This window comes from Zea mays, chromosome 1 (genome assembly GCF_902167145.1).
Source record: "Zea mays cultivar B73 chromosome 1, Zm-B73-REFERENCE-NAM-5.0, whole genome shotgun sequence".
Taxonomy (NCBI): domain Eukaryota; kingdom Viridiplantae; phylum Streptophyta; class Magnoliopsida; order Poales; family Poaceae; genus Zea; species Zea mays.
The window spans coordinates 25,757,081-25,829,169 of NC_050096.1; the positions used below are offsets into that span (position 1 = coordinate 25,757,081).

General features: G+C 43.8%; 2 protein-coding genes and 1 pseudogene across 3 annotated transcripts; 2 read left to right on the plus strand and 1 right to left on the minus strand.

Moving 5' to 3' along the window:
• Positions 1-8,790: 8,790 nt before the first annotated feature.
• Positions 8,791-16,125, minus strand: LOC100192939 (Beta-glucosidase 40). 2 transcript variants are annotated; one of them, NM_001358498.1, is made up of 13 exons: positions 15,796-16,103; positions 12,907-12,973; positions 11,900-11,958; positions 11,698-11,773; positions 11,535-11,606; positions 11,360-11,447; positions 11,009-11,264; positions 10,744-10,859; positions 10,447-10,670; positions 10,214-10,248; positions 10,000-10,102; positions 9,387-9,495; positions 8,821-9,279 (listed from the first exon to the last, which is right to left on the minus strand). In NM_001358498.1, exons 1-13 carry the CDS (start codon positions 15,985-15,987, stop codon positions 9,105-9,107), a joined length of 1,572 nt encoding a protein of 523 aa, NP_001345427.1. In that variant the 5' UTR covers positions 15,988-16,103; the 3' UTR covers positions 8,821-9,104. The 2 variants fall into 2 exon arrangements, with proteins under 2 accessions (XP_035815716.1, NP_001345427.1); XM_035959823.1 differs by lacking the exon at positions 12,907-12,973 and having other exon boundaries at positions 8,791-9,279; positions 15,796-16,125.
• Positions 16,126-18,160: 2,035 nt separating this feature from the next.
• Positions 18,161-19,292, plus strand: LOC103632657 (protein trichome birefringence-like 16; annotated as a pseudogene).
• Positions 19,293-48,586: 29,294 nt separating this feature from the next.
• Positions 48,587-52,775, plus strand: LOC100280289 (uncharacterized). The gene is given in 7 exon segments (NM_001153217.1): positions 48,587-48,674; positions 49,356-49,703; positions 49,857-50,084; positions 50,182-50,536; positions 50,617-50,741; positions 50,866-51,001; positions 52,303-52,775. Coding segments are annotated over 6 exon segments (1,428 nt in total). The 5' UTR covers positions 48,587-48,674; positions 49,356-49,359; the 3' UTR covers positions 52,543-52,775.
• The last annotated feature ends 19,314 nt before the right edge of the window (positions 52,776-72,089 follow it).

The following is a 72,089-nucleotide window of genomic DNA, read 5'->3' on the forward strand; positions in this document are numbered from 1 at the left end:
TTAGATATCCCCGGATGTGCAACTTCAAGGCTAGGGTGGAGATGCTCCATTAGTGAAAGACCGATCTTCCCATACCAATCATCTTCCTCGCCCACTCAATGAATCCATCCTCGATTGAACTAGGGCTTCGCTTCGCTATTGCCTCTCCTGCCTTGTGTAGTGCCCTCTGGGGACTGCTCTAGTTCCCCAGATCTTAGCCAAATCAGTAAAGTTCAATGCTAAGGATTGAGGGTGACCAGTGGTCTTATGTGCATTCGGAAGAACCAACCTATACTAACATATAAGACCGAAGGGACAGACTCCTTTCCGAATGGTCTATGGGGCAGAAGCTATAATCCTCACTTTTTCCTAGCGTCTAGACACCACCTATTAGTAGTAAATCAAGAAAGCATTTAACCATCGTCTGCGTGCATCAATTATTGCTGCTTTCCGAAGATAGACTGAATGCTGAATGAAGAGAAGACTTATCTCCCGCCGTTGCTCGAGCCCGAGCTGCCGCTGTAGTGCAATGGGTCTTTCAAGGATCGAATTGGGCGTGATCTGGCCTTCATCCTCGAGGATATCCTGGACCTTCACATGAACACATTCAACGGGTCGATACCAGCTGCTTTTGGTAACCAGTCTCGGCTCTAGCACCTTGATGCAAGCCAGAATAACCTCACGGGATAAATATTCCCGGGAATAACTGCGTTGGTGAACCAGTTGACACTTGATCTCTCATCAAACAGTTTGGTGGGGCCAATACCTAGGGAGATTGGTCAACTGGAAAATAAGGAATTGCTAATTTAGAGACAGAATGGTCTTAGTGGAAGCATTCCAGAAGAGATTGGTAACCTGAAGCTGCTAAAAGTTCTTCAACTCCCCGGATGCAAGTTCACAGGCACCATCCCTTGGTCAATTGGTGGTCTCAAAAGAAGGAACTTTATATATCAGAGAACTACTTCAATGCTGAACTGCCAACATCTGTCGGTGAGCTGGGCAATCTAACTCGGCTGTTTGCAAAGGTGCTGGGCTCAGTGGGAGCATACCAAAAGAGCTTAGTAACTGCAAGAAGCTTACGCTCAAAAATCTGTCCGTCCCTTCAATGCCTTCACAGGCTCTATCCCTGAAGAACTTGCAGATTTAGAAGCTATTGCCACAATTTTCGTTGAAGGGAACAAACTTACGGGTCATATTCCAGATTGGATACGGAACAGGGCGAGTGTTCGATCCATATCTCTTGCAGAAAACATGTTCCGTGGGCCTCTGCCAGCGCTGCCATTGCAGCATCTTGTTAGTTTCTCTGCAGAAACCAACCAGCTCTCAGGTTCTATTCTATCCCAGCCGAGATATGTCAAGCCAACTCTCTGCAGTCACTCATATTGCACAATAACAATCTGACTGGGAGTATTCTAGAGACATTCATTTAAAGGATGCAAGAACCTCACAGAGCTGAACTTGCTAGGTAACCGTCTGGGTGGACTAGTTGAAGTTTCTTGTGACATTGTGTTTGATGAGACTAATGGCTCTCAAGTAGAGCAAGTTGATCTTGTTGAGCTAGATGATGAAGAGGCTCCATGCATCGCGCTAAGGAACATGTCCATTGGGGATGTGTGTCCTAAGGAATCCGAAGAGCCTCCACAAACACAAGATCAACCATCATCTTCAAATAAAGCATCTCCACCAACTCAAGATGAGGATCAAGCTCAAGATGATGAAAATGAAGATCAAGAAGAGCCACCTCAAGAGGAGGACAATGATCAAGGGGGAGATGTTAATGATCAAGACAAGGAAGATGAACAAGATCCGAGACCGCCTCACCCAAGAGTCCACCAAGCGATACAACGATATCACCCCATGAACTCCATCCTCGGCGATATTCATAAGGGGATAACCACTCGATCTCGTGTCGCACATTTTTGTGAGCATTACTCTTTTGTGTCTTCTATTGAGCCATACAGGGTGGAAGACACATTAAGGGATTTAGATTGGGTGTTGGCAATGCAAGAGGAACTCAACAACTTCACGAGGAATGAGGTATGTCATTTAGTTCCACGTCCTAACCAAAATGTTGTAGGAACCAAGTGGGTATTCTGCAACAAGCAAGATGAGCATGGTGTGGTGACAAGGAACAAAGCCCGACATGTAGCCAAGGGATATTCACAAGTCGAAGGTTTGGATTTCGGTGAAACCTATGCACATGTAGCTAGGCTTGAGTCAATTCGCATATTACTTGCGTATGCTACTTACCATGGCTTCAAGCTTTATCAAATGGACGTGAAAAGTGCCTTCCTCAATGGACCAATCAAGGAAGAGGTCTATGTTGAGCAACCTCCCGGCTTTGAAGATAGTGAGTACCCTAATCATGTTTATAAACTCTCTAAGGCGCTTTATGGGCTCAAGCAATCCCCAAGAGCATGGTATGAATGCCTAAGAGATTTTCTTATCACTAATGGCTTCAAAGTTGGAAAAGCCGATCCTACTCTCTTTACTAAAACCATTGCAAATGATTTGTTTGTATGCCAAATTTATGTTGATGATATCATATTTGGGTCTACTAACAAATCTACTTGTGAAGAGTTTAGTAGGATAATGATTCAAAAATTCGAGATGTCTATGATGGGGGAGCTGAAGTATTTTCTAGGATTTCAAGTCAAGCAACTCCAAGAGGGCACCTTCATCAGCCAAACGAAGTACATTCAAGACATACTCACTAAGTTTGGAATGAAGGATGCCAAGCCCATCAAGACACCCATGGGAACCAATGGGCATCTCGACCTCGACACGGGAGGTAAATCTATAGATCAAAAGGTATATCGGTCGATGATAGGATCTCTACTCTACTTATGTGCATCTCGACCGGATATTATGCTTTCCGTATGCATGTGTGCAAGATTCCAAGCCGATCCTAAGGAAGTTCACCTTAGGGCCATGAAAAGAATCTTGAGATATTTAGTTTATACACCTAAGTTTGGTCTTTGGTACCCCAAGGGATCCACGTTTGATTTAATAGGATATTCAGATGCTGATTGGGCAGGGTGTAAAATTGATAGAAAGAGCACATCAGGGACTTGTCAGTTCTTGGGAAGATCCCTGGTGTCTTGGGCTTCAAAGAAGCAAAATTCAGTAGCTCTTTCTACCGCCGAAGCCGAGTACATTGCCGCAGGCCATTGTTGAGCGCAATTGCTTTGGATGAGGCAAACCCTTAGGGACTATGGCTACAAATTAACCAAATTTCCCTCCTATGTGATAATGAGAGTGCAATCCGCATGGCGGATAATCCCGTTGAGCACAGCCGCACTAAGCACATAGCCATTCGGTATCACTTTTTGAGGGATCACCAACAAAGGGGGATATCAAGATTGCTTATGTTAGCACCAAAGAACAATTAGCTGATATCTTTACCAAACCATTAGATGAGAAAACCTTTACCAGACTTAGGAATGAGCTAAACATTCTTGATTCTCAGAATTTTGATTGATATTTTACACACATAGCTCATTTATATACCTTTGATCATATCTCTTTTATGTCTACGACTAATGTGCTTTCAAGTGTATTCCTATGCTAAGTCGTAGATTGAAAGGGAAATGGAGTCTTCGGCGAAGACAAGGCTTCCACTCCACTCTACCGGTATCATTTACCCTTCGCCGTCACTCCGCATCGCTCTCCACTTTGGTATAATCTTCACTCATATTTATTTGTACCATTGGGGAGAAAGTAAAAGGGCTCTAAAGACTCCGTTTTTGGCGATTAATGTCAAAGGGGGAGAGAGGATTAGCCCAAAGCAAAAGGACCGCACCACACCAATTTCAAAAAAATTCGAAGCAAAGTTTTTTAATGTTTTCAATTGGTATCTTTCAAATTAGTATTCCTCTAAGAAATTCTATCTCAATTGGTATCTATATTTTAAGGATGAGTTTTTCAAAAATTGGTAAAACCCTTTTGAACACTAAGAGGAGAATTTCATTCAGGGGGAGTTTTATTTAAGTCAAAGGAAAGCATTTGAAAGAGGAGGGAGAAAATTTCAAAATCTCGAAAATGATTCTCGCAATCTTATTCCTATACCTTTGACTAGTTGCAAAAAGATTATAAAAAGATTTTTCAAAAGAATTTGCAAAAACAAAACAAGTGGTGCAAATGTGGTCCAAAATGCTAAAATTATCATATCAAACTTCTCTGCTTAGAAATGCTTTCATTTCAAAATAACTTATGCACATCTATCAAAATGCAAACTAGTTACATTTCTACACTTCGTATTTGCTTTGGTTTGTGTTGGCATCAATCACCAAAAAGGGGGAGACTGAAAGGGAAATAGTCTCAATGTTTCCTATAATAGATTTTGGTGTTTGACGACCATCACAAACCTTGTGGGCTAACCAGTTTGCCTAGTTGATCATTTCATAGGTGCATAAGTTCATCTACAACTATTCTAAGTCGACTGTCCGGAATACCGTAGATTATTCCGGACAGGAGAAGCTTTTGGAAAAACAGACTAAGTGCGGACCGTCCGGGCCTTTGCGGCGGACCGTCCGCGACACTAGGATGACCCTCGGACAGAACCACTGCAAAAACACAACTCTACACTGCGGACCATCCGAAGGAAAAGCAAGCACCGTCCGAGACCGTGCGCGGACCGTCCGGCTTCAGGCGCGGACCGTCCGGTCGGTGAAGAACCGAAAAACCCGAAGGTAACGGGTTCAGTAAAATGAATTTTAGCGTCCTCGCGGACCGTCCGGGGTGCACGACCGGACCATCCGCGACTGCCTTTATCTGACATCTGACGACGCATTAAATGCATTATAGCCGTTGATATAGCCGTTGGTGCTGACCGTTGGGATTTCAGCCGTTGATGTGCAGGGGTGGACCGTCCGGACCAGGGGCGCGGACCGTCCGCGGTTGGCAGAATTGAAGCAACGGCTAGGAAGTGGTTGGTGGCTATAAATACAACCCCAACCACCTCCATTCAATTCACCCAAGCATTCCAACCTTTCACATTCAATACAAGAGCTAGCAATCCATTCCAAGACACAATCAAAGCTTCCAATCTCTCCAAGTTCCACAATTGAGACAAGTGATCATTAGTGATTAGCGACTTGAGAGAGAGTGATCCGTGTGTTATTTGTCGCTCTTGTTGCTTGGCTTTTGCAATCGTGTTTTCTTCTTCCCATTCTCGTTCTCAAGACATTTGTAATCAAAGAAAGAGACACCAATTATGTGGTGGTCCTTGTGAGGGGTCTAAGTGACCCGTTGATTAAGGAGAAAAGCTCACTCGATCTAGGTGACCGTTTGAGAGAGGGAAAGGGTTGAAAGAGACTCGATCTTTGTGACCACCTCAATAGGGAGTAGGTTTGCAAGAACCGAACCTCGGTAAAACAAATCACCGTGTCATCCGCTCTCATTTGCTTGTGATTTGTGTTCGCCCTCTCTTTTGGACTCGACTTTATTTCTAATGCTAACCCCGGCTTGTAGTTGTGCCTAAAGTTTATAAATTTCAGATTTGCCTATTCACCCCCCTCTAGGCGACTTTCACTATTCCTTCAAATTGTGGTGCACATCATTGAATCTCAGAACAAGCTCGGTCACGACATCGGGCGGACTTTCGCCTCGTCCGAGCCCGATTCTACCATCGATATCTGTGACGGAGGATGCCCCAAAGTCATCAAATATAGTGGAGCTAACACATTCCTTAAGAGGCTTTTCCCATACTTAGCACTGTGTCAACCACCACAGTATGGGCAGCCCTTCGCCAGGGGGCTCAGGTACGTGACCGAGCCCTCGGCCTCGGCTCTCAGCGGGAAACAAGCGGGCGCAAGTCAACGACACAATACAAGACCATATCATCCATAGGATACGAAAGACACTCCCTCACAGTATGCAACCGACTCCCACTCTCCAGGAAGCACTCCGTGAGCCTATAAATAGGATAGTCTACAGCTTCTCAAAGGCAGGCAAATACTTCGCAAGTCTTCTCCACACGGTATTGGCACTTGCCTCAATCACCCCCTAAGACTTGGTACACTTCCCTCTCCCGCTTTGCTTGTAAACCCTACTGCAAGCACTTAGGTGCGAGCAATATAAGTCACATCCCCACTCTGTTGGAAGTAGTACCTCGATTAGCCCAAACCAGGATAAATGACCTGTGTCAACTCGCATCACCATATGGGTCTGGGGCACGAGACGTTTTTTACTAGTTGGTTAGGTCCACGGATCCAAAACACCGATAGTTGGCATGTCAGATAGTGGCTAGTTGCGTGCTAAACACTCATCTCCCATCAAGACTCCAGATGGCTGGCTTTCATCACCCCTAAGGCTTGGCACCGTGATCAGGTTCGAAAGCCAGGAGTTCATGTCGCTCGGGATCGAGTACGACATGGTGCTCCTCCCACCTTCTCCCATGGTTGACACTCAGGAACGTCTAGGTGTCTGTCCCCGTCCTTCTCGTCGCAGGAGGCAGAGACAGAGCAACCGCAACCATACCACCCGTGGCACCCCATGCCCTGGTGAGGCTCCTGGGCCAGCTGATGACGCAGACTCCCTTGCAAGGAACCTAGCCAACGTCAATGTCACGCCTGAGGCACCACCGGCGACACACGCATCCTCAACATCAACTCTTCTGGCACCTGCTCCTCAGGGTCGTTCCTGACTTTTTAGAGGCCCAATGTGAAATCTGATATGAAGGCCCCATCCCATATATATATAATTGAATATTTGACGTATAAAAATTATTATGTTGTTTTAAAGTTTATAACATAACAAATGTAAAATATAGCCAAAAACACTTACTTGTTATCTGATATCATTAAAAATATCTTCTAACATTTTGTGATACAAAGTCATCGATTATATTATTGAGATAAATCTCATCCAACAATTTTTTTGGCACATAGAATCGCCAAGCCATTTAACCTCTCTTGAGTTATTGTTGACGTAAAATAGTTCACAAAAAGTATTTCAATTTTAAAAAGCTTCTCTCCGCCGATGCAAACATCATGTGTATAGTAAATAATACTCTCTCTATATCAAAACAGAATTTGTTTTGCTTCTTTAGTGGATTCATCATCATCTAGTTGAATATAAACATAAAAATCAATAGATAAAAAAATTATTTTAGAACAGATGGAGTATTCGATAAGTAATTGAGACATTAGTTTAACAATCTAAACGAGATTGGTCGATAGTGTATCGCTCTTTGCGTATTTGTGTCTAGGATAGATAGGTTTAATAGGAAAAAGTGCTAGCGTTCAGTGGCTAGGGGCCCTCTGTTTTTGGGGCCCGGTGAGGCCACACCCTCCGCACTCCCTCAGGTACGGCCCTGCTGCTCCTATGGCGTGGGAAATACCGACTCCCCACACCATAGAGCAGGTTGTGTCAGCCACGCCGGACCTCCCACCTGCGGGTTGGGAGGAGCCGGTCACTCCTTAGCAGGACATGACGAGGGCTGGGGGGAGAACCATCGGTGTTCAACACCATCCCTTTTCAGTCAAGCTTCTACATGAGGTGTTGTTGCTAATGGTGGTACACGAGGACATTTAACTGCTTTCACTACATTGTCGCGTTTTTTTGTTGTGTTGCACTTCTAGTAATAATACTTTTTTATGCTCTACTTATGTGTTATCTTGGTTCAATATGGTAGATATGCTAGTGCATACTATAGAGGTTTTTCAACGAATATATACGCGGGGAATCAGTCCAATGGACAATTCTAGATCTATGAGTCTAACTGGATTTTGGCAGGGGCAGCACATTAATCAGGATGAGTAGGCTTTTTCTTAAGCCCGGTTAATCAGGATGTAAAAGTCTCTTTTCGAAATTGGCAAGATCTAATGTTGTTCGTTTAAAAAGTACAAGATCTGATTGCTAAACCACGTAGCTTTGACTCGCGTTGTTCAAAAACAATTACGCCCCGTTTAGACGCTTGAAATTGAATTTCATTTTAATAAGAGTCCGTTTGTTTTACTTGATTTTGTGAAATTAGAATCTAACTAATGAAGTAGGCTATTTTTAGAATATAATATCCTATAACTTTTTAAAGTTTATATATAAGTCTATCTCAAATTTATGGAGGTGAGAGATGAAAATTGATTATATAGATTTATATTCTACTGTACAACTAAGAGTATCTCAACAATGCCTCGAACCGGTGTCTTAAATTGAAATATAGGGCTCTGTGTAGGAAAAACTAATCCAACAATGTCTTATTTTATAAAATTTCGTCAAAAAATTGTAGGGCACCCTCTCAAGTGCCTCAAATATACTACACCATAGAGGGATGCTCTATAATCTAGATTTAGGGCTTTACTGTTGAAGCATAATATTTTGTTGATGCCCTAAATTCTATAAAATATACTCATTTTTAAATTGTAGGGCATTTATAGGTCACATTGTTGGAGATGCTCTTATAGCACATTTTTCTACTTGCTTCTTTATAACATAAGTTATAACATAAGTGTATTGTATAATTATCTCTCATATGATTTAGGATAAATTCAATTCCAAACAAACAAATGGGGCCTAAGCATAATTTAGGCATAGATCAATTAAGCAAATACAATTTTATAGAATATATTTATATACTATTGCTAGTTATATAAGAGATATATTTATGTGCTACATTTCAAGGGAGTAAGCCGAAGAGCGTGTTATAAGTTGCAAAATAGAAACAGACTAGTGAGACATAAAATCAATTTCCACTCTTTTAACCTATAAATTTGAGATGAGTTTATATCTAAACTTTAGAAAATGATGAATCTTAAATTCCAAACCAAATAATTAAGTAGATTAGCATATGTCTTTTCATGGCATTCGATGTATATCTTGACTGCTGATTTATTCTAGGCTATATTATTTAATTTATTTACAAACATGACTTTTTTTTACAAAGTGTATTTCAATACAAATCCACACGTGTAACTTATGCTTTCAAACGAACTAAGTTTGAAGTTACTGATATGCCCTTTTAATGTGTAACTAAATGTAGCCCTACACGACATGTTTTTCTACCAGAGAGAGAGAGAGAGGGGTAACATTATTTTACATTGATTGGAGCTTGAGTGCTTGACACAACAGGATAAGGGTATGGTGTCGGGTAAATGGTCAGTCCAATCACAGCCCGTGTGACGCCTTCAGCTGGAGCTCAGCAGGGTCTTGAACCACTGGACCGAGTTCTTGGGGTGCCTCTTGAGGTTATCCTTGTAGTCCACGAAGTAGAGCCCGAATCTGGAGGTGTACCCGGCGGCCCATTCCCAGTTGTCCAGCAACGACCACGCGAAGTACCCACGCACGTCACACCCGTCCTCCCTGCGAACAGCGTCACGCTCCCAGATGTCAGGCATGTATGCAGCCAGGGATGGCAGGAAATCAAACTGTGATATGAGAACATGAGGAGGCACAGTGATGTTCAGTACTTTATGGAGGCAGCAACGTTGTTGAGGTAGCCGTTGTGGTACTTGATCCTCTTGCTGTCCTTGAGGGCGTTCTGGAGGGAGGTGAAAGGGCTGTTGCCGTCGTCCATCCCTGCATCAGGATTCAGGCAGCGGCGCAATTTCAGAGCGCCGATGTAATCTGGCAACGGTACCCCCGGTTTCAAAGCAAATGGCCTTAGGCTGTCTCCAGCAACGTTCTCTATATACATCATCTATATTCGTCATTTACAGTCTTCTCTAAAAGATTTTATCCTCTATATCTCCTTCCTTTCCAACTTTCTTTACAACAACGTCCTCTAAATCACGTCCTCTATACACAAATACCTATATTAGAGACATTTTTTATTTTTGTACATACGTATTTATCATACTTTTAAATGTATTGTATAAATTTTAATTTTGCTAAACCGATTATTTAAAGTATTCAAATGATTAGAGAACCGTTTAGAGAAACTCTATATATAGAGAATTCAGCAGTGCCCTCTAAATTTAGAGGACCGTTTAGAGGACGCTGATGGAGAGCGTAGAGAACCGTTTTGTCCTTTATATTTAGAGTACAGGAGGCGTTAGGGGCTCTTGCTGGAGCCAGCCTTACCATTTTCAGTGATGTAAACCGTTGGGCTATTGTACCGCTCCTTGACATAGTTCATCAGCTTCCTGATCCCGCTGGGTACGATGTACAGCCATATCGAATTAGCCTGCGCAGCGACGTCAGAGAGGAGTTTCACACTGACAGCATTTGATACGATATTGCTGTGCACTCTGAATCTCTGATGCAAGAATGTTGTTTATTTTTTCCCCCAACTCACCCGATCTCCAATGGGCTTCCCGTTCTTGTCGAAGGCTGTGAAATTGCGAAGTATCAGCTACCCACGGTTTCAAATTTCAAGTGTCGCTAGAAGTTTTTTTGGACAGACAGATAGGAAGCTTGGCACGTGTTGTCAGTTTGAAGGCTCAGTAGCAGCCTTCAAGGTTTCTCATCTTTCAGGTTTCTTTTTTTTCAGTTGAAATGAACTTGCAAACACACACGATGAGGACTCACGCAGGCTGATGGTTCCGGTGTCCGCCAAGGTGTCGTTCAGCAGCCGTCCGATGATGTTGGTGTCGTTATGCCTCGTGTAGAAAGTGGTGTAGTGGTTTATGCCCATGAAGTCCAGGGCCCCCTTGACAAGGGCAGCCTCGTCTGCGGTGAACTTGGGCAGCCTCTCTCCAACCCGAGCCCGCATCGTCGCCGGGTAGTCTCCGAAGAAGAACGGGTCCGCGAACCTTGCATGATAGACCGAGTAAGCGATCATCGACGCTATAATTTGCCAACAGTAACTCCAGTTCAGTCGCTCACCATCCTAGCTGAAACTCCTGCGCCCTCTTGGTAGCTTCAATGTCGATCGTGCTGTTTGTCATTGGTTCGTACCAGATGACGTCAAATGCGATCCCAAGCTCACCATTCTGAGCTGCCTGCAGTTTCAATAGGAAGAATACCAACTCATTAGCATACTTGCTTGCGTAGACATACTATTAGAACTCTGATATATTGACAAGTATAGAAAAGGTCCCATTCAAGAAAGAAAAAAGAAAGCAAGGCTAGAAAGAGGCGTTCACCTCACCTTGTATTTCCTCCTGTACATGTCTGAAACGGTGGCATGAGCTAGGATGAAGTTGTGAGCAACGATGTAGGGCTCAGTGCCAGAGTTCCCTGTCCTGCAGTATAGATGGAGCAGCACCGAGCAACGCCCTGGCGCATGAAGCCCAGCATCGTAGCCTTGGACTGCAACCGTGTGCGGCTCGTTGAGCGTGATCCAGTGCTTAACACGGTCTCCGAACGCCTTGAAGCATGTCTCAGCATAAGCCGCAAAGTCATTACTGCATTTTTTGATTGCAATGAGAGGTCAATGAAGTGTCGTGAAGAGTGTACTGTGTCACTAGAGTAAGAGTTGAGGTTTGACGAGGAGGCTTACACTATCTGCCTGTCCAGCCATCCGTTGTACCTGTCTTCCAGGGCCTGGGGGAGGTCCCAGTGGTACAGGGTTACATATGGCTGAATTCCTGAAATAAAAAACGAAAATCAAACGTAAGCAGTTCGGACCATTTGCTTCGATTCAGTATTCAGGCTTTTGTCTCCACTCCATTCACCTTTTGATAGTAGTGCATTGATCACTTTGTTGTAGTGGTCGATGCCGGCCTGATTGACTTGGCCCGTACCATCTGAAGCAACAACAAAATGAGTAACCGAAGTCCGAACGTAAATGGAGCTGTCCCAACGAAAGAAGCGGAAGAAAAAGATGGCAGTAAGTACTTGGCAAAATTCTTGACCAGGCAATAGAGAAGCGATACGCATCCATTCCCATGTCCGCCATGAGCTGCACGTCCTCCTGAACACAGAGACGTCAAAACGTTAAACGTCACATAAATAGTCCTAGACAGAGGTCATAGACATCATGCGGTGCAGATGCTGGTGCACACATGCCAGTACCCTGAAAGTGACAGTAAATTGCTACCTCGAAACGGTGGTACTGGTCAACTGCAACATCCGCGTTGCTGAAGTCTGAAATCTTGCCTACAAAATGGAAATGAAAAAAAAACTGCGTTCAGCTTCCTGCAATCACAAGCGGACACTCCTGCATTGGTCTCTAACAGTCACGGCAAGTCTGAACAAATGCCAACAATTGACTGCCCATACTGAATGTCTGAATCCAACCCATTGTTTTAGGTTGGACAAATGACCAGGCTAAAAAGTAGAAAAATATTCATTTCTTCGTTGATTCCCTCAGCCACAGGGGCGCTGATGAATGGATGATGATGGGCCATGTACTCATTGGAAATGATGTAGGTGGAGCACATCCGCTTCGCACGAGCACAATTGCGGTCTTGTTTGCGGCCAACTTTAGCAAAAGGAAGCATGCAGATATGGCACTGTCAGAGACTCAAAGGGGGCTAGTGTCATGGCGGGCGGCAAGGCACAGGATACAGGCTACAAGTGCGGTCGAACTGGCAGATTACTCTTCAGACATGGAACGAGGATTTCATTAGCCCATATAATGGCAGCTAGTGCGTGTAGCCATGGAAAATGTAGATGCTTATCCTTGATAACCAAGGAACCCTTTTCTTGTGGTTTTGAAATTTCACAAGAAAAAAAAAGGCAAGGGTTAAGCGACTGTGAGACGAGGGGAAAGGTGAGCAGGACAGAACAAACGGAAAGGGCAGAAACAAGCGTGAAAGTTTGCATCATTCAAGTTTATGGGACCCTAAAGTTCTCATATCCAGTTACTTGCATATGTATGAATTACTACATCCGTTCTCGAATATTTATCGTTTGATAATTTATTTTTGAACTAAAATGTGACAAATAAAAAATAATGAAGCAAGTATAAAGCTATAGAAGAAGAGAGAGAGTTACAAACATTTACAAGGCACGCCAAACGCTAGTGGGAAAAAAAACAACCCTCAGCCGCTCAGCGCACAAAATGATGGAAGCGTGTGTGTGTTAGTGCGTGTATATACATACCAAAAGTGTGTGCAAACGTGTCCCAGATCGTTTGCCCTCTGCCATCCGTCTTCACGGCTCCCTCGTACTGCAAAGCATTTCTTCAGATCAGAATCGAAGATGGCAATGGGAGTGTATCACGCTGGCGGTAAGCCAGTAACTAACATAAGATAAATACTATATGTAATATACTGCTAAATATATATCTCTCTGTTCTTTTTTATTTATCACATTTTAGATAAAAAATAAACTCGTGAACGACAAATATTCGACAACAGAGTTAGTATATTTATATATATTAAAATTATATCCACACCTATAGCTTGTACGAGATCATAAAATTTTCCACACCTATAAGGTTGCACGTGGCTTGCAAATTCAATAAATATATTAAAACAAATTACAATTCTAATTACGTAGTGACGTAGGTGATCTTTATATATTCTATGTATATTTACTCCCCACTCCCTTGTACTCTTTTTTCACTCTGAGCGCTCTTTCCCACGCCCCTCCATTCTGTTTTTGTATTTTTTTGTCCGGATGTTTTCTCATTTTTTACTTACGATCCAGAATTTCCAGGACCTGTTTGTATCACAGATCGTTATAATTTTACCATATATCTACTACTCCCTCCTTTAGCTAACATATATATGTATGTAGTCAATAGATTGAATTTTTTGTTAAATAAACATTTTGTCACGTCTTAAAATAATCGGAACATGAGATATGAATAAGAAATATAAACAATGCAATGACTATCATAGCTTTTTATACCTTTTCACACATGATTAATAGATTGAAAATTTTGTTTCGAAAACATATTCCAAATAGGCTATGTTGGGACAGCTTGTTTTACAACTTCTTCTCAGATTTTTTTTAAAAAGTTGTAACAAACATTAGGCTTCTAAAACAAATTATCAATTCAGTTGTTTCTTAGAATGAACTAAAAGATGGCAATAAGCAGATACTGCATAAAATATATAATGTAGTAATATATGTATATAAGAGGGGGTACTTTCATGATTATATATATATAATGTTCTTTTGGCCCATCATTGACTTTATCATCTCACCGTAAAGCTCAGCTACGTCAATTAGGGCATGTACAATATAGAACCCCTTTGCAGTCCAAGCACAAGACATACCCAAGACATAGTTTAATGCAATGGATTGTGTCTTAATTAAATGTTTTAATAAATACATCGTGTTTAAGTGTGTTAAAGTATGATCATGACTATTTAGTGGGGAGACACGACAAATGGAGAGGGGAGCGGTCACATGCCACACTGGATCAGAAAGAAATGGCATGTGGCATACAAGTATACAACACAAGCCGGGGTTGTATCTTCATCATTGAGCCAGACGACAGAAACCATGTTTAGCTGAGATACGAGATTATTCAGAAATTTTACAGACAACCCCACCGGCATCTCAAGACACAAGCCATACGATGTCACCTCCCTTTGCCTTCGATCGCATGGGGGCGACGTCCACCGTAACTGTTGTGTTCGGGATGGACAAAACCTAACGCGCACGACAAACTTTTTTTTAGAAATTTATCTGCCATCGTAAATAATCTATTTCATTTTATATCATTGAATACAATTTCTATGGTTCTGACGATGATAGGATAAAAAAATTACGTCAGAGTAATATAGAAAAGATCAAAATTACAGCGAATTATCTCGCACGAGAAACTCCAATACTGGTTACGGTGTGCCTGCGTGGGTCCTGCTCTGCTCTGGCTAGCGTAGTAGCGTCTAGCCATAGCCTCAGAGTCTCTCATAGAGTCTCAGGCCTCTTCCGCCAGTCCGCCGCCCGGCATACGCGGCGGGACGAGTTGATGCCAATGTGGAGGACTGGAACTGGACTCTGGAGGGCGGTGGGACTGGGATGGGGATGGGGCCGTGACCACGGCACCACGCACGGGCACGACAGGCGGTGCGGGTGGCTCACACCGACTACCGAGCGTCCGAGCCTGTTTGTGTGTCGACGCAAACGGACGAGGCACGTGAACCGTGAACGCGGCCCAGGACTCGACTGAACACACGGGTAACACCACGGCACCACCTGCCATTTGCCACCCCCGGCCAGCTCTTAGAACCTTTTTTGCCTAGAATGGTGACACTGGCAGCCTAGATTTAGCCAATTTAGTAGGCGTATTTTGTTTTGTACACCAGTATAGTATTTGAATTTTAGCTGCTTTAGTTACGGTGATGGGATGAATTGTGTTTATAAGATGGAGGGAAAAGGCCGATGTGCTGGATTGGACAGGAGCTACCAGTAGTATTCTACGCTGCATATAATAATAATGAATACTAGTACTATACTACAAAAAAATCAGAAGAGAAGGATCCAAAGGCAAACGGGCAAACCCAATAAGGACACAAGACAAGAATACAAGAATCGCGCGCACTCGTCATTCATCTCGGAAAGAAAAAGCGCGGACTTCCTTTTGTCTTCGTCGCCCTTCCATCGCGCGGCGCGGTCCTCTCCCGCGGTAAGGCAGAATTCAGCTCCCCTAGATTTTTTTGTAGCGGCGATTAGTTGGTTACTAGTGCCAGCCAGCATGCCAGTAAACGTTTGTTTTTGAAATAATTATGGGGAATATGTCACTGGTTTCTCTTGTGTGTCGTAGCAATGCATGCACGTTAATTAAAGAACAAATGGTTATGGCCGGTTCAAGAGAAAAATGCTCATATGGTATAATCGCCTGATCGAAGGATTATTCAGGGTTGCTCCAAGCCAAGTACGTACCGATCGTGCAGATCAGGGTCACCGCACCGGGCGTCTCAGTGCGTTAGTGGAAGTGCGCAACGGAGAACAACCAACCAACAAACCCCACATTCCTTGGGCCGGCCGTGGAACAGAAGAGGGAGAGAGAGAGAGAAGGCGACAGAAACCACCGACCTGGTAAGCGGCGGCGGCGGTGCCGAAGACGAAGCCCTTGGGGAAGCTCCCCCGCGTGAGCCCTCCTCCTCCGCCCCCGCCCTGCGCAATGCATCCACGCAGCGACACGCCGAGGACGAGGACGAGGAGAAGAAGCGCCGGCCGCGGCTGCATCGTCGTGCGTCGCCCACTCTTCATTATCCTCCTCCCCATGGGCCACCAGGGCACGCACGCCGGCACGCGCGAGCGAGACACTGCACCGAGACCGAGGTGGGCTCCAAAGCGCGGCGAGGAAAGGAGGCCAACTGCCTGCCCACTGGAGAGCGGCCGGGTGCGCGTAGGTTTTTGTGTGCGCCAAACAGCCGCTGCGTGGGATTGTGGTATTTATAGAAAAAAAAAGCAACCACTAGCTCTAGCTAGTACTCCACCTCTGCTTTAAATTTCTCTACAACTATTAAGAGTGGAGTGTAGACTGCCCCCGCTCGTACCCGCACGCGCACGCCCCGCTATCCGCCACGAAACCGCCGCCCGCACGCCACGGCCGCATCCGCCGCGCGTCCACGCGCCCCCACCAGCCACCGCGAAACCGCCGCCCGCACGCCACGGCCGCATCCGCCGCGCGTCCACGCGCCCCCACCAGCCACCGCGAAATCGCCGGTCGCCCGCAACGGCCGCCATCCCGCGAAATCACCAGGATGTGGTCGGCGGGGGTCGCAAATCACGCTGGCGAGTGGCGACTGAGACCTCGCGCGCGCGGTGATGCGGCAGCAGGTGGTGTGTGCAAAAGCTAGAAAAGGGTGCAGTGCTCGATCCGGCCGGCTTCGCCTTGTTTGTCTCACTCCTTTTGTGCTGCTTTTCTTACCATTCTGCATATTTTGTTTCTTTTTCACATTGGCTTTCTTGCTACTGAGCTCCTGCAACTTCTGAGAACACCGATTTGCAATGTGTGCAGTTTCATGGATCTGAGTAACTGTAGGATTATGCTGAAAAGACTGACGATGATACATCCAGCTATCCCTGTGCATGGGTTCTATTTTACTTCTGCTGTTAAACTAACGTACAAAAATGATTTTGACCAATTAGCCGATTGCCATATTCTGATGTAGGATGGCAACTGATTAGAATTCCCAGACTTTCAACATATGGAGCCAGATTAGTTAGAATTAGCGTTAGCATGTCATCCGAACTTCAACACATGGGAAATAGAAAAAGATTTTAATGGCATCATACCAAACCGTCCACAATTTATATTGGTGCACGGTTCTGACGAGGGCTCTCCGCAATCAACGCCCGCAGATCCCCCACCCTCCTCCCTCTCTGATCCGGGATTTCGGGGAACCGAGGCCGCAATCCAGAAGGTGTCACGGATGCTGTTGATTTCTTGCCGCAGATGGAAGGTGTCGTGGATCCCCCAACCCTCCTCCCCCTCTGATCCGCGATTACGGGGAACCGAGGTCGCAATCCAGAAAGTGTCGCGCGTGCTGTTGATTTCTTGCCGCGGATCCCCCCACCCTCCTCTCCCTCTGATCTGCGCACCTTGAATGTATCCGAGGCCGCCATCAACACACTTTAATGCGAGGAGCCATTTAGTGTCGCAAGTCGCTACTTCTTTCTCGTCATCCTCTCCTTTCTCCTCGCAATTGCACAGCAGGGTGCTGGAATAAGTTTCTGGTTGGAAGAATCCGTTTGAGGTTGCCATTTCCCAACTTCTTCCAGCGGTTCGGCTCGGAGGCGAACTGAGATGTCCTGTCCGTGATCGGTTTGTTCTTGCAGCTGCAGACAGCTTGTCGATTTGTTGCTTGAGGAGCAGCCATGGACAGAAGAAACCGACCAGCTCCGTTGGTGAGTCTCTCTCTCGTCTCCTCTTTCTCTCCTGGATTATATATTCCTTGATTATTTGCATTCATGCCATATCGTTGGGTTGCTTTAGTTGAGCTTGAGCAAGTCGTTTGGAAATCACTGTCGCCTCCGCTTCCACGTGACCCGCGGCGAAATCCTGGAGCCGCACCTCGACGTCGGCGACGGAGGAGGACGGGCCTGCGAAGGACAGCATGGTCGGGCCGGGGTCCGTCGCCGCCGCACCCCACGACAGAGACCCGGAAGCCGCTGCCCAGTCCATGTTGTCGCTGGCCAAGAAGGAAAGGAGCGCCTCCGCCCTGCTCCCAAACAAGAAAGGTATACTCATCTTTGTGGCTGCTAGAGAAACCATGAATTTATTTCTTATGCGAGCATACAAATGTACTTATTTTCTCCATTGACATATTTCTCATATTGCCTTTGCACAAAATCCAGAAGATTATTTCTGTTCAGTTTACTTGTGCATTAGCTGGCGCACAGGTTATCTTGCTTTAATTTGTATGTTATGTTCGCTTTTATGTCCTACAGAATGCGAGTACAGGAATGGGAAGTGGGTTTCTAACAATCGTAGACCACTATACTCAGGGTTTGGTTGTAAGCAGTGGCTTTCAGAGAGTTGGTCCTGCAAACTAACCCAGCGAAAAGATTTCTCGTATGAAAAATTCAGATGGTTGCCTGAAGCTTGTGAGATGCTAGAGTTTGAGGTCTCCCAGTTCTTGAGAAGGTACATACTACATAGCCAACCTCTGGTGAATTTAGAGATGGTGTATGCCACGCTGTTTGGCTAAAATCTTTGAGTCAGCACAACACGGAAACATTAATCCGAATATGTTTCAGAATGCAGGATAAAATCATCGCTTACATGGGCGATTCTCAAGGGAGGCAGATGTTTCAGTCGATGATGTGTATGGTCACTGGTGGAAAGGAGAGGTTGGATGTAGAAGATGTTGGTGCAGATTATGGCTTTGTGTTAGCACCGGGTGCAAAAAAGTCTAGATGGCTGGGCCTACCGGTTCCCGAGCACCAACACAACAATTATATACCACTGGTCATCAACGCTCTGTGATTTGGAGCCCCTGAACCCATCAGACCGAGCGACCAGTTACGCCATGCACCTGGACCGCCCGCCTGCTTTTCTGAAGAGTGACCTCCACAGGCTCCACGTCCTGGTCCTCAACACCACCCACCACTAGAACCCGGGGAAGCTGAGGGCGAACAGGTGGGAGATGTATCTCGGCGGAGCGCCCAACAACGACAGGAACACTGCCGTCATCTGGAAGGCCAAGAACTTCACCGTCCACAGCGTCGTTAGGTGGGTGGACGCGCAGCTCCCCCGCCGCCCCAAGATGAAGGCGTTCTACAGGTCGATATCGCCCCGACACTTCTTCAATGGGGACTGGGACACCAGAGGCAGCTGCGACAACACCAGCCAGGGAGGGAGCGGCGTCCAGCTCGACCGTTCGGAGGACGCCGACGCCAAGGGTGCCGTGAGGGGCACCAGGGTTAGGCTCCTGGACCTCACTGCCCTCTCGCGGCTGAGGGACGAAGGGCATATTTCGCGGTACAACGTCAAGGCCACTCCCGGCGTTCTGGATTGCCTGCACTGGTGCCTTTCCTGCGTGCCCGACACCTAGAACGAGATCCTTGCAGCCCAACTATAACCTGTAGCTAAATTTGAAGATGCCAAGGGATACATTGAATTGTTTATGGGTGAAGTTTGTATATACAATAACTACCACGGAGTACTATGTCGTTGCCAGAGACCCAATGTTGTTGGTAGTGAAGCACTGAGCAGCAATACATTCCTCTGCAAGAAACAAACAACTAGCCAAGAGAGGAGCATCCACGCAAGAAGGCCCGCATGATGTACAATAAAGCCACCGCAAGAGAAGATATATGCATGGCGCGAAGCAGAAGGTGGCTATTCAAGTGCAAGCAAAACAGAAGGTGAGGCAGACTGCAGGCAGGAGGAGCTCGGCACATACGATCGGAGAAAGACGCCTCGACAGCAGCACTGTGGAGAGCGGCGGGTGTGGAGGTGGGGAGCGAGCGAACCGTCCGGGCGCGTGCTCGTGTGTGTGCAGATCGGGAAACCAATCAGTCGCAACATCCTATGTTGGGTATATATCGACAGAAAGGGCAATCTACAGCAGGGTGGAAAGAGGCAGTGAGAGTGATTGACGTCGTGTGCAGTTTTTTTTGTTCTTTCTTTTGTTTTGACATGTACACTATTCACGGATCCCTAGCTTTTTTAAGCGGATATGGCTTTAGGTTTTGCATGTCGGTCCCTGTAAAACTCTCCATTAAGCCAAAGGTAAAGATCCAAAGGTGAAGTCTTTATTACTCTATAAGAGAGCAAAGTAGGCGTTCATAATATAACATACATTTGTACATAAGTTATTATAACATTATATGTTTCCGTTGCAACGCACGGGCAGTCACCTAGTTATAAATTATTTTAAAAATTTCTGAAAAAATCAAATATTTTAAGTTTAATAAAATATATATATATATATATATAAATAAATAATATTAAATCAAATAAATATGCTATAAAAAGTATAATTAATAAGTGTACTAACGATATTTATTTAATGTTATATATTATTGTTATTTTACTGTATAGATTTGGTAAATACGCTTTGATTTTGAAGAAAGTTAAACTAAACTATAATTGAGGATGGAGGGAGCAGTAATGACCCATCTAATTGAGTTTGGCCAGGCGACCAGGTCGGCCAGTTAGTGTGTAGTGTAGCAGTGCTCTCTTGCTTCAAGGGACGGATGAGCTCAACAACTATGTAGACATGTCAGTCGGATATGTGTGTGTGTGTGTGTGTGGAGGTTTAGAGCAGATAATCGAGAAACAGACATGAAAAAAAGGTGAAATTAATGGCCCGATGTGTACTATGAAGCTATATATATATATATATATGTGTGCATAATCCAGTGTTTGCTTGTCGTCTGTGCAACAACGTTCTAGCCAAGATCTATCGCTTATCATCAGCTGGTACGCGCAATAAATGGAAAGCCGTGCAGGACTTGCGTGCGGGCACAGTATTTACCCCTAGTCACCAAGAGCGCAGCGATAAACCAGAAGAGCAAGCAGAGCATCAGCTGGTTGATGGTGAAAACTACCCATGGCATGACCACAAATTTACCGACAACACGAGCCGCCTGCTGTGTCCGCGTTGCTACCACCCAATGCTACACACATGGGATCTCTCTCTTGTTTCAGCAAACGAAATTTGGATTACTTGGACGTCTCCGTTGCAGTGTGTTTAATTAGTCTGGCATTGTGGTTCCATCGATCGGGGAGCTAGGCAGATTAATTAATAAGATTCAGTTAGCTTGTTCGTGCTGCTAGCTGATTGTTCCCACAGGCTCCATTGGCCATAAACAAATGACCAGCATTCCTTGCACGGATCTCCGGTGGAGGATCAAGGGACACGCTACTGTGGCTTGCTATTAGCTAGCGAGCACTGCTAATGACAGGCAGGCTACTAGTACTAGCTACTTGCTATTTTCTAGTTAGGACTGCTGTTACAGTCAGGCACGCTACTACATGATTAACTTGCAAGCTTTGTCGATAACGAATGAACCGCGCGCTATATAAGCTAGCTAGTGGCAGCATTTTTGCGTCGTCGTGGTCGTCGGCGGCGTCGGCGTCGTCGTATGGAGCAGAACATGCCATGTATGGACAGCGAAGCGGAGATACGATGGATCACACAGTGTGAACCCGAAGTGTGAACTGAACTCACGTTGCTGCTGCGGACTTCAGCATACTGCTCGCAGTCGTACGTACGTTCGTTCGTCGCCGCCTGCCTTCATGAGCTAGCTGGGCCTGCAAGCAGAAAACAATGGACGTCCATGCTTCGGTTCAGACGACGAAGACTCAAGGAAAGAGAGCAAAACAACAAACGCGCTGCCACGGTGTTCCACATGCACGCGCATGCATGGAATGTAATGGGAGGAAGAGGAAGAAGACAGCAAGCCAGCGAGATCCATGGCATTATTCTTCCTGCACCGAACGCCGGCCTGCTTTGACCCTTTGTACACATGACGACGGACGGTGACCCGCTCCGATCCGTTTCCATGCATACTGTCTGTCTGTGCAGATGACATGCTTTGGCCCATATATTCTGCGGCGTAGTTGTTTCCACTACCTTCGCTGACGATGAACCATTACGCTCGTTCTAAGTTCTAACTGTTAGATTTTTTGTGTCTAGGATCGACTCCTAAGTCACTATAATATCAATCTGTGTCTAAAATACCTCGGTGAAGAATAGATCTATTCTACTGAGAGGTATAGGTAAACATATCGTCATCGTTGTTTCTAGCCATCATTGCGGCGGCGGCTTGCAGCGTAGACCTGCCTCCTCCTTCTCGATCTCTCTGCTGGTGTCGAGGAGATTGGTTCCCGTCGTTGATCGGCGGTGGATCAGCTCCTCCAATGCTGCCTACAGGGGAATCTTAGATCCCGATGGGATGACGGGGATCTGAGACATAGTCACAGCGATTCCAGTCACTCCGACCGCCTAGGGGATCGGTTCCTCTCTAAGTGTCGATTAGGGTTTTGTGGTCGAGTGATTAGCGTTGGCTAAACCCGTCGGCCCCTTAAACTATTTATATAGCGTCGTGTGACCGGAGGCTGCAACTAACGGTTAGCCCCCGATCAGGGGCGCGGTTAGACGGTTAGGATTAACCCTACCCCGATTACTTTTAACCGGCTAGTGTAGAGGACACATCTTAACAATCTCCCATTTGTTCTCTACATACCTCACACTCAAAATTTTATGAATTTCATCCTTTGACAAGTTTACACATAGAGACCAATGCATGACAATGATCTATTAAGTATCACTGCACTCATTGACTACAACATGCTCCCCTGCTTCAGAACGAAAGATTTTACTAGGTTGCAATCTATAGCCCCTGTGATTCTGGATCATAGGTACTCCCTTAATCCCATACCGGTTGCGTGCTTACTAAACACGTTGGGTGGAAGACCTTTTGTGAGCGGATCCGCAAGCATCTGATGGGTTCTTATATGCTCAACTTGAATGGTGTGATCCATAATCTTCTCCTTAACAATATAACACTTAATGTCAATATACTTGGCAGAGCCACTTGCCTTATTGTTTTGAGAGAAAAATACATCTGGCTCATTGTCGCAGTATATTCTCACTGGTCGCTCTATGCTATCAACCACTCTTAATCCGGGTACGAATTTTTTATCCATATCGCCTGTCCAGTTGCCTCATATGTAGCTACAGACTCAGCGTGCATTGTCGACAATGCTCTTGTTGTCTGTTTGCAGCTCTTCCAAGAAATAGCTCCCTCAGAGAGCATAAAGACATACCCTGAAGTGGACTTCAGTGTATCTCTACACCCTCCCCAGACGACATCTGCATAGCCAACGATTTATAGGGAATTAGATCTTCTGTATGTAAGCATGAGACCTTTAGTACCTTGAAGGTAACTTAGAGCCTTCTTGACTGCTTTCCAGTGATCTATGCCTGGATTCTTCTGATAGCGTTCAAGCATCCCTATGGTAAAAGCTAAGTCAGAGCGAGTATATACTTGAGCATACATAATGCTTTTGATAGCTGAAGCATATGGTACTGACTTCATCTTGTTTTTCTCATACTGATTCTTGGGACACTGATATTCCCCAAACTTGTCACCCTTGACTATTGGACCAGGTGAGGCATTACACTTGTGCATATTATATCTCTTTGGTACATTTTCTATATATGTCTTCTGTGAGAGTCCTAATACTCCCTTCTGTCTGTCTCTGTGAATTTCTATTCTAAGAACATAAGAGGCTTATCCCATGTCTTTCATATCAAAATTCAAGGAAAGAAACCTTTTTGTTTCCGCTAGTAGATCCTTATCACTACTAGCTAAGAGTATGTCATCAACATACAGAACAAGGAAGATATACTTTCCTTTCCTAAATTTTGCATAAATGCAATTGTCTTCCTTGTTTTCCTTGAAACAAAATTTTCTGATGGTCTGGTCAAACTTGATGTACCACCGTATGGAGGCCTATTTTAATCCATAAATGGACCTCCTCAAGTGACATCCCATGTGTTCTTTACCGCTCACAACAAAACCCTTTGGTTGTGCCATGAACACGTTTTCTACTAACTCTCCATTTAGGAATGTTGTCTTTACATCCATCTAATGGAGCTCTAGATCAAAATGAGCAACAAGTGCCATGATGATCCTGAATGAATCTTTTGTTGAGACATGTGAGAAGGTTTCATGGTAGTCAATGCCTTCTCTCTGTGTGAACCCTTTGGCCACAAGTCTAGCCTTATATCTTTCTACGTTCCCTCTTGAGTCACGCTTTGTCTTGTAGACCCATTTACAGCCTACTGTTTTGGCTCCTTGGGGAATGACTTCTAAGTCCCAAACTTTGTTCATTCTCATGGATTCTAATTCATCTTCCATGGTGAGAGCACCTAGAGGGGGGGTGAATAGGTGATCCTGTAAAACTTCAAAACTTAAGCCACAAAAACTTGTTAAGTGTTAGCACTATTATGGCCAAGTGGCTAGAGAGGAGTCAAAACACAATAACCGCAAGAAATCAATCACAGAGATGACACGGTGGTTATCCCGTGGTTCGGCCAAGTACAAAACTTGCCTACTCCACGTTGTGGCGTCCCAACGGACGAGAGTTGCACTCAACTCTTCTCAAGTGATCCAATGATCAACTTGAATACCACGGTGTTCTTGCTTTTCTTTTCTCAATCCCGTTTGCGAGGAATCTCCACAACTTGGAGCCTCTCGCCCTTACAAAAGATGTTCACAGAGAATCACGGAGCAAGGGAGGGATTAGCAACTCACACACGACACAAAGATCACAGCGAATACGCACACACAAGACCCAGACTTGAGCTCAAGAGACTAGCACACTAGAACGGAGCTCAAATCACTAGAATGTCGAACAAGTGCGCAAGATTGATGTGTGAGTGATCAAGAGTGCTCAAGGAATGCTTGGTTATCCTCCTCCATGCGCCTAGGAGTCCCTTTTATAGCCCCAAGGCAGCTAGGAGCCGTTGAGAACAAATCTGGAAGGCCATCCTTGCCTTCTGTCGTCGGGTGCACCGGACAGTCCGGTGCCCGATTTCCTTCCTTAAACAGCGCAGTCGACCGTTGCAGACTGTTGCAGATCTGGCGCACCGGACAGTCCGGTGCACACCGGACAGTCCGGTGCCTCTTTCCGACCGTTGGCCAGACCACGTGTCGCGCGCAGATTCCGTGGCCGACCGTTGGCTCACCGGACAGTCCGGTGCACACCGGACAGTCCGGTGAATTTTAGCCGTACGCCGTCGGCAAATTCCCGAGAGCGACGTCTTCAGGTCGAGGCAGCCTGGCGCACCGGACACTGTCCGGTGCACCACCGGACAGTCCGGTGCCCCAGACCGAAACAGCCTCTTGGCTGTACACAGCCAACATTCTCCTTTGCCTCTTCTCTTTGTTTCTAACACTTAGACAAATATATTAGTACACAAAACCAATGTACTAAGGCTTAGAAACATACCTTTACTTGTAATTTGCACTTTGTTCATCCATCGGCATAGATTCACATTTAAGCACTTGTGTTGGCACTTAATCACCAAAATACTTAGAAATGGCCCAAAGGCACATTTCCCTTTCAATCTCCCCATTTTTGGTGATTTATGCCAACACAACATACAGCAACTAAAACAAGTGCAAAAACACTTCAAATAGAATAAATTTGAGTTCTATTCAATTTTGGCATATCTGGATCATCCTTTGCCACCACTTGGTTTGTTTTTGTAAATCAAGCTCAAATCTCTATCTCTAAGTCAAACACACATGTTGAAACATAAAGAGAGTCATTCCAAAAGAGATTGATCAAAGATTTCAAAAACTCCCCCTATTTCCCATAATCAATACTTCTCCCCACAAGAAGCCAACTTTTGACGAAAGAAACAATGCAAGAGTTTTGAATAAACCAAAAGCTCTACTCTACTATTTTCAAAGTTTCTCAAGTGGTAGCTGATCCATCCATTGCTTTGGCCTTTATTTTCTCCCCCTTTGGCATCAAGCACCAAAACGGGATCAATCTTGGCCCTTTAACCCCATTGCCTCACCAAAATCTTCAATTAAGAGCAAATGGCAATAAGAGTTCATGAGATGGACTTGGAATAAGTTACCCTCTCATCGGAGTGCAGTGGAAGTCTTTCATGGTCCAAGTCCACCTTTTCCCTTTCAATTCTCCTTCGAGACTAAATCATGCAAACTCAAGCATATGGTTAGTCTCAAAGGGTCAAGTTGTAGCACAACTCCCCCTAAACATGTGCATCACTTTGCAACGGACTTGTGAGGTCCAGGGAGTGTTTGTACAACTTGAGCACCATAATAAGCAACAAAAATGCCAAAGGAACATGATCAAAGACATAAACACATGTATGCTACAATTCAATCCAAGTTCCGCGAATCTAAGACATTTAGCTCACTACGCAGCCTGCAAAAGGTCTTCTCATCTAGAGGCTTGGTAAAGATATCGGCTAGCTGGTTCTCGGTGCTAACATGAAACACTTCGATATCCCCCTTTTGCTGGTGGTCTCTCAAAAAGTGATGCCGGATGTCTATGTGCTTTGTGCGGCTGTGCTCAACAGGATTTTCCGCTATGCGGATAGCACTCTCATTATCACATAGGAGTGGGACTTTGCTCAGATTGTAGCCAAAGTCCCGGAGGGTTTGCCTCATCCAAAGTAGTTGCGCGCAACACTGTCCTGCGGCAACGTACTCGGCCTCAGCGGTGGATAGGGCAACGGAGGTTTGTTTCTTAGAATTCCATGACACCAGGGACCTTCCTAAGAATTGGCACGTCCCCGATGTACTCTTCCTATCGACCTTACATCCAGCATAGTCGGAATCTGAGTATCCAACTAAGTCAAAGGTAGACCCCTTTGGATACCAGAGCCCGAAGCAAGGCGTAGCAACTAAATATCTCAGAATTCGCTTCACCGCCACTAAGTGACACTCCTTAGGATCGGATTGAAATCTAGCACACATGCATACGCTAAGCATAATATCCGGTCTACTAGCACATAAATAAAGTAATGACCCTATCATTGACCGGTATGCTTTTTGATCAACGGACTTACCTCCTTTGTTGAGGTCGGTGTGTCCATCGGAGTCTTTGCGGGCTTGGCGTCCTTCATCCCAAACCGCTTTAGCAGATCTTGCGTGTACTTCGTTTGGGAGATGAAGGTGCCTTCCTTGAGTTGCTTCACTTGGAACCCAAGGAAGTAGTTCAACTCGCCCATCATCGACATCTCGAATTTCTGCGTCATCACCCTGCTAAACTCTTCACAAGACTTTTGGTTAGTAGAACCAAATATTATGTCATCGACATAAATTTGGCACACAAACAAATCACCATCACATGTCTTTGTAAAAAGAGTTGGATCGGCTTTCCCAACCTTGAAAGCATTAACAATTAGAAAGTCTCTAAGGCATTCATACCATGCTCTTGGGGCTTGCTTAAGTCCATAGAGCGCCTTAGAGAGCTTACACACATGGTCGGGGTACCGTTCATCCTCGAAGCCAGGGGGTTGCTCCACGTACACCTCCTCCTTGATTGGCCCGTTGAGGAAAGCGCTCTTCACATCCATTTGGTACAACCTGAAAGAATGATGAGCGGCATATGCTAGCAAGATACGAATTGATTCTAGCCTAGCCACAGGAGCAAAAGTCTCCTCAAAGTCCAAACCTGCGACTTGGGCATAACCTTTTGCCACAAGTCGAGCCTTGTTCCTTGTCACCACTCCGTGCTCGTCCTGTTTGTTGCGGAACACCCACTTGGTTCCCACAACATTTTGCTTTGGACGAGGCACCAGTGTCCAAACTTCATTCCTCTTGAAGTTGTTGAGCTCCTCCTGCATGGCCAACACCCAGTCCGGATCTAGCAAGGCCTCCTCTACCCTGAAAGGCTCAATAGAAGAGACAAAGGAGTAATGCTCACAAAAATTTACTAATCGAGACCGAGTAGTTACTCCCTTGCTAATGTCACCCAGAATTTGGTCGACGGGATGATCCCTTTGAATCATCGCTCGAACTTGGGTTGGAGGTGCCGGTTGCGCTTCTTCCTCCATCACATGATCAACTTGTGCTCCCCCTTGATCACACGCCTCCTGTTGATGAACCTGTTCATCGTCTTGAGTTGGGGGATGCACCATAGTTGAGGAAGAAGGTTGATCTCGTTCATCTTGTTCCTGTGGCCGCACTTCTCCAATTGCCATGGTTCGTATAGTAGCCGTCGGAACATCTTCTTCATCTACATCATCACAATCAACAACTTGCTCTCTTGGAGAGCCATTAGTCTCATCAAATACAACGTCGCTAGAGACTTCAACCAAACCCGATGATTTGTTGAAGACTCTATACGCCTTTGTATTTGAGTCATAACCTAACAAAAACCCTTCTACAGCTTTGGGAGCAAACTTAGAATTTCTACCCTTCTTTACTAGAATGTAGCACTTGCTCCCAAATACATGAAAGTAAGATACATTGGGTTTGTTACCGGTTAGTAGCTCATACGACGTCTTCTTGAGGAGGCGATGAGGGTAGACCCTGTTGATGGCGTGGCAAGCCGTGTTCACGGCTTCCGTCCAAAAGTACTCGGGGGTCTTGAACTCTCCTAGCATCGTCCTCGCCATGTCGATGAGCGTCCTGTTCTTCCTCTCTACCACACCATTTTGCTGTGGTGTGTAGGGAGCGGAGAACTCGTGCTTGATCCCGTCCTCTTCAAGGAACTCCTCCACTTGAAGGTTCTTGAACTCGGACCCGTTGTCGCTCCTTATCTTCTTCACCTTGAGCTCAAACTCATTTTGAGCTCTCTTGAGGAAGCGCTTGAGGGTCCCTTGGGTTTCAGACTTATCCTGCAAAAAGAACACCCAAGTGAAGCGGGAAAAGTCATCAACAATAACTAGACCATACTTACTCCCTCCTATGCTCAGATAGGCGACGGGTCCGAAGAGGTCCATATGCAGCAGCTCCAGGGGTCTTGAAGTGGTCATCACATTCTTGCTGTGATGTGCTCCTCCCACTTGTTTACCTGCTTGACAAGCTGCACAAGGTCTATCTTTTTCGAATTGCACGTTAGTCAAACCTATCACGTGTTCTCCCTTTAGAAGCTTGTGAAGGTTCTTCATCCCCACATGTGCTAAGCGGCGATGCCACAGCCAGCCCATGCTAGTCTTAGCTATTAAGCATGCATCTAGACCGGCCTCTTCTTTTGCAAAATCAACTAAATAAAGTTTGCCGTCTAATACACCCTTAAAAGCTAGTGAACCATCACTTCTTCTAAAGACAGACACATCTACATTTGTAAAAAGACAATTATATCCCATATTGCATAATTGACTTACAGATAATAAATTATATCCCAAAGACTCAACTAAAAACACATTAGAAATTGAGTGCTCATTAGAAATTGCAATTTTACCTAACCCTTTTACCTTGCCTTGATTCCCATCACCGAATATAATTGAATCTTGGGAATCCTTATTCTTGACGTAGGAGGTGAACATCTTCTTCTCCCCCGTCATATGGTTTGTGCATCCGCTGTCTATAATCCAGCTTGAACCCCCGGATGCATAAGCCTGCAAGGCAAATTTAGGCTTGGGTCTTAGGTACCCAACTCATGTTGGGTCCTACAAGGTTAGTGCAAATATCCTTAGGGACCCAAATGCAAGTTTTGTCTCCCTTGCATCTTGCCCCTAACTTCCTAGCAACTATTTTCTTATCCTTTCTACAAATAGCAAAGGAAGCATTTAAAGCACAATAGATTGTAGAAGGTTCATTCACTACTTTCCTAGGAGCATGAATAACATTCTTTCTAGGCACATGATGAATAACATTCCTCCTAGACATATTTCTACCATGCATATAGGAAGAACTAGAAGCAAACATGGCATGAGAGTCAAAATCATCATAAGCATTATAACTCCTATAAGCATTTCTAGTTTGTCTCCTATCATGATACATAAAAGCATGGTTCTTTTGCACACTACTAGCCATAGGGGCCTTCCCTTTCTCCTTGGCGGGAATGGGAGCCTTATGGCTTGTTAAGTTCTTGGCTTCTCTCTTGAAGCCAAGTCCATCCTTAATTGAGGGGTGTCTACCAATCGTGTAGGCATCCCTTGCAAATTTTAGCTTCTCAAAATCACTTTTGCTAGTCTCAAGTTGGGCATTAAGACTAGCTACCTCTTCATTTAATTTAGAAATGCAAGCTAGGTGTTCACTAAAAGCATCAATGTTAATATCTTTACACCTAGTGCACGTTACAACATTTTCTACATAAGAGGTAGATTTACTAGCAATTTCTAACTTAGCATTCAAATCATCATTAATGCTCCTTAATTTAGAGATTGTCTCATGGCATGAAGATAATTCACAAGAAAGCATTTCATTTCTTTTAACTTCTAGAGCATGAGATTTTTGTGCTTCTACAAATTTATCATGCTCTTCATACAATAAATCCTCTTGTTTCTCTAAGAGTCTATCCTTCTCATTCAAGGCATCGATCAATTCATTAATTTTATCTATTTTGGTTCTATCCAAACCCTTGAACAAGCTAGAGTAGTCTATGTCATCATCATCACTAGACTCATCACTAGAAGAATCATAAGTACTAGCGTTACGAGTGATTACCTTCTTTTCCCTTGCCATAAGGCAAGTGTGATGCACGTTTGGGAAGAGGGATGTCTTGTTGAAGGCGGTGGCGGCGAGTCCTTCGTTGTCGGAGTCGGACGAGGAGCAATCCGAATCCCACTCCTTTCCAATATGTGCCTCGCCCTTTGCCTTCTTGTAATTCTTCTTCTTTTCCCTCTTGTTTCCCTGTTCTTGGTCACTATCATTATCAGGGCAGTTAGCGATAAAATGACCAATCTTACCGCACTTGAAGCATGAGCGCTTCCCCTTTGTCTTGATCTTGCTTGGCTGCCCCTTGTGACCCTTCAACACCGTCTTGAAGCGTTTGATGATGAGAGCCATCTCTTCATCATTTAGTCCGGCCGCCTCAATTTGTGCCACCTTGCTAGGTAGCGCCTCCTTGCTTCCTTTTGCTTTGAGAGCAAGAGGTTGCGGCTCGTTGATTGGTCCATTCAAGGCGTCGTCCACGTACCTTGCTTCCTTAATCATCATTCGCCCGCTGACGAATTTTCCTAGGACTTCTTCGGGCGACATTTTGGTGTACCTGGGATTCTCACGAATATTATTCACCAAATGAGGATCAAGAATGGTAAAGGACCTTAGCATTAGGCGGACGACGTTGTGGTCCGTCCATCGCGTGCTTCCATAGCTCCTTATCTTGTTGACAAGGGTCTTGAGCCGGTTGTATGTTTGGGTTGGCTCCTCCCCCCTTATCATAGCAAATCTTCCAAGTTCGCCCTCCACCAATTCCATCTTGGTGAGCATGGTGACGTCGTTGCCCTCGTGAGAGATCTTGAGGGTGTCCCATATCTGCTTGGCATTGTCCAAGCCACTCACCTTATTGTACTCTTCCCTGCACAAAGATGCTAAGAGAACAGTAGTAGCTTGTGCATTTCTATGGATTTGTTCATTTATAAGCATAGGGCTATCTGAGCCATCAAATTTCATTCCATTCTCCACAATCTCCCATATGCTTGGATGGAGAGAGAATAAGTGACTACGCATTTTGTGACTCCAAAATCCGTAGTCCTCCCCATCGAAGTGTGGAGGTTTGCCAAGAGGAATGGAAAGCAAATGCGAATTCGAACTATGTGGAATACGAGAATAATCAAATGAAAAGTTCGAATTGACCGTCTTCCTGTAGTCGTTGTCGTCGTCCTTTTGGGAAGAAGAGGATTCGTCGCTGTCGTAGTAGACGATCTCCTTGATGCGTCTTGTCTTCTTCTTCTTCCCATCTTTGCGCTTGTGGCTTGAGCCCAAGTCGGTAGACTTGTCATTCTTCGGCTCGTTGAAGATAGACTCCTTCTCGTTGTTGTCGACCACCATCCCCTTTCCCTTAGGATCCATCTCTTCGGGCGATTAGTCCCTTTTTGAAGAGAACGGCTCTGATACCAATTGAGAGCACCTAGAGGGGGGGTGAATAGGTGATCCTGTAAAACTTCAAAACTTAAGCCACAAAAACTTGTTAAGTGTTAGCACTATTATGGCCAAGTGGCTAGAGAGGAGTCAAAACACAATAACCGCAAGAAATCAATCACAGAGATGACACGGTGGTTATCCCGTGGTTCGGCCAAGTACAAAACTTGCCTACTCCACGTTGTGGCGTCCCAACGGACGAGAGTTGCACTCAACTCTTCTCAAGTGATCCAATGATCAACTTGAATACCACGGTGTTCTTGCTTTTCTTTTCTCAATCCCATTTGCGAGGAATCTCCACAACTTGGAGCCTCTCGCCCTTACAAAAGATGTTCACAGAGAATCACGGAGCAAGGGAGGGATTAGCAACTCACACACGACACAAAGATCACAGCGAATACGCACACACAAGACCCAGACTTGAGCTCAAGAGACTAGCACACTAGAACGGAGCTCAAATCACTAGAATGTCGAACAAGTGCGCAAGATTGATGTGTGAGTGATCAAGAGTGCTCAAGGAATGCTTGGTTATCCTCCTCCATGCGCCTAGGGGTCCCTTTTATAGCCCCAAGGCAGCTAGGAGCCGTTGAGAACAAATCTGGAAGGCCATCCTTGCCTTCTGTCGTCGGGTGCACCGGACAGTCCGGTGCACACCGGACACTGTCCGGTGCCCGATTTCCTTCCTTAAACAGCGCAGTCGACCGTTGCAGACTGTTGCAGATCTGGCGCACCGGACAGTCCGGTGCACACCGGACAGTCCGGTGCCTCTTTCCGACCGTTGGCCAGACCACGTGTCGCGCACAGATTCCGTGGCCGACCGTTGGCTCACCGGACAGTCCGGTGCACACCGGACAGTCCGGTGAATTTTAGCCGTACGCCGTCGGCAAATTCCCGAGAGCGGCGTCTTCAGGTCGAGGCAGCCTGGCGCACCGGACACTGTCCGGTGCACCACCGGACAGTCCGGTGCCCCAGACCGAAACAGCCTCTTGGCTGTACACAGCAACATTCTCCTTTGCCTCTTCTCTTTGTTTCTAACACTTAGACAAATATATTAGTACACAAAACCAATGTACTAAGGCTTAGAAACATACCTTTACTTGTAATTTGCACTTTGTTCATCCATCGGCATAGATTCACATTTAAGCACTTGTGTTGGCACTTAATCACCAAAATACTTAGAAATGGCCCAAAGGCACATTTCCCTTTCACATGGCGGATAACCATTTGGATGAATTTGCGCTTCTCATGGCAGCTTCATATGAAGTGGGATCACCTACTGTATCAATGTCCTCACTCATATAAATCTCATCATCTTTTGTGTCTTCTGCAGCATAGACTTCATAGTCATCCGGAATCGCAGTTTTTCTGAGTCTCTGTGACCTCCTAAGACTTGGTTCTGGTTCTGGTTCAGATTCTACCTGGGGCTCCTGCAATGGTGCGTCACTTGGCGCAACACTATCATTATCTTCTGAACTTTCCTGTGCAACTGGCTCAGTGCCAATATGCGTAGAAGGTGAAGCTACTTGCTCTGTAATAGTTGCACTAGGTGATGCCACATTTGCAGTAGGGGTTTCTCCCACAGTCGGTATGACTATTGGTGGAACCACAATGGGTATCGAGAAGTATGGTTCTTCAACCATCGGAAACGGGACATGTATCCTCTTTTCCTGAAGGTCAACCTCTCTGAGTACCTTACTCCCCTTGATCATGTCATCCTCTAAGAAAATGGCATGTTTGGTTTCTATGAACTTGGTTTGTCTGTCTGGGAAGTAGAATCTATAACCCTTCGATCTGTCAGGATAGCCAATAAATTGACAGCTAGTGGTTCTTTCATCTAACCTTCCCTATCCAGGATTAAATATTCTAGCTTCTGTTGGACAACCCCGTATGTGGAAGTAGTTGAGCGTGGGTTTCTGCCAGTCCACAACTCGTATGGAGTTTTAGCCACTGATTTACTAGGAACTCTGTTGAGTATATGTATAGCGGTTTTTAAAGCCTCCATCCATAGACCCAATGGTAGGCTGGAGTAACTTAGCATACTCCTTACCATATCCATTAGCATTCTATTACGCCTTTTGGCAACCCCATTCTGTTGTGGTTCGCTAGGTGTTGAATACTGAGCAACAATACCATTTTCCCTTAGGAACCTTGGAAGGGTCCTGGGACCTGGCCATACTCGGTATGGCACCCATAGTACCCCCACGATCTGATCGGACAATTTTTATCTTCAAATCATGTTGATTTTCTACTTCAGTCTTGAACTGTTTAAACTTGTCTAAAGCTTATGATCTTTCCTTAATGGGATAAATATAACCGTAGCGATATTAGTCATCTGTGAAGGTTATGAACGAGTTAAACTCATCTATTGTCCTAACTGGAAAAGGACCACATATATCTGTATGAATAAATTCTAACACTCACGTACTATGCTTAGCATTTTTCTTAATCTGCTTTGCAAATTTACCCTTAATGCAATCTCTGCATTGCTCTAAGTCTGTGAAGTCTAGGGGATGGAGAATCTGTTCGCTAACAAGACGTTCTATCCCCCCTCAAAATATGGCCCAAACGATGGTTCCATAATTTCGATGAGATTTCTCCATCACTTCGTTTTCTTTTCCTGCCACTTCTGGCTGGATCATTTTCTGGTGTATCTAGTACATTAACAATGTCGTTGTTCGAAAGTAAATAAAGCATATCTCGCCGGATGGCGAGACCAACATCTTTATTATCAAACTGAATGACACATTGTCTATCACCGAAATGGCAATGAATGTGTTGATCATCTAATCTAGAAACGGAAATAAGGTTCCTTCGCAAGGAAGGTACATAAAGTACGTCTCTCAACAACAGTACAAAACCATTAGGTAAATTAAGATGTAGATCTCCAATGGCCTCGACTGCTGCTTCAACTTTATTTGTCACTCTAATTGTTCTTTGGCCCTTTGGGAGCCTTTGGCTTGTACGGAGTCCCTGTAGAGAGTTTGCAACATGAACAGTTGCACCTGAGTCAATCCACCAAGAATAACTGGGATATTCTAAGTATAAAGACTAATTTACAAAAGTAACTTGGTCCTTACCACTCTCTTGTAGAGACTGTAGGAATTCAGAGCACTTTCTGTTGTAATGACCTGTATTCTTGCAGTAGAGACATGTATCAGGGGGAACTGAAAAAATGTCTCCTTGTCTTGGTTGATTATTGTTGCTTGAGGAAGCCTGGTTATTCAGTTTATCCTGCTTCTTGAACTTCTTCTTTGAGTTCTTGTTCTGTAGGGATATTGTCTTTTACGAGGTTGACAGAGTCTCCAATCTGCTTTAACCTCTCTTCCTCCTGGACACACTGTGCAAAGAGTTGGTCAATGTTCCACTTATCAGTGACATTGGTGTTATATTGTATGTTAAAAGTATCAAACTCCTTGGATAGAGAATTCATTATCATAAACACTACAAATTCCTCGTGTAAAGGAGACCCGAGGTACTTATTTATTTTAGCCACGATGGATATCATTTTCTGAATGAATGGTCTGACACCATTTCCATCGTATTTTGCATTGACAAATTCTGTCATTAGAGAGCAAGCATAAGCCTTAGATGACCCTTTATGATGAGAGGCTACCCTCTCAAGGTACTCCTTAGCAGTCTCGCACTCTGGTATGAAACTCTTAAGAGGCTCCTTGATGCTCCTCTTAAGAATAATCATACACTTGCCATTTGACCTTTCCCACTTGACCTTGTCGATGCTATATTGCATCCACCTGTGGCCATAGTTGGGAGTGCCCACCGTGAGCTCTACTGGTTTATCAAACCGCTGTGCGTAATCTATCTCACCCACTGTGGTTATCATGTCAATATCCTCTCGTCATGAATAGTAATTACTACCATCTAGCGGTTTCATCTGTGCAATCTGGCTAATCAGCATAGCAGTATGAGCACCTTTGCAAAATTAAAATAGAAAATATTTAGGACATTTGAAACAAATATTGAATCATAGAACATGCATGAATTAAATATTCAACGTTGGTCAAATAATAATCATGCCACATCTATGAAAAATTTCTGGTCACAAAATTCTAAACCATCGTTGGATGATCTAGAAAATATAAACTTGTATAAAATTGTGGTAACAATATACAACGTTGGTTAAAATATTCAATCACCACAATTTTTTTTCCAGAATTCTATGCAATTCAAACAATAATTAATCCACGTTGGTTTCATAATCAACTAAAAATTTCATAAAATATAAATAAAAGTACCAAATTACGCAGCGGAATAAAATAATCCATAAAATTCTCTGTAATTTTTCTTCAACTGGAAAATAATATCTCTAAACTTTTCTGAATTTTCTATACTTTTTACTAATTTCTTTACTGTTTATTTCTTCCAAAAAAATGAATAAAAAATAAATCCACTGGAAAATATAAATGAGGCCTTTCGTCCCTTGGTCGACCTGTGTGGCGCAGCCCACATGGCCTTTTGGCCTGTCAAAGGGGGTGCTGGCGCGCCCAGGCCGCAACCTAGGCCTGGGCCGCCATTTCATCCCAGCACGGGAGCCCCCCTCCACAGATATCACAGTCGTCGATTTGCATCCGACGGTGTAAATCCACGTGCGCACTGTAGCACGATCCTATTTAAAACGGAAAAATCGGCCATGGAGTAAACCCTAGTTCATTTGTTCCATTCACTCAGCCACCGCTCAACACATCTGGCCACAAGGGAGCGATGGCACCTCGCTAACGCGCCCTGCTCACTCCTCTTCTCTTTCTGTTTTTTCATTTCCTCTCTTTGTTCCCCTATGTGCGGCTCACGACCACCGTCCGACCATCTACATGGCCTGTGCGGCCCCTCTCGCCGGTGGACGCGTCCCCTTGAGCAGGCGCGCCACCGTCGGTGGGTGCCGTGGGTGGTCATGACCCCTTTGCACAGAGAGGTAAGTCACTGACCTCTGTGGCCGCGAGGAAAAAAACGTCGGTCTCTTGGTCGTTTCCATGACTAATGTACCCGGATCTAGCCTAAAAATCCAATCTCTCTGTGAATGAATGAATCGAGTTTTGGAGGTAGAGAATCGTAGATCCGGGCCCCCGGGATATTTCTGTTATTTTCTTTGATTCGATCTGTGCATCTGTGCACTTTTGGGGAATATTTCGGTTAGGGTTCAAAAACTCTAACCAGATCAGCGTGGTTTCTATTTCTTCTTGTCTATTTCTTGGCAGTGGATCATTGGATCCTGAGCCCATGCAGTCTCTATGACTTGATTTTAAACAAATTAGGGTTAGGTTATTAAACCCTAACCCTAAAACATCGATCTGTTCTTACTATCTCAGATTTCCTGGGTTTGGTCGAGACCAAGTCTCTGACAGTGGCTAAAACCCTATATTTAGGTCTATGTAAACCCTAACCCGAGAGATCTAAACCTATTTCTATTCTAATCTTTCTGAACTCGTGTGATGAACGATATTATAATCTTATCAAGAATTTTTCAAGGGTAGTACATGTTTTTGTTTTATAGAAGCATAAAAACAACACGATAATTTGTATATCTTTTTTATTTAAAGTTCTTTTTTCTTTGCCTTTGCCGTGTCCTGACTTTTACACGCTGTTCTTGTCAAAGTAATTGTTCGACCACAAACCCCCTATAGCAACGCATTCATAGCAACACATGGTTTTATGTGTTGTAAGAAATTAGCGGGCAACACTTAATATGTGTTGCAAGCATCATACGTTAAGTTATTAGGGTGGTGGCAACGCTTAATATGTGTTGCTAGCACCCTCCGTTGATTAACTAGGATGTGGCAACACTTAATATGAGTTGCTAGCCGTATCCATTGTTTAAATAGGATGTGGCAACAATTAATATACGTTGCTAGCGGAATGTGTTGATTAACTAGGATGTGGCTACAGTTAATTACAACAAAAACAAACCAAATCAATGTCGGTCACATTAATTTACGTTGGTCTAAATTAAAGCTGACATAAATAAGTTAACTTATATGGGCTAAGTTTAACTGTCGTAAATAAAGAACTTATTTATGTCAATACGAAAGAAATCAATGTAAATAATTTAATTTATGGCGGTTAATTTGTTTAGAGCTAATGTAAATATATATATATATATATATATATTAGGAGTCATGAGCTTTCAATAATTAAAGGAAGCCCTAATCCAACTGTACCATCTAAGGGCTTGTTCGGTTATTCCTATCCCATGCGGATTGGATGGGATTGGAAAAAATTATGAAAGATTTTGACTTGTTTGGGATTGAAACCCATCCAATCTCACCCAATCCACATGGATTGAGAGCAAAACGAACAGGCCCTAATAATTTCCATCCAAATCGTATGGATCTTTGTTTAGTAGCCTATTCAAAAGCCCATGGATTCATGTTTCTTACCCTAGCATTTTCACCGCTTTAGCGAAGGCACACAACTGTCGTCGGTTATTCGTCTCCCATCTAGTAATCTTCATTTGCCTCGCAACACAGGCGGCGACGAAGGCAGCACGCAGGCGGCTGTGGCGGCGCTCAGGCTTGGGCTCTCAGCGACGGCGGCAGCGGCTTCCCCTCGTTGTCTCCCCAGTCATCTCATGCATCGCATCTGGTCTTCCATACACTGGTTGGTGACCATGTGATTTGTCGTCTCTCTCAACCCGCCTCCGGTGGTCGTCAACGACACGATGCCTAGTGTTCTTCTGTGCGTCGAGTGATGCTGTCTGCTGCGGGTGAGCCGACAGATGCTAGATCTTATATGTATCTCAATTTCTATTGCCGACGATTACTGATGGGTGGAAGGATGGGTTCAGGTTAATCGACGCGTTCATTCTCTTCGACGCGTAGGTATCCAGTACTAATCTATCTTTTGCTTTTCACTGCATCTAGTTTGTCTCGTTTGATCCCTTGCCTGTTGGTTCACACTCATGCTGTCGATGGCAGCAATGAGGCTTCCCCTGAATACGTTTTAACAATTGAATAAGTAAAAAAACTAATGTATGTAACAATTAACGATGACAAGAACCATTGTTTTTATTTCTTTTAATATGCATTTCTATGATGTAGTTTTTGTCCTATTCAGGTTTAGGAGCTACATTAGGGCTGGTAAGGCATCTTATTTGTTTGCAATTGGACATATTCAGGATTAGGAGCAACTAGACATATTCAACAACTACTATCATTAGCAATTGACACTAATTGAAATAATTCTCATGCACTATATAGATTATATATCAATAACAAATTATGTTCAAGCAAATGTATCTCTTTTATGACAGATATGAACCTGCACCTTTTCAAGTGCTCACTGTCTATGCCAATGCACTACAGGCAATGGGCTGAGAGGCTACAAGATCTATCGCCATAACCTTTTTTGCTATTTCTTTTCTTTTAGAAAAAAGGGTAACTAAATGTTTGGGTTGTTTGCTTTGTAATGCATACATCCTATAAATTATATTTTCTTTCAAAGTCATTTGCTATTTTTAAAATATCTACAGGATGGGCAGAAAGACAGCTAGCTTTTCTACTTCAAAAAAGGAACTATCGAAAATTATCAAGTGAACCATTAAACACTTCAGCATTGATATTAAATAAATATATTTGTTTGCTTTGTACTATAGGATGAGAATGACTATATGTTGCTCCAATATAATAACATCATTAGCATCAATAGGGGCCAAGCCAGGATTTAAGATTAAGGGGGACAAATCAGATTGTGGGGGATGTTAGGAGATAATTTACATTATTTACATGGTGATTAGCTAACAAAATTAGTAACTTCAATGTAATTTGGAGAGGATTAGGAAGGGGGCATTGCCCCCTCTGCCCCCTACTAGAATCGCCCCTAAGCATCAGTCGTCCAAAGCCTACATGTTTTTTCAATCGTAGTTTGATGTTCTAACCCAAGTTTCTTGGTCCTATTTTATGAAGAATGCTCCTTTTATTTTCTTACAAGGAAACAAGTTTAAGCGCTTAAAAAGGCTAGAAGGGAATCTCAAATGGATGACCACTTTGGCTATTCAGATGGTGATGGAATAAGGGAAAACACAGTGGCAAAGAGAGCCAAGTACAATTTATTTGTTCAATCATCAAGGTAGCCACAACAGAATTTGACTTCCTTCTGTCTTTTTGAATCATAATGTGTAATATTTCTTATTTGTAGGAGGAAGATATTTTAAAAAGGACCATGACAAGCAGCAGGTACATTGTTTTTTAATTTTTTAATCTATAAATCCAAAATTTTGGCTAAAGCTTTCAGATGTACATAACTTGCTTTTATCATTTTAATATTAATAGTCTTGCTGCCAAATTAAGAAAGAAAATAAAGTACTACCTCCGTTCATAAATATATGGCATCGTTGACTTTTTCGAAAACTTTGACCACTCGTCTTATTCAAAATATTTATTCAACAATGTAAACTTTTAAGTCAAGCACAAACTACCTTAAGTGATAAAACAAATTACAAAAAATAAATGATAACTTATTATTTTTTGAATAAGGCGAGTGGTCAAAGTTTTTTTAAAAAGTCAACAGTGTCATATATTTACGAACGGGGGAGTACTACACTTGATAAACAAAATACCTTATGCATCCATACACCTGTTGGTTATCAACAGGTAAACTAAACTTAGAACCACTTAAATTTTCATGTAAGTTTTTCTCCCAACAAAGAAACACTTAAATTCCATCTACTGTGCAACTCTCTAACTCACTACTGGATTGTGTTGCAGGTTGCTACATCTATTGCATTTTCAGATGACGACAATACTATGCAAGTGTATTTGCATTACCATTTATTCATCCCAATGTTATGTGCTTCTACTAGATACTCTTATTTAATACCATTCATTTTCTGTTACAAAAAACATAAATCAATAGAAAAAAGAACTAAAAAACAGATGTTGAATCTTCACACAAGGTATGATTTAAGAACTTAATACAACAAGTTTATGTTCCACCATACTTAACTGTTCAATCAAACCTCATTGTAGGGCACAAATGTTTTTCGATCTAATACTCCTAAAAAATCCTCCAACACATTAGAAACACCAGCAAAAAGGTTCTTACAACTCCTTTTATTCTTTTTTACTTACCTGTGGAACAGTTCACAAAGTCGATTACGGAGATCACCAACAGGACATGCTGAAGGTAGTTCCTTCCACTATGATGCTCTCTTGCAACCACATTTTTACTTTGTAGACCAAGCTACTGCATCTAGGGGTGGAAACGAGCCGAGCCGAGTTCGGCTCGGCTCGGCTCGCTCACGTAACGAGTCGAGCTCGGCTCGGCTCGCCCATCTGGCGAGCTCGGAAGAGAGGCTCGGCTCGGCTCGCTCTCGCCGAGCCAACGAGCCTAGCCATAAATATAAATCTGCTCTCTAAATTATAATATAAAATCTTAAAAATATTTTAAATAACATATTTAAATTAGTAAAATAGATATATCACTAATATAATATAGAAAATAGATTATTTTTGTATAGTAATCTCAAATAATATAAATTATTGTCTACTCGGTACTAATATTATATGCTAATTAACATTTTATGTAACAAATTGTTGTTGGGCCGAGCCACGAGCCAGCTCGCGAGCTGCACCGAGCCGAGCCGAGCTGGCTCGCTCTTTTCACGAGCCACAAAAACAGGCTCGACTCGGGCTCGTTCTGAGCGTCGAGCCGGTCCAAGCCGAGCTGCTGCGAGCCCGAGTCAGCTCGTCGAGCTCGAGCTTTTTTTCTAGCCCTAACTGCATCCCATCATGTATGATGTATCTTTACTTGAATCTCCAACTTTCTTTTTCCTGTATATTTTACTACATGGATCATGAAGATACTTTTAAATGTTTTTACTTACCAACATCCACGACATAGTTCTTTAATGTTGACTGTTCCCCCATTCCAAATCATAAGATGTGTTGGCTTTTCTAGGAGGGTCATCCTGGGCACATGACATCGAGAAGAAAAGTAGAGGCCTGATCTAGTTCGATTTTGATTGGAAGAGAAATTTAATTTGATTGAATGTGGACAACTGGAAATCAAATTCGAAGATGTGTTTCGTCTTTTTCCTAAAGAGAAATTTAATTTGATCGAAGTTGTGGATGATATTTTGTAATGGTACTACTATTTTATAATATAGACTTATTTCAGATTATTTGCCATGTGTAAGCCTATAACAGTTTGGAAATTGATAATGTGCAATGTACATGCTCTGCATATTTGTTTTGGTTCAAATAAAAAATAATTATAAATATTTGTTTATGGTTCATTACTTGCAACTTATATAAGCTTTTCCATAATAAAATAAATAAATCAATAAAAATAAATAAAATTCAAAAGTTCCTTACAACATATATAAGCGTTGCCAGAATACATTCTAAATGTTGCACTACCTCTAGAGAAGAATTGGCCTAGTTGTGGCAGAAACACATATAACCGTTGCAGTTGCCAGAAGTATTCGTTGCTTTTTAGAAACGGTTATTATTAGGAGTTACCAACACATAAGTATGTGTTGTAATAGATCCTAGCAACGGCAGCATAGGCAACACATAATTATGCGTTGGTATAGGCCCTAGCAACGCTTAAAATGACATTTAGCAACGCATATATGTGTTGCTATATGGGTGGTTATTTTGTAGTGTTCCTTTAAGCTTTTTTATGCTACTCTGATTATGCCTTCTGATGATAGTCAAATTCTTATGCAATTGTGCACCATAGTGGTTAAATATGTTTTTTGAAGCCTTAATCTGCAACCATGAAATGTAATCTGTAAAAAGAAAAAACACCACCCTGGCACCTTTGCATCGAGTATTATCGTCTTTAGATGGTTGCCCTTTTCAATCCTAAGAATCTAAACATTCAGCAGATTCAAGGATCTTGTGACATCCACGAACTAACTGCTTTCTGTGTTGATAAGGACATCTGCTATGATCATCACAAGTGTTTTCTCTTCACTTGCAGCAAAAAATCTGATGTATAATGTTATTTAACTTGAAAGTAATGGAAGATGCTTACTTTTGCACGCATGCAGGCTCTATTTATCATTTTTTGAGGTCCACATGTCTTCTATTTGCTTGTAGGTACTTTAGATTATACTGCAATAAACAGTATTACAGAAAAAAGAGGATTTTAATTTTGATAAGCATTATAACACATTCAGACATTCAGAAAAGAGAAAAGACAATGCAAAGTATGTGTTAGGTTCCGTTTGGTTTTACAGAGATGGGAATAAGATGTTTTAGATATGATATATGTTACTACATGCTTGGACCTTCACCATCTTAAGAAATAAAAGACGAAATCGATGACTTGACCCAAGCTGCAGTTGGAGTGGCTTATGGATCTTGAAGCAATCTAGCTTGATCGACTTCATTGCAGCTAGTGCGCCCTTTTCCCCCTAATACTGTTTTTATCATTGTTTTCAGATTGGTTTCATGGCTATCAAATGTCCATTTCCCATATGCCATGGCAAATACGGACTTAGCAGCACATCTACATTCATTTCTTATAATAGGAATATAGCAACTAATAGTATCACTTTCATGTTGGATGTGATGTTAACCGAGAAAGGAAATAATTTGGATATACTTTGTTGGTCTCCTAGCAATTATTTCATTTAGAGTTCAATTCGTCTTCTGCTGATTTCTTTATTACAAGATAAAAACAACTATATTATAAAAGAGATCCTTTTATATACTGAACAAAACAGGGGTAAACTTAACCTTAATTTATTTTCCTAAAGATTCAAACACACCCAACCCATTAGCAGGCCTACATACCTTTTATAGCCAACGAATGACACTTTTGAGAGAGCGCCAACGGCGCGCCATGCTTTCTAGTATATATTAAATTATAGATTTACAAACCCTTATTATAATAAGATAGCAACAAGCACCATTATAAAGCAATTCATCTTCAATTTCACAAACATGTAAAGATTAATTGCACAATACTAACATCATATGCTGCTAGAAACAAAGTTCACAAAACCATAACCAATAATCAAATATTAAATATGCAATGTAGATATGCAGCCATGCAATAATGTAAATATTTAAGCACTTGTCACATCCACACATATCCATATCACAGATCATAACTACGAGAAAACAAGACTATGAGAGATGAGACGACACCAACGACTAGACAAACTTGTGTTGTGGCTTGGCTCGTGAGCTAGCTCACGAGCTAACTCGAGCTGGCTCATTAGAGAACTGAGCTAGAATGCTAGTTTGGCTCGCTACAAAATTAAAACGAGCCGACTCGAGCCGAGCTACTAACGAGCTGAGTCGAGCGAGTTATCGAGCCACGAGTATTCCGTCCAACCCTAAGGACACTTAGGCCCTTAAGTAGTGCATGCAGCAGACCTGTAAGGCTATAACCCCCAAAATGACCCATTTGCAATCTTGTTATAATCGTTTATGAGCTTCGTTAATTTCTCATCGGACCCACAAATCATAGACACACACATCATAGATACGTGATGGTATAATAGCAGTGAGCCAAAACTGGAAGTCAATCTAGCGGTTGTCTTGCCAAGGTATAACCTCAACGGTGACTGCATTTAATGTGATATTATGAGCACGACTCCACTGTGACATTGTCACATCCAATTTTAACAATAAACCAAGTGCATGCTATATATGTGTCCAGAGATCAACCACACACATATATAGATCCATTATAGAGGATATCAATCATAGAGTCTTATCCATTACAAGAACATCAAAAGCCTTAACAAAATCATAAAAGATAATTAGTTCTCGAGTGCACATCCTCCCAATCCATATGTAACATTGACTGGTTGACACAAGACTAGAAGTCTTCCAAGTACTTAGCAAAACCATAATCATTTGTTACCCATCTAGAATTTTACCTAAAAATTAAAATAAACGAGCATAAGTACTTTCATACTTAACACATAAAACACGGGGATATACGAGGCTCAAAAAGGATAGACACGGGCTGACTTCGATGAGCATTTTATTAGGTCAAACATTTAACAATAGCTAATGTTTAGTTATGCTTAACCTAAGTAGAAGCCATATGATCAATATATGAGAAACATTTATCATATCGATTATCATCGTAATTCAGTGATCACTATTTTAAGTCACCTCGTAACCGTGAACACGACTAATATATTAGTTTAACACTCTATACATAATGTACATTTTAGCCTATAGCTATATATTATCTTGTTTGTAGCTCTGTTAGGTCACTTATCTATAGACGAGAGCTCTTTGTTGCGCGTTGCCAACTGTATTAGCCTTGGAGATGACATTAAGTTGATGATGAATGGGTCAAATGTGTGGACGTGGATGAGAACCCTTCCCATGGGCGAAAGAACTTTTGGCATCGGATGTTGATTCTCTCATGTGATTGGATGTTGGGGAGAACGTCAAGACAAACCTCAATCATGTGCCAAATAGCCATAACTAGTGACACACTAACATTTGGTTGTGAACGCAGGGTCCAAAGACCCTAGCTAGGAACCTAAGGGGATCATCGAGTTCATGCCCCTCCGGACGGGCCGACAACCCCTTCGTCTTCGTCCTCCTGTCGCGGACTAGGGCGATTTCAGAGACTACCCTAGGACCTCACATCAAAGACCAAGGTGGGATCAGAATCTGACTCGGGTGGAGTTTGACCCCAGTGTCGATGTTTGGTACCGACGACACACTACGGGACATATCATGTAGTGCCTTTGGGAGGACAGCGAAGTTGATTGCAGCTCGATGGTTCATGCAAGGCACGATGGAACACAACGGGTTATACAGGTTCAGGGCACCCATATACGTAACACCCTACGTCTTGTGCGTTTCTGGTGGATACCGTGTATGTATTGCTTGGAGGTTGAAGATTACAAAGAATTACAAAGGATGAAGATGATTGCGGTGTGTTAGTCTCTCCTCTTTCGTATGGGTTCCTTTCAGCCTTATATCGAACTAAAGAGAGCTCTCCCGCACAATCCCATAACACTATTCCTATCTATCGACCTAGAAGCGTGAGACATCATCCAGCGGTAAGTTGGCTCTTCGTGAAGCCTGCACGTACGCTGCATGCGCGGAGCACGATCTTGGGAACCTTCAGGGCCCATGCGTGTGTCTCCTTCAGTCGTCCTTGGTTGCATCCGACTGAGGCCCACTGGGCACCTTATAGCTAGGCCATTGGGGGCCTATAGGAGGCCCACGAAGCATAACGGTGCCATGATGACCCAAGGGATATCTATCCCCCACAAGCCCCCGAGACTCAAGTCGATTTTTAGTATAATCGGCTCGAGACTCTCAAAAGTGAATCCTGGTTTTGATGAAGTATCTCTGCCAAGTTCGTTGATTGCTTTTCTTATGTATAACTTCCTTCCAATATTCTGATCCGTAGGTCACCCAATGGGTGTAGCCCCAAGCTTCGAGCTGACTTGGATAGCAATCGACTCGAAGGTCCTAGAAAACCGCACTTCGGTGGATCATCTTGTGGACATGGTATTTGGTTGATTGAGATTCTAGCTGACTGAATTCTACTCACCGAGGTCCGACCCACTGAAGTCTGGTCGACTAAGACCTGTATGACTAAAGTTTGACCGACTAAGATATGTTAAGTTCACTCGACTGAAATTCAACCGATTGAGGTCTAGCTGACTGAATTTCGTCTAACCAAACTCTGACCGATTGAGATCCGGTTGACTAAGTATGATCGACTGACGTCTGACGAGTTTGTACTGAACGGTGGCGAATTGGATTGGAAATCTCTTGCTTTTATTCTAAGAGTCAATTTTTTTAGAAAAAATCTAACGTGGGGCACCCAATGGGTGTGTTTGCTGCCTTTTCTATAAAACAGTTCTCTGAGTTGACATAGCGTAATGACGTATGTTAGTCACATCTGATGTTGTGTTCGTCATGTTCGCCAGAGATACGTCGTTTCTTGGAAATCGAAGAAACTCTTGATTACTTGTGACTGTTCACCGTACAGATGGAACACGAAGGGATGCCAGTTCCCCTTAATAAATGAGGGACTCCCCGGTATTGCCTTCATCAATCACTCCGCTCATGCTTCTTTGAAGCCCTCTCCCTCTTCTAAACCAGAGAATACCCACTCTTCCAACACCATGGTCGACGATGAGAAGTGTAAAAGGCATCCTAATCCCTTTTCTAAGTCCTTCGAAGACCCAGAGTACTCCAGCTCCGAGGGGGAGCTCCTCGTCGCCTCCACGCTCGCCATCGAGTTTTTCATTGTTTAATACCGACAACTCGATGGGCCTCACCCCGGTTGAGGGGGCCTTCCTCAAGGTCGTGGAGCGCCCGGGCCTCGTCGACTCTGATGAGTTGAATGAGGACGTGGAGGAGGCAGGGGAGGAGGAGACGGTGGGCATGGTCGGTGGCAAGGGCGACAACAACAAAGGTGGTGCCGGTAGGAAGGGAAAGGATAGTGGCAGGGGTGGCGGCAAGAGCAGTGGCAAGGGCAACACGGACAAGGGCAGAGGTAGCGGTCGTGGCTGCAGCAGTGGCAAGGACGGTGACAGTTGTGATGGCAACGACAAGGGCGACAATGATGGCAAGGGTGGCGACGGCTGCAGCACCGGTGGCAAAGCGCTATCGATTTAAGGTCCTGTTTGATTCGCTGCCTAACTTGTCACACTTTGGCTAACTTTTCTGGCTAAGGTTAGTTCTTCATTTCGAACGTGTTGGCGCCGATCCGAGCGCCAATCACTGCGATGAGAACCGGCGACAGTGCTCTCAGCAGAGGCGCGGACGGTCCGCGACCTGGCACAGAGGCTAGGGTTGCTGCCTAACAAGTCGGACGGTCCGTGACTGGTGCCCGACAGTCCGCGCGTGCGCAGGGGCTACGGAGTTCGCCGATGGCGCCTGGATCTCACTCCCGGGAGGGACCCCGTCGGGAAGGAGAGATCCTAAGGTTTGTCTTGGGATTGATAGGCCACCAAGACGCCTTTAAACAACGTATAGTCGGTGAGAGATGGAGATTAGAGAGAAGAATCTAAGTTATTGTTTACTCTTAGGGCAAAAGGTAAAGAACAGAAAGTAATTTGATTGATTCATCGATTGTTGGATTTTCAATCGGTCGCCTTCAAATATATAAGGGGAGGTCTGAACTCATCGCTAAACACACAATGATATATGAGTTTCAACCGCCTGATTCGATATAATCGTGGACTGTCTGCGTCTACGGGCGAATCGTCCGTGGGCTGGACCGTTCGGCCATGTTCAGTGTCACAAATGATGCTCAACAGAACGTCTAACCTTAAGTAAAGTGTGACACAGTTAGCCACAAACCAAATATACCTTAATGTCTAGCTCCCTTTTTATCTCCTCCGATGTAGATGCAACCTAACAAGCCTCACGGTGCACGCCGCACCCGCACGGTCTGCGTTTCTTCTCACTCCGAAGTCGAAGTGATGAGTCAGAGAGTTTTGACGCGGTATTCCCTTACGTTCCACACAATCACACTGACGTGGCGTGAAGTTGCCAAGTAGGAGTAGAAGTATCCTATCCTAGAACAGAAATTTGGAAAAACGCTAGCCTTTATTTTATTGTTGCGGACTCGTCCGCAAACTTTTCTTCTGTCCGAACGGGTTGGATCGGCGACGTCATCCCCGATCCGACAAGCAGAGTCAGTGGCTAGGCACGTGAGGCCGTGCCGTTTGGTCGACGCGAACGCTACCTTTCCGTTACCCCCCTCCACGTCACGGAAGCCCATCGCGACCGCCCGTTCCAGATCGCACGGGCCACGGCGCCATCCAAGTCCGCCTGGCCCCACATGCAGCGAGCGGCTCACGCCGTGTCCCCATTCCCAGCTCCGCCTACCATAAAACCCATCCGCTGTTTGCGTCTTCATTTCTCTCTCTCCTCTCATCTCCACCTCTCCTCCGGCTAGGGTGTTCACGCCTGCCGCGGCGAAGCTTCTGCCCTCCCCGGCGTCGCGCTCTGGTCGTCGTCGGCCGGGTAAATCTGCCCGCTCCTTCTCCCTACCCTTCCTCACGGTGTGGATCTGGGCTGTCGACGGGTTTTAGATTCATGGGGCGTGTAAGTAAGATTGCTGAGATCCGTGGCGTCGATGTTTAGGGGCTGGATTCGTGCTTTATTTCTAGGGATGGTTGGTTCCACCGGTGGATCGAGCAAACAGAACCGATGCAACAGGGTTGGCGGTGGTTTTGTCATGCTAAGAACCAGCTAAATTGTTTGGATCCGAGCTAATTGGATCTGAGCTAGTTGGTTAGCAATGATCGCGTATTTGCCACGGCATGTTGATCCATTAGTGCAGTTTATTAGGTAGGAGTTATTATATATATTTGCAGATCGTCTGCATCCTTTTCTAAGCTTATGTGGCTTGGCTTGGGTTTAGCCAGCACTTGTAAGCTTTCAGACAAATCTTGATGCACATGACAAACATTGTTTTGCTTTCTGAGCATTCTGTTCGACTGCAAACTGCACACATGTCCTATGTGTGCCTTCTCAAGAAGGAAATATCTCTATGTAGAAGGTTGTTGTATAAACTCGATAGGCTCATTTATATTACGGTAAAGCCAGTGCATCTTATTAAACTTGTCAGCCATATTAGACTGTATGGTCATACTAATCATTGTATCATGAGAACTTACCAATTTCTCTTTTTCCTTATTACAGGAAGATGGCTGGCGGCTTCAGGGTACTTCATCTGGTCAGGCCCTTTCTGGCTTTCTTGCCAGAGGTGCAGAGCGCGGATAGGAAGATACCATTCAGAGAAAAAGTTATCTACACTGTTATTTCTCTCTTCATTTTTCTGGTGTGCAGCCAGCTCCCACTCTATGGCATTCATTCGACGACTGGAGCTGATCCTTTCTACTGGATGCGTGTTATCCTTGCATCAAACCGTGGCACTGTGATGGAGTTGGGTATTACTCCAATTGTGACCTCTGGTATGGTAATGCAACTTCTTGTCGGATCGAAGATCATTGAAGTTGACAACAGTGTGAGAGAGGATCGTGCTCTGCTGTAAGTGTTGTCTTTCTAAAAATATTGTGATCTTCAATTATCACAATTCTAATCGTAGCATTTCTCTATCAAGTCTGCCATAGTAGATTATAAACCTTCTGATCTGTATTTAATATATTTGTATTGTGATGCACATTGCATTTCTTTACTCAGGAATGGTGCACAAAAGTTGCTTGGTATCTTGATCGCTATTGGGGAAGCTGTGGCATATGTCCTGTCTGGAATGTATGGTAGTGTAAGCCAACTTGGAACAGGGAATGCTATTCTCATTATACTTCAGCTTTTCTTTGCTGGCATCATTGTCATCTGTTTGGATGAACTTCTCCAGAAAGGTTATGGTTTGGGATCTGGTATTTCTCTGTTCATTGCTACCAATATCTGGTAAGCATGTTGGATTTAATCCTTTTATTGATGTTGATATTAGATTGATGTAATGTTCTGTTCCACTTAGTCTTATAATAAGACTGCTTTCATGTAGTGAGAATATCATCTGGAAGGCATTTAGCCCCACAACCATCAACAGTGGTCGTGGCGCTGAATTCGAAGGGGCTGTCATTGCACTGTTCCATCTGTTGATTACGAGAACCGATAAAGTCCGTGCTCTTCGTGAGGCTTTCTACCGCCAGAACCTTCCAAATGTGACCAATTTGCTTGCCACTGTCTTGGTATTCCTCATAGTTATCTATTTCCAAGGCTTCCGTGTTGTGCTTCCAGTGAGATCAAAGAATGCTCGTGGCCAGCAAGGCTCATATCCAATTAAGCTGTTCTACACTTCAAACATGCCCATCATCCTTCACTCTGCGCTGATTACCAACCTCTATTTTATATCCCAGGTACACACCTCATTTCTAATGCTGCAGTAAGTTATATCTTCTGTATGTGTAACTGCTAATGTATTTTACTGCTATCACAGCTTCTCTACAGGAAGTACAGTGGAAACTTCCTTGTTAACCTTCTTGGGAAGTGGAAGGAGTCTGAATACTCTGGCCATTCTATTCCTGTTGGTGGTCTTGCTTACTATGTAACTGCCCCATCAAGGTGAAAAGCTAGTTCCTTCATTGGGGACTGGGGAGGCCTTCTCGCCATGATCATTTTTGTTGTTTTTGTTATTCAATAATTAGGTATTCTTTTGACTAACAATAGCACATTGGAAACCACGCAGTTTGGCTGATGTCCTTGCAAATCCATTCCATGCACTGTTTTATGTGGTCTTCATGCTGTCAGCCTGTGCTCTGTTCTCAAAGACATGGATTGAAGTTTCCGGTTCATCAGCAAAGGATGTTGCTAAGCAGCTCAAGGTACGGACAAATATACACATCTTTTTATGTAAAATTTTGGTCCTGTTTGGCATTGGCATAAAGCTGCTGGCTGTACCAGCAGCTACAGTACTCTGTTAGGACGCCAACAGCTTTACACTGCAGCCGAACAGGCCCGACTGCCAGGCTGAGGTAGTTTATCATAAATTGTTGTCTATATTCGAAACATTATATGATTGATAAATCTAGATCATAGTTATTAAGGCCGGTAAGGCGATATAAGGCGACCGACCCCCTTTTTACCTTTTAGGCGGTAAAGCGTAAGACGAGGCGACACCTTAATTATACAGTAATATAAATATAAAAGATTAGACCAAATATCATGTATATAACACTAATTCAAAATAGGTAGCACAAGCCTAGTAGGCCCATTTGAGCCTAGTAGAAGAGAGAAAGGGAAAAAAAAAAAGAAAAAGAAAAATGGCCTACAACCAGTCAGCCAAGAGGCCAACCAACCTAGCCCAATACTAGTTTTAGGTTAAAACCTAAGCCTACAACCACTCCCGTGCAGCAGCACTGCAGCAGCCACTCCCTCAGCTGTCGCTCTCCCTCCACTCCCATGCAGCCACCGCCGCTCTCCCTCCATTCCCGTGCAGCCGCCGCCACTCTCCCTCAGCTGTCGCTCTCCTCCCTCGCAGCTCCTCTTTCCCTCCTCGTAGCTCCTCTCCTCTGTTTGGTCGGCTGGAGCCACGCGCCGCCGCCGCAGCCCTATGCCGTGGCGGACGCGTTACGCTCGAGGGCAAGGCGAGTTAGATGCCTCGGTTTCTAGGCGCTCCTTAGCGCCTAAGCGACGCTTCAAGGACGCCTTGATAACCATGATCTAGATGCTAGTCTGAGTACACTAATCTCCACACTTTTAGGGGGTGTTTGGTTCCACCCAACTAAAGTTTAGTCCATGTCACATCGAATGTTTGAATGATAATTCTGGGTATTAAACATAGTCTAATTATAAAACTATTTACATAGATGAAGACTAAAAGACAAAACAAATTTATTAAACCTAATTAAGCTTATATTTAATACGCATAATTGATATTCAAGCATATAATGTTTTGGTGTCAGGTCTTTGCGTGTTCTGTACATGATACGGAACCACGTTTTCTGGTTCTTGAATCCATGTATGAAACCTGAAATTGACGAACACGTTTTTGGTTGAGAGAAACACATGCTATTTGTAGTGGGATACAATATAATCTTAATGATTTTTCACATGCCTATCAGTTGAAGATTTGGTATGGAGCAGTTTGCTAACCTGTGATCCTGACACTGGATATTATATGCAGGAACAACAAATGGTGATGCCAGGCCATCGTGAGTCGAACTTGCAGAAGGAACTTAACCGATACATCCCCACTGCTGCTGCATTTGGTGGTGTATGCATTGGCGCATTGACCGTCCTGGCTGATTTCATGGGTGCGATTGGTTCAGGAACTGGTATATTGCTCGCTGTGACAATCATATACCAATACTTCGAAACCTTTGAGAAGGAAAGGGCGACTGAGCTTGGTTTCTTTGGTTTTTGATTAGTAGCTGTGGAACCTTAACTTGGCTATAGCTGAATTTTCTTGTAAGTCCCTGTAGTGCTTAGCCAGTTGTAACTTAAAGAGTTCTGTTTAGGTTGCCTTCTTGCGGCCACAATCATGTAGCAGAATGTGCGTGTGTTTCAGGTTAGCGTGGGGGTATGTGCATCTGTCCAAAGAGAGTCTGCAATTTGGCAACCGGATATTTTGTTATCAATTTCAGTTACTTCGAACTGAGCATGTTCTCATTCCCACTTTCTGTTTCGGTCTGTTACTAATTTCTCAGAACATTAGATGCTCACAGGCGCTTTATTCTAATGTCTCTATTTCATGACGAGATATGAACATCTCTGAATCTGATTGCTTCTTTGTGTCTGTTGCTGAAACAAATGGCCAAATCTTTCATTAATGGTGATGGTAATACGATGGTATTTTTTTTACATTGCATGCGGCATATTTGCAGTATGTATATTTTTCTAGAGTTCCAGGGTCACGCCCATCAGGACATAAAGGCACAGCACTGGACTACAATATGCAAGTCAACCCATCATACATAATGGAAACCCAAGTACCCAACGTACACAACACTAGAATACAAGGATGTGAATGTAACAAGTACGCATGGGCTGTTTGTATTAATTAGCCACAACTAAACTTAGGCAAGTGTAGGTGGCTACAAAAAACAGAAAATTTAGAGTAACACTTTGTTTGTCACAATTAACCTCAGAAAAGTGCAGCAAGCTGTAAAAGTACGGCTGCCAAACTAAATTTAGAGACACTTTTATCGTATCCAAGTGAATTTTATCATTTCTTTTTACTTAGAGCCTAAAAGAATATTACTTCCTCCATCCCAAAATAAAATTCGTTTTACCTTTTAAGTTGATTCATATAACAATTAATGTAATTTATTTTTATATATGTTTAGATTCATTATCATCCATTTGAACATAGACATGAAAATTAAGAGCTAAAACAACTAATATTTTGGGACAGAGGGAGTAAAGTTTAGTTGCACATTTATGAACTTGGTCAAATTTGCATAAGATGAAGTAACAAAATGTGATTAGCAACTAACCTTACATATATGTAATTAAACTGTAACACCAGGACTGTAACACCCCTGGTGTTACGAGAACTAAAACACTGACATGACATCATATGCATTGGCATTACATTGTTGTGATACACTTAGAATGAATCCACTAGGTAAAATCTCAAAAGAATGTGTGATGTGATGTTTACTTATAGTACCTAGTTAAGGTGTATTGCTTAAGTTAGAGGGAGGGAGGGAGGGAGGGAGAGAGAGAGAGTCACTCAATGAGCCAGTAGCATGTTGACTCTATGTGTTAATGACAAATGAGTAATCTTGTTAAAATAGGTGGTTGTGCTCAAAGGGTAAGGGCTAGAAGGGGTGAAAAGTGAAAAGGAAATAGGGTTAACCTTTTTCTACAATTAATTTTGGTGGTTGAATGTCCAACACAAACATATGGACTAACTAGTTTGCTCTAGAATTCATGTATTACAGGTACATAAGGTTCAACACAAACCAATAAATATTCAAGTTAGGGATCCAATTCAAAAGGAGCAAAAGGGACTTGAGTGTGCTGTGGTCTGGCGCACCGGACTGTCCGGTGTGCACCAGGACCGTACAGGGTCCAACCAGCCACTCTCGGAAAAACGCAGGCGCTATAATTCACCGGACTATCCGGTGTGCCACCGGACTGTCCAGTGTGCCAGCGGGCAACGACTATCTAGTGCACAACGGTCGACTCTGACGGATGAACAGTGAAGCACTGTACCACAGCAGAAGTCAGAGCAGCAAGTCAGAGGGGCACCGGACTGTCCGGTGCTGCAAGAGGACAAAGTTCCAACGGTCCCCCGAGCTCCGAACTCTAACGGTTGGGTGACGTGGCGGCACACCGGACAACCTACAATGCCTGTCCGGTGGTGCACCGGACTGTCCGGTACGCCCATCGACAGCAGCCTCCCCAACGGCTACTTTGGTGGTTGAGAGCTATAAATACCCCCAACCACAACAACTTCAAGCATCCAAGGTTTCCGAACATCACATTCAATACAAGAGCTCTCGCATTCACTCATAGACACAATTCAAAAGATCAAAGCCTCTCCAAGTCCCAAATTCATCTCAAACACTTAGTGACTTGTGAGAGAGAGATTTTGTGTTCATTTGAGCTCTTGCCTCTTTGATTGCCTTTCTTCTTTCTCATTCTTGTTCTCAAGTGACTTGTAATCAAAGCAAGAGACACCTAAGAGTGTGGTGGTCCTTGTGGGGTCTTAGTGACCCGATTGATTAAGGGAAAGGCTCACTCGGTCTAAGTGACCGTTTGAGAGAGGGAAAGGGTTGGAATAGACCCGGTCTTTGTGACCTCCTCAACGGGGACTAGGTTCTTTGGAACCGAACCTCGGTAAAACAAATCACCGTGTTCATTCGCTTGATTTCCATTTGATTTGTTTTCCCCTCTCTCTCAGACTTGATTTTAGTTCTAACGCTAACCCCAGCTTGTAGTGTGTGTTTAAAGTTGTAAATTTCAGATTACGCCTATTCACCCCCTCTAGGCGAATTTCAATTGGTATCAGAGTCTGGTGCTTCATTAAGAGTCTAACAACTCGAAGTGATGTCGGGAGAACACGCCAAGAGGGAGATCGTGACCGGTGACAAGCTCGCAAGCTCGGGGAGAACCCTCTCAAGGGAGTCCGGCCACAAGCATAAGGAGGAATCCTCTTCCTCCACCAAGAAGCATCAGAAGGGTGACAAGAAGAAGAAGAAGATAAAGAAGGTGGTCTACTACGAGACCGACTCTTCGTCACCCTCCACGTCATCAAGCTCCGACTCGTCCGTCGCTTCTAAGCGCCATGAGCGCAAGAAGTATAGTAAGATGCCCCTACGCTATCCTCACATTTCAAAGCGCGCTCCATTACTTTTCGTTCCCCTAGGCAAACCACCATATTTTGATGGTGAAGATTATTGTATGTGGAGTGATAAAATGAGGCATCATCTAACCTCACTCCACGAAAGCATATGGGACATAGTTGAATTTGGAGCGCAGGTACCACAAGTGGGGGTCAAGGACTACGACTCGGACGAGGCCGCCCAAATTAGGCACTTTAACTCCCAAGCCACGTCTATACTCCTCGCCTCCTTGTGTCGAGAGGAGTATAACAAGGTACAAGGGTTAAAGAGCGCCAAAGAAATTTGGGACGTCCTCAAGACCGCGCACGAATGGGACGAGGTGACCAAAATTACCAAGCGGGAGACGATCGAGGGGAGCTCGGTCGATTCGTCCTCAACAAAGGAGAAGAGCCGCAAGCAATATACAACCGGCTAAAAACCATGGTGAACCAAGTGCGCAACCTCAGGAGCACCAAATGGGATGATCATGAAATGGTCAAGGTTATTATAAGATCCCTCGTTTTTCGTAATCCTACTCAAGTTCAATTAATACGTCGGGATCCTAGATATAAACTAATGTCTCTCGAGGAAGTGATAAGCAAGTTTGTGAGCTTTGAACTAATGACCAAAGACTCCAAACATATTGTCAACTTGGAGCAAGGTGCCACCTCCACACCCGAGGTGCAACCCGTCACATTCAAAGCGATGGAAGAGAAGAAGGAGGAGTCAACGCCAAGTAGGCTTCCAATCGACGCCTCCAAGCTCGACAACGAGGAAATGGCGCTCATCATCAAGAGCTCTCGCCAAATCCTCAAGCAAAGGAGGGGGAATGACTACAAATCCCGCTCCAAAAGGGTGTGCTACAAATGTGGTAAGCCCGATCATTTTATTGCAAAATATCCAATGTCAAGTGAAAGTGACAGGGACGACAATAAGAAGGGGAAGAAGAAGGAGAAGAAGAGGTACTACAAAAAGAAGGGCGGTGATGCCCACGTGTGTCGGGAATGGGACTCCGACGAGAGCTCCACCGACTCCTCCTCCGACGAGGATGCCGCCAACATCACCGTCAACAAAGGCCTCCTCTTCCCCAACGTCAGCCACAAATGTTTCATGGCTAAGGACGGTGTTGGGGACTTGTTCTCAAGTGCTATGAGTTAAGAACAAGGCAACATAGAAAATGTTAATCGTTAAAGTCCTTCGTCCTCCGAAGCATTATTTCCCTTAGGATATAATGGTTTACGGACGAAGGTTATGAAGGACGTACCTTCATAAATTCATTAAACAATGACGAAGGATGAAATATAAAGAATATATAAAAGACAACATGAACAATTATATATTATTATCAGGCATAAACAGAAATATCATTGAATTACAAGTGTACCTTCAATTGGAAGGAGGTGACAGTACAAGCGTGACGCAAAAAGCGAATGCCAAGTCAGCGTGTCCAGTACGAGAGTACTGTTCACCTATTTATAGGCACGGGACGCAGCCCGTGCAAAGTTACATTAATGCCCTTTACACTCGATAATAATTCTATAGTAATCTGTCGAGGTCTAAATAGCCTTTTCATCCTTAAGTCGGTTTCACCTGCTGCTGTTACGCCGAAGCTTTCCTTCTTATACCTTCGGCGCTTCACCAACCTTCGTATTATTCTGGTCTACTGTGATGCCTGACTTGAGTCCGAAGATACCTGTTCACACATTATACTCCAGAAACACTATTAAATCCTGTTTTTGAGGACCTTCGGAAGCCGAAGGTCCCCAACAGTAGCCCCTCGCAATATTAATTTGTTTAAAATAATAAATTTAGATTGCGACCTGGACGAAGGCTTTACGCCGAAGGTCCGAAAAAACACCTTCCCTTTGCTAGAATAGCAACATTCACTGACAAGCGGGGTCTTTCAATTTTCAACGCACTTGGCGTATAAATACGGCCATACCGCAAACGCATTTGACACGCTCTCTGGCCAACTGCTCCCGCTCACTCAATTTTTAACTCTTGTGCACTGCGATTTGCTAAGCTTTTTAGTTTTGAAGCTTCGGCTTTGAAAATAGTTTTTTAGTGTCTCCGAAGATGTCCGAAGATAAGAAGACTGCTGCTGAGACGAAGCTGAGCCTCGACGAAGAGAAAAATTTGGGGTTTCTTATAGCGATGTCAAAGACCAACACAGAAAAAATCACCAAGGAAATTCTGGAAGGTTTGTCTGAGGATACTGGTGACAGTGACAGCTATGATGTGGACAGTGGTGGTGAAGACTCCGAAGATCGTCCATGGCGACCAAGCCATTCAGTTTATGGTAAATCAACTATCAAAGAGAATCATCTTATCAACTTGAGAGGAAGGTATTTTAGGGATTCGTCCATTGTGAGGGCCGACGAAGGGGAAAAAACTTGCCCACACCCTGAAGAGAATGAAGTCGTAGTGTACCGAAGCTTTTTGAAAGCTGGACTGCGATTTCCTTTGAGCAGCTTCGTTGTGGAGGTGCTGAAAATATTCGAAGTCTATCTCCATCAACTTACCCCCGAGGCAATTATAAAGCTGAATATCTTCGTTTGGGCCGTGAGAAGCCAAGGTCTGAAGCCTGACGCAAAAAGCTTCTGCAATATACATGAATTATCATATGAAACAAAACCTTGGGGTAAGGAACAGTATCACAACAATTTTGGCTGCTACAGTTTCGTTTCTCGGTCCGGGTCAAGCTGCCCCGTGCCAACCTTTCGGAAGAGATGGCCCGAAGACTGGATGACAGAATGGTTCTATGTGAAGAATGATCTGACAATACGAGAAGATATCAAAGGTATAATTATGCGTCCTATTTGGCAAAGCTTCGGCCTTCGGAGGCCGAAGGTTGAAATGAATGAAGCTGCCGAAGAATGCCAGAGGGCCTTCGGCGCAGTCTGTTCTTTCATTGGAACAAGAGACTTAGTACAAGAGCATATTGCCTTCAGGGTATGGCCGCTTGCGGAGAAATGGGAAATGCCACAAGAAACCGTAAAAGAGGCCGACGAAGGTGGACTTATCAGGTTGAAGTACACTTTTAAATTTGGAGATAAATTCGTTGAGCCAGATGATGACTGGTTAAAAAGTATTGAAAATTTAAGTGATGAACTACTTGGGGCTTATTCGAAGGCCGAAGACACTGCAATGTCAGCAGCCTTCGGAGGCCGAAAAAAGAAAAGGCTGAATCGGGTATTTGATGCAATCGGGTTTGTCTACCCTGACTATTGCTATCCCATTCGAAGGCAGAAGAGAAAAAACACAACCTCTGCAAAAGAAGAAGCTGCAATTGCTCCTAGCGAGCCAGAACCGAAAAGAAAGAAGATAAAGGTCCTTACACATCGGCCGCGCTATATTGAACCAGCTTCGGTGCCTGAGTTTACCGGAGAAACTACTTCGGCCACCGAAGCTGAAAAACCAACCGAGCCAACTTTGCTGCCAGAAGTCGCAGAAACGGCCGAAGTGCCAACAAAAATAGAATTGGAACAATCAAAGATTTTGCTAACAGAAACGAAAGAGAAGGCCGAAGCGCCGTCCACAGAAAAAATGGAAGAGATAAAAGAAGCAACTGAGGGCTCCAAAACATCAGAAGTTTTGAGTCCTGCAGCAAACATTGAGACAGTGAAAAATCAAAAAGTGCCAGCCGTGACTCCGAAAAGAAAGAGAATGGCTAATGTGCTAGATGTACTGGAAACGATCAAATCTTCAAGCACACCTCCGAAGAAGGCTGCTGTCATTCCTGAAACAACAACCGAAATTTCTGGTTCTAAAGCTCCAGAGCAAGAGACTGAAGCCGAAGCTGGGCCCTCAGAGCCCGCAAAGATAAAACCCTTGGAAAGTGAGGCAGAAAAAATAACAAAGCCAGCTTTTGTTGAAGAAACCGGTGTTATTGCCCCCGAAGCATCCCCCAAAGTTCGTGATTATATTGTTCGTCATGCTTCGGGGAAAAAACTATCAGAAAAAGAAGAGCAAGAGGCCCAGCACTACGCCCAAAAATTGAAATATCCAAAGGGGGCGTTAATATTCAATGGCAGTGGAGAAGAAGACTTCTTGTATTGTCTTCCCGACAGCAAGGGAAATTTCTGTCTGTCGGGAGATGAGCAAGAGCTTCGGATTTCCAACTTTAGAAGACGGGCTCTCGGTGCTGTCGAAGAACGATCTGGCCGACAGCCTGGCTTACAATAGCTTAAAGGTGCGACAAATGAAATTCTTGTATTTTTTGTTGAATCCAAAATTTTTCGTTTGTTTAAACCTATTGACGCACACATATTTCTCTTTGCAGGGCCTGATACTTAGCAATGCCCTCAGGGCACAGAAGGATGCTGAAGACGAAGGGTATTCTATAGCCCTGAGCAACCTTCGTTCCGAAGTTATTGAACTGAGGAACGAAGGTCTTGAAAAAGATAAAATATTACACTCATTGATAAATAAAATAAAGGAAGACGAAGCCGCTTTTAAAGGTCAAGCTGAAGCTCAGAAGCGCAAAATTGAAGATCTTCAGAAACAACTGGCCAGAGCCAAGGAAGAACGCATACTTGAAGAAACAAAGCGAGAACTCAGCGACCAATGGGCCGATCACCTAGAAATAACTGTTGAAGAGCTTCGTTCGTCTAGAAAGAGATGCTATAACAAATCTATAGAGTGTGTTAAGAAGTTAAAAGCTAGCTTCGCCAGGGTCGGCGCTTTCTCAAGCGAAGAAAACTTTACAAGAGGCAATCCCGAAGGTCCCATTGAATGGATCGACCACGAAGCTGAGGCCTTCGAAGAAATTTTAAATAGCCGAGGAGATATATGTGCGTTCTCTGGCGCCAGAGGGATTGCCACCATCTTAGAGAAGAAGGGCTGCGAACATGTAAAAATTTTAGCACAATCCGAAGCTGCTTTGTCCTTTGAAGATGCAAGAGATCCTTCGGCCGAAGCTAGTATAATTGGTGGAAAATTTTTTACCGATATCTGGGATAATGGTGGCCGAGAAATGGCCGGAGAAATTATTCGAAGAAGTGAAAAGGGGATTCACGATGCTAGAGAAGTAGCTGAGGCTGCTGAAAAGAGCGCAAAGGCCGAAGGTCAATTAGGTATTAACTAATAGTTTTTATTGTGTTGTAATCTTAGGTTTTAAGATTTGTTTGCGATTTGTAATAGCAATGCAGCCGTATCCTGTCTTACTTCAGATCCTGCTAAAGCGTCTTCGGGCCCTCAGCCGAAAGGAGACGACGAAATTAAAAAGATGGCTGAAGATATTATGGACGAAGTCGTCAATCGGCTCCTGAACGAGGCTGCTGAAGTCGTTTTGAGAGAGGATTAAATATTTTTGTGAAAACCTCTGAAATGTAATATACTGTAACATTTTGTAACCCCAAATGTAATATACCTATTTTTGTTAGTCAATTCTTTACGATGCATGAAACTTTACACGTACCGCTTTTGAGTCTTTGACGAAAAAACACCTTCCCTTCTTTTCATGCTTCGTGAAGAAGAATTCTTCTTTGCCACAACAATACCCAATGTTCTGATGAATAATATCCAGGCTGCGTGAAAATATTTTCCGAAGCTACACTTCCGAAGATCAATGATGTATCTTTTTGTGACTATGATTTCTCCCTTTTTTCAAAGCGTTCTTCTGTAGATTGATAATGTGTCCACCTCTTGTGCCATGTGCAAAATGATGTATGATGCTTATGCTATGCGAAATGATGCGATGATGTTATGTTATGTGAGATGATGTTTATTCCGAAGATACATACGCATCCCTGCATTAAAACACAATCTTTTATAAGCCTCCCTTAGGAGCTTCTTCGCCTTTTACTTCAGCGGAATCAGCGTTTATTTTTCGCTGTAAGCCTCCCTTAGGAGCTTCTTCGCCTTTTACTTTCAGCGGTATTCGCGTTGACTTTTCGCGCTTCGCCTTTTACTTAGGCGGTATCAGCGTTGACTTTTCGCTGTATGCTCTGCATTCCCTTTGGAACGACTTTGGAGCAGAAAACTTACACTGCGCTCCCTTTGGAACGACTTTTTTGTGACTTCGGCAAACTTACTCTGCGTTCCTTAGAACGACTTGTTGTTGCTTCGAAGAATTTTCGATAGTTCGAAGGTCGTCTTTGTTATCACAAGTCTTTGAACTTTAATCAATATAAGTCTGTGAAGAAAATATATTTTCCTTGTAGAAATCAGCAAAACTAATTACATGAAACGTAAGCAATGTCCTTTATTACAGAAAATAAAACTGAATGAAAAAGATTGCTATTAAGGTAGGATATTTGTCAATAGATGTGCTTTGACTCTGGCACAGTGCTATTGACTGTACGAGCTTCGGACTGCTCTCTGAAATCCCTCTGGTGTGGAGCATACTGGCTCCCTTCTGGCTGCTGACCTTGCTGCAACGGAGGTGGGGGCGGAGGCTGTTGCCAGGAGGCTTGAGGCTGACTCGCCGAAGCAACAGAAACTGCAGGATGATTGCCCACATATTCTGGGATGTAGGGCGAATGATACGAAGCTGTATGCATGACCTGCTTCGGCTGAGCTTGTTGTGCTGCTGCTTCAGCTATTTCTTTTTGCTTCTGAATAGTAACATGGCACATCCTGGTAGTATGGCCTTTGTTCTCACCGCAGAATAAGGAAAAGATTCTTCTCGGTTGATCGCCAAATCTTCCTCCAAAGCCCCTGGCGCCTCTGCCTCTTGGAGCTGGTGGTCGGAAGGAGCTTTGCTGTTGCCCCGAAGCCTGTGAGGAGCATTGTGGCCTTTGCTGTTGGCTTCCTCTATCATCATTTTGTGTAGAGTTATGAATTGATCTCACGTGCCTCGGGTAGAACCTCCCTCCGAAGCCCCTGGTCATTTCAGAAAACCTGAAAGCCTCCTCCCTTCTCTGGCGAAAATCATTATCGGCCCGAATGTACTCGTCCATCTTCTGGAGCAACTTCTCCAAAGTTTGAGGAGGCTTCCTGGCGAAGTACTGAGCTGACGGTCCTGGCCGAAGCCCCTTGATCATGGCCTCGATGACAATTTCATTGGGCACCGTTGGTGCCTGTGCCCTCAAACGCAAGAACCTTCGGACATACGCCTGAAGGTATTCTTCGTGATCCTGAGTGCACTGGAACAGAGCCTGAGCAGTGACCGGCTTCGTCTAAAATCCTTGGAAGCTAGTTAACAACAAGTCCTTCAGCTTCTGCCATGAAGTGATCGTTCCTGGTCGAAGGGAGGAATACCAGGTTTGAGCAACACTTCTGACAGCCATAACGAAAGATTTGGCCATGACTGAAGCATTGCCGCCATACGAAGATACTGTTGCTTCGTAGCTCATCAAAAACTGCTTCGGGTCTGAGTGGCCATCGAATACGGGAAGCTGAGGCGGCTTGTAGGACGGAGGCCAAGGTGTAGCCTGCAGCTCAGCGGATAGAGGAGAAGCATCATCAAAAACAAAATTCCCATGATGGAAATTGTCATACCAGTCATCCTCGTTGGGAAAACCCTCCTGATGAAGGTCTTGGTGCTGAGGCCTTCGGTGTTGCTCATCCTGAGCAAGATGACGAACTTCTTCAGAGGCTTCGTCTATCTGCCTCTGCAGTTCAGCTAGCCTGGCCATCTTTTCTTTCTTCCTCTGTACTTGTTGATGAAGCATCTCCATATCTCTGATTTCTTGGTCTATCTCGTCCTCTGGTGGTGTCGGACTGACAGCCTTCCTTTTCTGGCTTCGGGCCTCCCGCAGGGAGACTGTCTCCTGATTGTGGTCCAGTGGTTGCAGAGCTGCAGCCCCAGTCGCTGAAGCTTTCTTCGGCGCCATAACGAAGATCTATGATCGCCGAAGGTGTTCAAAAAACTCAGAGTGGAAGTGAGTTCACCGGAGGTGGGCGCCAATGTTGGGGACTTGTTCTCAAGTGCTATGAGTTAAGAACAAGGCAACATAGAAAATGTTAATCGTTAAAGTCCTTCGTCCTCCGAAGCATTATTTCCCTTAGGATATAATGGTTTACGGACGAAGGTTATGAAGGACGTACCTTCATAAATTCATTAAACAATGACGAAGGATGAAATATAAAGAATATATAAAAGACAACATGAACAATTATATATTATTATCAGGCATAAACAGAAATATCATTGAATTACAAGTGTACCTTCAATTGGAAGGAGGTGACAGTACAAGCGTGACGCAAAAAGCGAATGCCAAGTCAGCGTGTCCAGTACGGGAGTACTGTTCACCTATTTATAGGCACGGGACGCAGCCCGTGCAAAGTTACATTAATGCCCTTTACACTCGATAATAATTCTATAGTAATCTGTCGAGGTCTAAATAGCCTTTTCATCCTTAAGTCGGTTTCACCTGCTGCTGTTACGCCGAAGCTTTCCTTCTTATACCTTCGGCGCTTCACCAACCTTCGTATTATTCTGGTCTACTGTGATGCCTGACTTGAGTCCGAAGATACCTGTTCACACATTATACTCCAGAAACACTATTAAATCCTGTTTTTGAGGACCTTCGGAAGCCGAAGGTCCCCAACAGACGGCAAGAAAAAAAAGGTACACTCTAGAGCCACCCCCAAATATACAACATCCAGTGATGAGGGTAGCTCTAGTGAAAATGAAGATGATTTACTTACACTTTTTGCCAACCTCAACATGGAACAAAAGAAAAAATTAAATGAATTAATAGAAGCTATACATGAGAAGTATGAACTCTTGTATAGCTAAGAGGACTTCCTTATTAAAGAAAATAAAAAAACATGTTAAATTGAAAAATGCTTATGTTCAGGAAGTAGAAAAATGTGAAAACTTATCTAAGGAGCTTAGCATTTGTCATGATTCAATTTCTAGCCTTAGAGATGAAAATGCTAGCCTAGTTTCTAAGGTTAAAGAATTAAATGTTTGCAATAATTCTATTTCCTGTCTTAGAGATGGGAATGCTAGATTAAGTGCTAAGATAGAGGAATTAAATGTTTGCAAACCCTCTACATCTACTGTTGATCATGTTTCTATTTGTACTAGATTTAGAGATATTAATGTTGAAGCTATTGATGATCCCCTCGTTATGATTAAACAACAAAATGATCACATAGCTAAATTAACTACTAAAATTAATGAGCATGAACTTGAAAATGAAAAAGTTTAAATTTGCTAGAAGCATGCTCTATAATGGGAGACACCCTAGCATTAAGGATGACATTGGTTTCCAACAGGGAAGCAATGTCAAGCTTAATGCCCCTAAAAGATTGTCTAATTTTGTTAAGGGCAAAGCTCCCATGGTTCAGGATAGTGATGGCTACATTTTATATCCTGTTAACTATCCTGAGCACAAAATTAAGAGAATTAATGCTAGAAAACCTCACACTATTTCTCATCATGCATTTATGTATAAAAATGAGGCTTCTAGCTCTAGGCAATCAACTCATGTTAAATTGCCTAAAAAGAAAACTCCTGCTGCATCAAATGAACATAACATCTCATTTAAGACTTTTGATGCATCTTATGTACTTACTAACAAATCAGGCAAAATAGTTGCCAAATATGTTGGGGGCAAACACAAGAGTCCAAAGACTTGTGTTTGGGTACCCAAGGTGCTTGTTTCTAACGTCAAAGGACCCAAGACTGTTTGGGTACCTAAGAACAAGACCTAAATTTGTTTTGTAGGTTTATGCATCCGGTGGTTCAAGTTGGATAATCGATAGCGGCTGCACAAACCACATGACAGGGAAGAAAATGATGTTCTCTTCCAATGAGAAAAATGAAGATCCCCAACGAGCTATCACATTCGGGGATGGAAATCAAGGTTTGGTCAAAGGATTGGGTAAAATTGATATATCACCTGACCATTATATTTCCAATGTTTTTCTTGTAGATTGTTTAGATTACAATTTGCTTTCTGTTTCCCAATTATGTAAAATGGGCTACAACTGTCTATTCACCGACATAGGTGTTACTGTCTTTAGAAGAAGCGATGATTCAATAGCATTTAAGGGAGTGTTAGAGGGTCAGTTATATTTAGTTGATTTTAATGAAAACAATGCTGAACTTAACACTCGCTTAATTGCTAATACTAACATGGGTTGACTCTGGCATCGCCGACTAGCCCATGTTGGAATGAAGAATCTTCATAAGCTTCTAAAGGGAGAGCACATTTTAGGACTAACCAATGTTCATTTTGAGAAAGACAGGGTTTGTAGCGCATGTTAAGCAGGAAAGCAAGTTGGCGCCCACCATCCACACAAGAACATAATGACAACTGACAGGCCGCTCAAGCTACTCCACATGGATTTATTCGTCCCGATAGATTACATAAGCATCGACGAGAGTAAGTACTGTCTAGTTATTGTGGATGATTATTCTCGCTTCACTTGGGTGTTCTTTTTACAGGAAAAATCACAAAACCAAGAGACATTAAAAGGATTCTTAAGACGGGCTCAAAACGAGTTCGGGTTAAGAATCAAAAAGATAAGAAGCGATAATGGGACGGAGTTCAAGAATTCACAAATTAAAGGTTTTCTTGAGGAAAAGGGCATCAAGCATGAGTTCTCTTCTCTCTACACACCTCAACAAAATGAGGTAGTGGAGAGGAAGAATAGAACTCTACTGGATATGGCAAGAACCATGCTTGATGAGTACAAGACACTGGACCGGTTTTGGGCCGAGGCGATTAACACGCCTGCTACTCCATCAACCGGTTATATCTTCACCGAATCCTCAAGAAGACATCATATGAACTCCTTACTGGTGAAAAGCCCAATGTTTCATATTTTAGAGTCTTTGGAAGCAACTGCTTTATTTTGGTTAAAAGAGGTAGAAAATCTAAATTTGCTCCTAAGGCCGTAGAAGGCTTTTTACTTGGTTATGATTCGAACACAAGGGCATATAGAGTCTTCAACAAATCCACTGGATTATTTGAAGTTTCTTGTGACATTGTGTTTGATGAGACTAATGGCTCCCAAGTGGGGCAAATTGATCTTGATGAATTAGATGATGAAGAGGCTCCATGCGTCGCGCTAAGGAACATGTCCATTAGGGATGTGTGTCCTAAGGAATCCGAAGAGCCTCCATAGGCACAAGATCAACCGTCATCTTCCAAGCAAGCATCTCCACCAACTCAAGATGAGGATCAGGCTCAAGATGATGAAAATGAAGAGGATGAGTCACCTCAAGAGGAGGACAATGATCAAGGGGGAGATGATAATGATAAAGATAAGGAAGATGAGCAAGAAATTCAGGGTCAAAGACCGCCACACCCAAGAGTCCACCAAGCAATTCAACGAGATCACCCTGTCAACTCCATCCTTGGTGACATTTATAAGGGGGTAACCACTAGATCTCGAGTTGCACATTTCTGTGAGCATTACTCTTTTGTTTCCTCTATTGAGTCATACAGGGTAGAGGATGCGCTAAGAGATCCGAATTGGGTGCTGGCAATGCAAGAGGAACTCAACAACTTCACAAGGAATGAGGTATGACATTTAATTCCACGTCCGCAACAAGCAAGATGAGCATGGTGTGGTGACAAGGAATAAAGCCCGACTTGTGGCCAAAGGTTATTCACAAGTCAAAGGTTTGGATTTTGATGAAACTTATGCACCCGTAGCTAGGCTTGAGTCAATTCGTATATTACTTGTCTATGCTACTTACCATGGCTTTAAGCTTTATCAAATGGACGTGAAAAGTGCCTTCCTCAATGGACCAATCAAGGAAGAGGTCTATGTTAAGCAACCTCCCGGCTTTGAAGATAGTGAGTACCCTAACCATGTGTATAAACTCTCAAAGGCGCTTTATAGGCTCAAGCAAGCCCCAAGAGCATGGTATGAATGCCTATGAGATTTCCTTATCACTAAAGGCTTCAAAGTCAGAAAAGTCGATCCTACACTCTTTACTAAATCTGTTGCAAAAGATTTGTTTGTATGCCAAATTTATTTTGATGATATTATATTTGGGTCTACTAATAAATCAACTTGTGAAGAGTTTAGTAGGATCATGATACAGAAATTCGAGATGTCTATGATGGAGGAGTTGAAGTATTTTCTAGGATTTCAAATCAAGCAACTCCAAGATGGCACCTTCATCAGTCAAACAAAGTATATTCAAGACATACTTAAGAAGTTTGGGATGAAGGATGACAAACCCATCAAGACACCAATGGGAACCAATGGGCATATCGACCTCGACACGGGAGGTAAATCCGTATATCAAAAGGTATACCGGTCGATGATAGGATCTTTACTCTACTTATGTGCATCTCGACCGGATATTATGCTTTTAGTATGCATGTGTGCAAGGTTCCAGGCCGATCCTAAGGAAGTTCACCTTAGGGCCGTGAAGAGAATCATGAGATACTTTGTCTACACTCCTAAGTTTGGGCTTTGGTACCCCAAGGGATCCACTTTTGATTTAATAGGATATTCCGATGCTGATTGGGCAGGGTGTAAAATTGATAGGAAGAGCACATCAGGGACTTGTCAGTTTCTGGGGAGATCCCTGGTGTCATGGGCTTCAAAGAAACAAAACTCAGTATCTCTTTCCACCGCCGAAGCCCAGTACATTGCCGCAGGCCATTGTTGTGCGCAATTACTTTGGATGAGGCAAACCCTTAGGGATTATGGCTACAAATTGAGCAAAGTCCCTCGCCTATGTGATAATGAGAGTGCAATCCGCATGGCGGATAATCCCGTTGAACACAGCCGCACTAAGCACATAGACATTCAATATCACTTTCTGAGAGATCACCAACAAAGGGGGGATATCGAAATAGCTTATGTAAACACCAAGAATCAATTAACCGATATTTTACCAAGCCATTAAATGAGAAAACCTTTAGCGAACTTAGGAATGAGCTAAATATACTTGATTCTTGGAATTTTGATTGAAACATTGCACACATAGCTCATTCATATACCTTTGATCATGTCTTTTTCATTTGGTACAAATACATATTTCTCATTACTCTTATACCAAGACTATGACTAATGTGTTTTCCAAGTGTATTTCTATACTAAGTCGTAGATTGAAAGGGAAATGGAGTTTTCGGCAAAGACAAGGCTTCCACTCCAACTCTAACGGTATCAACTACCCTTTGACGTTGTTCCTCCACTCTCTCAATTGGTATAATCCTTCACTCTTATTTACTTGTACCAATGGGGAGAAAGTATTCAAGGGCTCTCAACGTCTCCGTTTTCGGCGATTAATGTCAAAGGGGAGAAAATATTAAAGCCCAAAGCAAAAGGACCACACCACCATAATTTCAAAAGAATTCGAAATAAAGCTTTAATTGATATTTGGCGATTTCACAATTGGTATCCATGTTTCACTTGTCTTGAGAAAGCAAAATTTCAATTTGTATCTAAATAATGGAAATCTCTTCAATATTTATCTTTCAAGATCATTTTTCAAAATTAATATCTATTTCAAAACTCTCTTGAAAGCTAAGAGGAGAATTTCATTCAGGGGGAGTTTTATTTAGTCAAAGGAAAAGCATTTGAAACAGGGGGGGGGGGAATTTCAAAATCTTGAAAATGCTTCTTGCAATCTTATTATATACCTTGAGTACTTGCAAAAGACTTTGAAAAGATTTTCCAAAAGAATTTGCAAAAACAAAACAAGTGGTGCAAATGTGGTCCAAAATGTTAAAGAAAAGAAAAGCAATCCATTCATATCTAGTGAAATTATCAACTGGTTTAATTCCAAGTAACCTATGCACTTACCATATGCAAACTAGTTTATTTCTGCACTTTAAATATTTGCTTTGGTTTGTGTTGGCATCAATCGCCAAAAAGGGGGAGATTGAAAGGGAAATAGGATTAACATTTTTCTACAATTAATTTTGGTGGTTGAATGTCCAACACAAACATATGGACTAACTAGTTTGCTCTAGAATTCATGTATTACAGGTGCATAAGGTTCAACACAAACCAATAAATATTCAAGTTAGGGACCCAATTCAAAAGGAGCAAAAGGGACTTGAGTGTGCTGTGGTCTGGCGCACCAGACAGTGTCCGGTGCACCAGGACCGTACAGGGTCCAACCAGCCACTCTAGAGAAAACGCAGGTGCGCTCCGCTATAGTTCACCGGACTGTCCGGTGTGCCAGCGGGCAACAGCTATCCATCGCACAACGGTCGACTCTGATGGATGAACAGTGCAGCACAGTACTGCAGCAGAAGTCAGAGCAACAAGTCAGAGGGGCACCGGACTGTTCGGTGCCGCAAGAGGACAAAGTTCCAACGGTCGCCCGAGCTCCGAACCCTAACGGTTGGGTGACGTGGCAGCACACCGAACAGCCTACAGTGCATGTTCGGTGGCGCACCGGACAGTCCGGTGCGCCCATCGACAACAGCCTCGCCAACGGCTACTTTGGTGCTTGAGGGCTATAAATACACCCAAACCACCACAACTTCAAGCATCCAAGGTTTCTGAACATCACATTCATTACAAGAGCTCTAGCATTCACTCATAGACACAATTCAAAAGATCAAAGCCTCTCCAAGTCCCAAATTCATCTCAAACACTTAGTGACTTGTGAGAGAGAGATTTTGTGTTCATTTGAGCTCTTGCCTCTTGGATTGCCTTTCTTCTTTCTCATTCTTGTTCTCTAGTGACTTGTAATCAAAGCAAGAGACACCTAAGAGTGTGGTGGTCCTTGCGGGGTCTTAGTGACCCGATTGATTAAGGGAAAGGCTCTCTCCGTCTAAGTGACCGTTTGAGAGAGGGAAAGGGTTGGAATAGACCCGGTCTTTGTGACCTCCTCAACAGGGACTAGGTTCTTTGGAACCGAACTTCGGTAAAACAAATCACCATGTTCATTCGCTTAATTTCCATTTGATTTGTTTCCCCTCTCTCGGACTTGATTTTAGTTCTAACGCTAACCCCGACTTGTAGTGTGTGTTTAAAGCTGTAAATTTTAGATTACGTCTATTCACCCCCTCTAGGAGACTTTCAAAAAGGCATTAAAGGTGATTAGGAGCTCCAAAACCCTAAACTCGATGTCACCATAAACCCGATCACACTTACGGAAGAGTGCACTGAGCTCCTCCTATTGTTGCTGGAGGGTGGGCTCACGGGCGAGGATGCGCGCCTAACGTTGGCGCTGATATTCTTCCCCTTGGTTGGGGGACTTATTGTTCCCCCTGCCATTATCGTTCCTTGGAGAAGTTGCCATGAAACATGCTCTTTCAAAGTCTTGTCGACGTTAGAGTTGGGCTCGGTCGAGCCGTGGCTCGAGTCGTCCTCGAGCAAGTTGAGGAGGGATGTTGGCTTGTGGCCTATGACGACCACAAGTGTTGAAAGCGAGGCTCCCTCCACCTTCTACTTGATGGCATCGACAAGCCTATTAAGGCACTGCCTTGCTCCTGGTGGAGCGCGTGGGTCCTGTGCCTATGGTGACAAGCATGTTAGGGTTGACGAGGCAGAGCTCGCCGATGGTGGTGGCAAGGAAGTCGAGGGAGCCGAACGTAACACGACTTCAAGAAGTGAAAGTCTCGCTGTCAGTGAATGCTGGTGACTAGGCCATTGGAGTGGAGAGTGTCTTTTAGAACGCTAACGACCCCAGGCCTAGCGTGACAACTATCATTGTTTTAGGAACCTAGGGACAATATATTTTTTGTTCGGTGGGGGATGCTAGCGTGGACTCACTCCGAATGGTGAATCGTAGGGATTCCAGAAGAGGGGGTGTGAGACAATGAGTTATAATGGTTCAGGATTGCATCCTAGTCTAGTGCAGTGCTAATCATAGTATTGCATGAGAATTGTGTTACAACTGGTGCCTGTATAAGGAGGAGGGGAGCCTTCCCTTTTATATTTTGAGGGAAGAACCTTACAGAGGAAACCTGCTTTAGACTAGAGAGAGAGATCTGCTACCATAGGTTGACGTGGTATCCCTGAGGCGTATGTAGGGTCATGCATAGCCGTACTCACAGTACATACCGCCTTGCTTGTCTGGCATACCGATCCCTGTAACGAGTCCATTGTTGATGTCTTCATAGTAGTGTGTGGTGGGTCCCGCGGGTCAGTCTCATGGTATGATCGTGCATGGCGCGGCTTCGCTTGTCGTCATGAGTCCTGTGTCACCTGCCAGCATGTGTATGCATACACTCGATATGGCGTACTGTCCTGTCTTTCCTGGTATATGGGTCACTGTTGAGACTCCAGTGCTGAGGTCGTCCCATGACTGAGGTTGACTGACCCCATAGGGTAGTGGGGATACGCCTGAGACTTTCGTGGGGGTGTACAATCATGTTGATGGTGACCTCTGGACGCCCATTCGATATGATGCACGTATGTCCAGACGTGGCTTGGTGATGATGCGTCCTGTCATTGTCATCATGGGCCAATAGCGCAAGATTGGGACTTCTGCCTCGCAGGATTGCTCGGTCGGGACTTGGTCGATAGCGCCGTGTTGTAGGGTTGCTTGGCAGGGACTTGGTTGAACTCTCCGCCTCATAGGCTTGCTCGGTAGGGACTTAGTTGGCTACTCTGCCTCGAAGGGTTGCTCGGCGGAGGACTTGGTTGGTCGCTCCGCCTCGCTCGCTTGCTTCGCAAATGACTTGGTCGATCGCTCTGCCTCGCATGTTTGCTCGGCAAATGGGTCGGGTTGGTCGCTCCGCCTAGCAGGCTTTCTCAACAAATGACCTAGAAGGAGGTGACGGGCCTACTTTGGTACTCTATTCCCAGGTAC

What these genes read in the sequence shown, in the direction of transcription:
- LOC100192939 (NM_001358498.1), bottom strand. Translation starts at nt 15,987, where the DNA reads ATGGGGAGGAGGATAATGAAGAGTGGGCGACGCACGACGATGCAGCCG. An exon ending in CTGGTCAAGAATTTTGCCAA is followed by an intron (nt 11,607 to 11,697) that starts GTACTTACTGCC and finishes TTGTTGCTTCAG; the next exon opens with ATGGTACGGGCCAAGTCAAT. An exon ending in CAATGCACTACTATCAAAAG is followed by an intron (nt 11,448 to 11,534) that starts GTGAATGGAGTG and finishes TTTTTATTTCAG; the next exon opens with GAATTCAGCCATATGTAACC.